This window comes from Homarus americanus, unplaced genomic scaffold (assembly GCF_018991925.1).
Source record: "Homarus americanus isolate GMGI-L3 unplaced genomic scaffold, GMGI_Hamer_2.0 scaffold43075, whole genome shotgun sequence".
Lineage (NCBI taxonomy): Eukaryota > Metazoa > Arthropoda > Malacostraca > Decapoda > Nephropidae > Homarus > Homarus americanus.
The window spans coordinates 312,640-384,728 of record NW_024756438.1 but is presented as its reverse complement, the minus strand read 5'-3'; the positions used below and the strand labels follow the sequence as shown (position 1 = coordinate 384,728).

The following is a 72,089-nucleotide window of genomic DNA, read 5'->3' as shown; positions in this document are numbered from 1 at the left end:
GTGTGTGTACGTATATACTCGTACGAATATCTGATTGTGTTTTATATGCGTATGTATGAGTGCATGTGTATGAAAGCGTGTATGTAAGTATGTGGGTGTGCGTATATACCCCGTATGCGTTTATGTATATGTGTGTGTATGTATGCAATTGTATGTATTTTGTGTTTGCGTGTGTGTGTGAATGCAGGTGTGTGTGTGTGTGTGTGTGTGTGTGTGTGTGTGTGTGCGTGTGTAGACAGAAAAAATACTAAAAAAAACAGTTAAGTGAACAAAATCAATTTCAAATTAAAAGCTAAACATTATAAATAATCACAAATAAAACTCTACACTTGGCCAGTTTTTCCTACTTTTCTTTCATATTTTTTTCCAAATTTCCTCCTTATTTTTCCCTTATTCCTTCCATCGTGTTTGTTTATTTGTCTTATTTATAGTTTATTTACCTTTAGTTTTCATTTTAATTCTCTCTATTTTTCTTATTTTCTTCTTTATTCCCGTTCATTTCCCTTTGCTTCCCTTATTCTTTCCTTATTTTTGAGGTAATTTTTAGAATATTGAGAACAAAACTGTGAACCATCTTTAAGTTCTCTGATTCCTGGAACCTAAACCCACCTGGAGGAGCCATCTGCTGGAAGACAGGTGGTGAGAAACCCAGCTGGGGAGAGATCCAGGTGGTGAGACAGGTGGTGAGAGATCCAGCTGGGGAGAGATCCAGGTGGTGAGACAGGTGGTGAGAGATCCAGCTGGTTGTGAGACAGATGGCGAGAGATGTCCCACAGATGGTTAAGTCACAATAACACACACACACAAACACATACGAACCACCTGTCAATAAATGTTGGCTAAACGTTCCGAATTGGCAATAAAAGTTTATTCCAAAGTTCCAAATTCGGCAAAAACCTCTCACTCACACGTAACAAAATTAGTAGTAATCGTTGACTCCAAAGTTCCAAAATTGGTAATAATCTTTCATACGTTAAAAGGTTATGTTTTCCAAGTCAATCAAACGTTTCTCTTTGTTCAAACTTAATATAAATTTTTAAGTTACGTCAGGAATGTTCAACTTGTTCATTTTGTTCAAACAATCTTTTTAATACCAGTTATTTATCGCTATTCTATTCTTTCCTTCTTATAGAGGTAATTATCACACAGGTCACAGGTCACTGTTCTTAGACAACACTCATTAATTTGACTTCAGTTTTCTATATTTTTACCTAAACGTTACTGGAGAATAACTGCCTATATATTTCTCTCCCCTCCCGTGAGATAGAAGAAGTGAGGGGAGCGTGTGAAAGTTGCTTGCAGTGGCGGTAAGGGCGAGTGAGTGAGTGGAACCAACCTTAGCAAGGACCGTCCGACCACTACCCAACCGGCGCCACGACTGCCGGAGAATCCTGACCTAACCCTCTCTCCCTACCCGACCTACCGCGCTCCCTCTCCTCACACACACACTCTCCCCTCTTCCTCACCTCTCACACAATCTCCCCTCTACCTCACTCTCTTCCTCACCTCACACTTTCCCCTCCCTTTCTACCTAACTCCCGGCGTGACGTCTTCCACCACCATCTATTTCTTTATATTTCTCTTCTTCGTTCTCTTCACACTTATTTCTTCTTCTCTCTCCTCTTCTCTCTGCCTCGTAGTTCACACCCTGACCTCCTTCACCTTCCTCAGGGCTCTGCTAATATTTACCTATTGTGTTTTAAATAAAGTTGAACATATTTTATAATATTTTTGAGTAGGTTAGGTTAGGTCCTGCAGGTAAGGTTAGGTTAGGTTAGGTCCTGCAGGTAAGCATAACCTTCGTCTCAACCATTTCTCTCGAAGATTGAGAGAAGTCTGGGCTTTTGAGCTGTACTTAGACGAGGTTTTAAGAACTTATTTTTTTCATTAGTGTCTGTCTGTCTTGTATATCAGCAAGTCTCCAAGAGTTAGCAAAAGCAATCTCGGGTAAAAGTCAACACATATTACAAAGGATTGGAAGGAATGGGTCATAACTCTCGAGCAGACTCTTTAGAATTGCTGGATGAGTTTGTCCCGGTCCAGGTGTGAAGAAGCAAAGGAGTTAGTTCCGGGGTGGACAAGAGGGCGGATTTCCAGGAAGAGAGAAAGAGAGATATATATTTATCGTCTTTTGGGATAAATTTACTGTTGGGATCATGACAAGTGGTGGAATTAACAAGTAAGAATGTGTCTTTAAGGTTCTTGAGGTTAATAAAGACGGAATATGTTATGTCATTAAGTGTCCTCTGGGTCAGGTTGCTAGTGATAATAATCTTAGGAATTTGAGGGCAGAATCTATATTATACTTCACGTCAACGTTTGTCTTAATCCGTGCTCCCGGCCCCTCTGGTGATCCCAACGTCAAACATAACCACTAGGGTGAGACCAGGCAAGGAGTAGAAGACAATAATAAGGGATGGAAACTATGGTAAGAGGCATTAAAAATGATGTATCGTACGCCCGCCCAGTTATTCAAGGGAAACAGGAGGAAAAAGAACCCCCCCATAGAGCTGTCAGTCGTTCCAATCAAAACTGTGGTACCTCACTCAGTTAAAAATTACGATTAAATAATGTCTGGAGCCCCTAAAAACAATACCTAGCCAATAATATGGGTTAAATGACACCAATATACCTATTTTAAGGAGTCACAAACAGCCCCCCAAAAATCGAAAAACACAAACCAAATCAAAACAAAAGAACATATTGAAACCATAAAAACAGAATTAGTATCGTATAAGAAAAAAATACGTGACTTTGTCTTTCTAGCTCCTCTGTATTCTGAGACTGACAGCAGCAAAGAAATGAAAGAAATGAGGTAATTCTTATTGAACCAGGGCCAGGTATTGTCGCTGAGTACACCTGTGCGGTCAGCTGGATGTGTGTGTGTCTTCACCAGCTGACTACAATGTTGCTACTCACTTCAGGTTGATGTAGGATAATCGATCGTTTTTACCAGACTCATCGGCAACTACCGGACTTGTATGGTGTGTGAGTGGGTGTGGAGGGGGGTAGGAGGTATGGGTGAGTGGGGATCGACGTAGGTGTGAGTGGGTGTGGAGGGGAGTAAGAGGTATGGGTGAGTGGGGATCGACGTAGGTGTGAGTGGGTGTGGAGGGGGGTAGGAGGTATGGGTGAGTGGGGATCGACGTAGGTGTGAGGTAGGTGTGAGTGGGTGTGGAGGGGTAGGAGGTATGGGTGATGGGGATCGACGTAGGTGTGAGTGGGTGTGGAGGGGAGTAAGAGGTATGGGTGAGTGGGGATCGACGTAGGTGTGAGTGGGTGTGGAGGGGGGTAGGAGGTATGGGTGAGTGGGGATCGACGTAGGTGTGAGTGGGTGTGTGGGTATAAGTGAGTGAAAAAGAGAGAAAGCGAGTGTTATATGAAGAGAGAGAGGGAGAGAGAGATCCTCAGAGAAAAGAAAGAGGGGATGAAAATATCGCAGAGAATAAGAGGAACCATTTGAGGGTGAAGATAATTGAGAGTAAAATTTGGGTACGATTTCTCTCCATTTGATTCCCTAAACGTTCACACGTTAAATTTTTCCCGTTACTGGAGATACAAGAATCATGTTGCTTGGTTCACTTCAGCCGCGGTACACAAATTAACTTTACTTTATCCTCTTCACAACTGATCGGCTCGTTAACCATTCGGGCGGTCGGCCACGTCTCTGTTATGCACTGTTGGCAAGTTCTGAGCATGTACTGGCTGCTGAATGTACCTGAACCTGCTTCAGTGTTGGTCAAGACTGGTCTTGAAAGAGCTCACACTCGGTGCCGTCACAACACTCTCTGGCAGATTGTTCCAAGAGTTTACAACCCTCACTCCGAAAAATGTTGCCATGGAACATTTTTTAGCGTTTTTCTTTTTCAACCTTAAGTTGTGACCCTTAGTGGGGCGCGCATCCGTCAGTTCCAGCTATGGACGCTTGATTGAGTAATGTACTGTACTGAGGTGTTTATAAACTTCTATTAGGTTACCCCTTACGCGTCTCTTGCATATCACAGGGATCAGACGGGGTGTCACCTCACTCTTGAAGAGCATTACATAGCACAACTTAAAAACAGAGAAAAATTGTAATTACTGTATACAGTTTTCGTGAAATTACCCTATTCTAGTTTTCCAAACACTTTCTATGTTTACTTCGTGAAAGAAATCGTAAACTTTCAGAGATATAACAGCAAACTTTATTAAATGAGCGACATTTATATAACAATGTTGCTCACATGATCTCACACATAAACGGACCAAATTACGTCCAGAAAAAAAAATATATCGCAAAAAAAAAAAATAATAATAATAATTATATATATATATATATATATATATATATATATATATATATATATATATATATATATATATATATATATATATATATATATATATATATATATTTCATTAGCCCAATGAAGCACGCGGACTTCTATATATATATATATATATAATGTTATGCATGGCGTAATGTACAGTAGCTTAATATTGAGGTTGATTAATATTAGTATTAGGGTTGTAGTCCCTTGGAGTATGGAGGGATGTCAGTCACTGGCTGGCCTTGGGAGTAGGAGGTTGTCTCAGTTTGTCGGTGGTGGATACCTTTTCAAATAGGTTTTAGTTGAGTATTAGCTATTCAGTGCTGCTCTATTATTATTTATTTTTTGTAAAGTGCAATCAATGGTGATATGACAAAGTTAGTTCACGGTATATTTTCTGTGCATATATTAGTAGTTTATTAAGGATGATATTTATTCTTTATTCTCTTGATTTAATTTATCTTATGGAACCTACACACTTATTATGGTAAATTTTTGTTAATAAATTTTATTTGAATCTTTTGTAATGTGTATAATTCCAAAGCTTCACCCCTGAACTGTTGGGATAAAGAGAGGGCTGTGATAGAACCTAGGACTAAGGTGTGCTGAGTTGGCAATTTTTTTTTTTTTTGTGCCATATGTGCCCTCATTAGTATATTAATTTTTAACATAATTCAAGTTGACAAGTTATGGCATAACAACACGCAGAGGTCCAGGGTTCGATTCTTGGCTAGTAAGGTGTTGTTCGTACTGTATATGGAAGTCTGCGTGCTATATGGATATATAAGACATATATATATACAGTATAATTATATATACATATATATATATATATATATATATATATATATATATATATATATATATATATATATATATATATATATATATATATATTGATACATCTCCTACTCTTCCATGTTTCTTGCATATTGAGCACCTAAGAGATCTCATATCCTCCAAGAGCTCGCCTTTATGGGATTTTTCTGCTTGGAGTGTTCAATAAACCTGGGTCAAGTTGTCGTCTTTATGCCTAGTCAGTTTGGATGCCTCTCCTCCTCCCTTTCCCAAACAACCCGTTAATTAAAAAAAATATTTAGAAGTCAACATCAAACAGTGAGTTTTAAAATCTTGTCAGAATTCAATGTTCCCCCAAATTACTCAAAACTTAATTTATTATTCATAAAAATTATGAACACATTATTCTCTATTAGAAAGAAACTCTCAACTGAACTTTATGTTGAAATTAAGACTTTTAAGATTTGTTAGTTAGTGTGTGAACTTTTTCCTTTTTCTCTTTTAATTTTCAGGGTTTAATACTTATAGGAGAAAAATCAAGTTCAAACATTAAACCCGTATGAAGACGGCAGTGTGGGATAACATTAATAGACTACACTAAGTCAAGGTACTAACTGCTAACCTTCCTCGTCCGTACACTTGTTGAGGCTTCTTTCTGTGTGTCGGTAGTGGGAGAATTGTATTATATTTTATACTGTAATAACTCCTGATGTGTTCACTCTCCCCAACACCTTGTACCTTATATATTAGTTGGATCTGTTCACTTTAATCACTTTGGGTTATGTACGTTTGATTTGATGAGATATTTGTTTTTGTAAGTTACTGAATATATAAAATACAGGTATTTATATCAGCTTGTAATAGAGAATTTTTACCCCTAAAATTCCTATAGATGATTATTCCCTTTCCACGCTAACCTAGCCCATAAGCCCCGCCCATCATTTATAGTTACAAATAGCTGATTGGTTCCCTGAGCGTCTTACCCCCCCAGACTACACGTATATCCTCTCTCAAGTGCTAATGCCTTGAAATCATTTGCATTTTGATAGTCCAGATATTTAACATTATATTAGATAATAACAGGTCTGCTTACCAACCGTGAACACATTTAGTTTTAATTTTCTATGAACCAATCAGCTATTAGTATAGAAGAGGGGCGTGGCTTATGGGCCAGGTTAGCGTGGTAATACTATAAATAGTTGTGTTACTTTACCATTTTTAGGAACACAACAATTTTTTCTGTAGTTATCAAGTGGATTTTTGTCTTACAGGAACAAGATGCACCAAGGCCTATCACAACAAGACCTGGCAGCTGAGTGTGTGTGGAGGAATATGCTACAGACTGTGCGCTATACACGAGTACTACACCTGGAGGAAGATAAGTCCTTACTAACCAATTTAAGATGATATACTTTCATTACTATCCATCCATCCGTTACCTCTTGTTGATCTATGATAAGAGATTGTTGAAATGTGGTTGGCGACGGGATGCGTAGTCTCTTATTGTGCTTATTATTATATTGTGAACATTAGGCAAGACTTAGGTAGGTGGCGCCCATTGATGTCAAGAGGAAAACTTCGCTAGACTGTGCATTCAAAGACCCTTGTATTGATCTTGCAAATCTCTATTATTCTGTCATTAAAAGTCTTTTAACCTTGGTGTCCCCCTGAGATTAATATTCCCCTGATTAAATGACTTCCTATAAAACAACTCTGACCTTCTCTCACGGTCTCAAAGCTTTCCAAAGTTGTTTTTTATGAAAAATTTCTTAACCGCGAGATGTGGACGTGTGGCCCTCGTAAACTGTCATCTACTTCGACCTTTTTACTTTTTTCGAGGAGGAGGAAGAAAAAAGAAGGGGATTAAGGAGGAGAGGAGAGGGCTGCAACACTCCTCGGTGCTCCTCAAAAACGTTCTCGTTTATTTTTTTTAACTCATCAGGTGAGGTGGGCACCGACCGTGAAATAAATTAAACCGTTTTGGGTGAAGTTCGAGCAGAAGTTGGAAGATCCAAGATTAAACTTCCTGACTCTGTAATATAAATGGCGACACGTAGGTGAGGAAGCGTGGTGCAGGAAGCTGTAGGAGAGTCCTGGGAGCTGGGGAGAAGTGCTGGAGGATGAGGGAAGGTTTTGGAGGTTGGAGGAGAGTGCTGGGGGCTAAAGGAAGTGATGCTGGAGACTGGATGAGAGTGCTGGAGGTAGAGGGATGCGTGCCAAAGACTGGGAAGGAGTGCTGAGAACAGGCTGTGGGGAGGTGTACTGAGGTGTTGGTGACATGAGAAGGGCAGTGGGAAACAGAGAGGGGCTGGGGGAGCGGCAGAGGCATGACTATAGAGCAGGAACACAAAGACTTTTACAGTTTGTTTATATACTGTATATATAGATGTGTGTGTCGAGAAGGGTCTTACAGGTGTCTGTCTGTCTGTTGCTTTAACCTGTCTTCCTTGGTGTCTATCTGTTAATTCAGAAACAAATGGATATTGAAAGAAAATGATTAAGTATGTTTGATAATTTATTATTTACTGCATACATAAACAATCATCCGTGAGACGTGGCACCGTTATTTAATGGCTTGGTGATATATTGCAGCTGATCCATCTTGTTACTTCGGGCTATGACATCATCATTGGGGATATTCTGACGCTATCATTTACGTCTTAATCTTATTGTTCGAATCATTGTCTGTGGTTTAACCTATCATGTGTGATGAATGGTTTAGCCATGTTCACTTGACTTTTGCTCATCACTGTCCATCTCTTTTGTATGGTTTGTGATGCTCCGGGCTGAGCAGTTCACAACAGCTATACCCAAAATGTAGTCTTCTCCGTTGACTGTAACTTACCCACAATGACAGTACATAACCTATATTTATGTATTAATGTTCATATAAAAATACACATATAGTTTTAGAGATTAAAGAAAGTTTTGATTACAAATGAAAGAGAGAATATATCTTAAATGTCTTAAAACTGGTTCGTGTTATATCAAATTTAAAGATTATACATTATTATACAGGTTATTTGAACCCTTTCAGGATGCTAGTTTAAATGTTAATCCTTTCAAGTGGATGATTAATCTTTTCCTTTTAATATTCCTTAGTATTAATGTAACGTTTTGCTTGTGGGTAAAGTCAGGGTTATTTTATAATCTGGCTGCAGTGAGGGAATATTAAAGAGGCTATTTCTACATCATGGTGAGGATTATAGAAAAAGAAAAATCAGAAGAAAACGGAGACATACCAACGGTTGAAGGAGGGACTCATTTATATCCCCACCAGTCCCAAAAGTCAGCACTTTATCAAGTATCATGGTTATGTGGGTGATCAAAAAGTCCTGTGAATGTTTATCACTACCAAAGAATGGGTGAATAATGGTTAGGCCTGTGGGAGGAGCTTACATCATCCACCCTCCTAGTTGCCACCAGCCACCAGCCACTATTACAGTACAGTATGTACCAGTGTGCCGTGGCATGGCTTTGAATGAACACAACATGATAAGACATGTGTGTGGCATCTAACACTGGTGACTGGTGGTGACTAGGAGGGTGAATGATGTAAGCCTCGCCCGCAGCCCTAACCACTGTTCACTCATTCCTTGGCTAACACTGGTGACTGGTGGTGACTCGGAGGGTGAATGATGTAAGCTTCGCCCGCAGCCCTAACCACTGTTCACTCATTCCTTGGCTAACACTGGTGACTGGTGGTGACTAGGAGGGTGAATGATGTAAGCTTCGCCCGCAGCCCTAACCACTGTTCACTCATTCCTTGGCTAACACTGGTGACTGGTGGTGACTAGGAGGGTGAATGATGTAAGCTTCGCCCGCAGTCCTAACCACTGTTCACTCATTCCTTGGTAGCAGTTCCATCACTGAACTTTATGATCACCCCTCGTATTTCTACATTGAGCAAAACATTTTCATTTACTAATAATGAATTGAAGTAGGTACATATAGCTATTGTCACAGTCTAGACATAACGTTGCTGTTTAGTATTTATGTTAGAGGGCAAACATTGACTCATATGATAATAAATCACTTTATGTAGGAGTGATGCCTCAACATGTGTAGAGTATAGTGGCTCAGATCAAGATGAGTAAGAATAATGCCTTATACGCCAACATATGTAGGAGTGTAGTTCTCATGAATTGATGATTGTAAAAGTAATGCCTCATGAAACAAAATGTGAGAATTAGAGAACTAATGCCTCATGGTGGTGTGTGTGTGTGCATGGAGAGAGTAATGCCTCAGATTATCATAAATTCTGTGCAGTAATGGCTCGTAGAATTTTTTCATGAACCTCGTAAAAATTAATGCCTCGTATGTGTGTGGCATAATTCCTCACGGGTCATTTTAATGAGAGGAAATGCCTCGTGTATTAAAGTTAGTAGTCATAAAGCCTCACACACCAGCTAATGCTAAATGTTTGACCCATAAACTCGTACTGACATGTGCAAGAAGTATGACTGTTTGCAAGGTTACTTTTCCTCACACAATGCTGTATGGTGTCTGCTTTAAACCAATAGTCCAATGGCTGTTGATGTCACCCACGTTGTGAATGTAGAGGGTCTGTTGGTCTGTACCTGTCATTCTGTCTGTCTGTGATTCTGAAATAACATCGAAGTAGCTACAGTACTCTGACGATTTTGAAGGGCATGATTTTAGAGTCTTGGGGTCGTGTTGGTCGCTTAGCATGTCACTTTAGAGAGAGAGAACACTGGGGACGTCTGGCATTACTGAGCAAATGCTGGGAACATTTGTTGCTGAGAGAATGCCAGGGAGTTGTGGTACAGCTCTGGGGAGTTCTGGTATCACTCGTACAGCTCTGGGGAGTTCTGGCATTACTGGTACAGCTCTGGGGAGTTCTGGTATTACTGGTACAGCTCTGGGGAGTTCTGGTATCACTGGTACAGCTCTGGGGAGTTCTGGCATTACTGGTACAGCTCTGGGGAGTTCTGGTATTACTGGTACAGCTCTGGGGAGTTCTGGTATTATTGAGAGAATGCGGGAAAGATTTGGCCCTGGCCGTCACCCAGTCTCCAGTTATCGTCTAAGGGAGGATGAGGTGGCTGTGAGTGGCTGCCACCCTCCACACCAACGTCTCCTTCACTACAGTCACCACTGAATCCCTGCTCCTCCCCTTCTCCTTTCTCCTCTACATCCTCATCGTCCGAGTACCCTAGAGACAGCTGTTCCTCAAGATAGAAAGGCAGATGGTTCACGAGAATTGGCTGAGGGAGGTGGTGGAGAGAGAGAGATGGGGAGAGAACACCTACACATATGTCCCCGTCCAGTAGAGGGTCGGGCAGCTGAATCACCAGGGGGTCCACGACTGCCAGGGAGGACCCCGGGGTGTGGTATATCTCAGGGAGGTCTGTTAAGGGGTAGTTGTCGTAGAAGTGAGATGGGTCAAAGTTTCCAGAGACATCAACGTCAACGGGAGTCCCCAGCCCCAAGGAAGGCTGGTAACCCCTGGGGCTGATGGTCTCAACTGGGATACCAGCATCCATCAAGGCTCCATCGGGGAAGTCATGGCCAAGGTCGTGAACAAGGAGGTCATGGCCAATGTTATGAACAGGGAAGTCATTGCCAATGTCGTCTGCTGGGAATCCATGACAGAAGTCAGCAGGTATAAGGTCATGGCAGGAGTCGTCAGGTCGGAGGTCATGAACTGAACACTGACTTAGGTCACAGAGGTCATCGGTCAGTCCCTCGCCACCCGTCAGGAAGCTCGTCTGAAACTGAATAATAACTTATTAAGGTCTTCACCATGAGTGTGCCAGGTGTTCTGCTTAACCATCTTAGATCAGATTATAGTGGCTAATGAATCTCCCACAAGAAAAATGTAAAGTTTCCTCCAGAAGAGCGAAAGTAAAGAAAACGAAAACACCTCAAACATGCCATAATCCCCCCCGCCCCCCAAGCCATCAGAGTTAGGGAATTGTGAAGGAGTTGAGAGAGTTTGTAATGACAGTAAATTACGTTCTCGACGGCGACAGACTGCCTCCTCTACCTTGATGGGATGTGATTAGGGTATATGGTAGAAGCAAATGGTGTTTCGTATCCTTCAGAAAGTGAATATGTAGGTGAACTTTCTGATAAATAGAATTTAATGAGAATGTTGAAAAGTAACTGACTACTCAAGCCGTTCTCAAGTTGCCATTTTAGGACAATAAATAAGGCAACACGATCTATATAACGACCTTTTGTTATAGTTTAGCAATTTTAAGACTTAATAAGATGTCAACAGCAATGTATATAATGAATACAAAGGACAATATTACGTTAGGGATCTGGATTTGTTTTTTGTGTCTTTGGAGTGATGGTGACAGTGTAGTGTAAACCTTGAAGCTAATGTAATAATGAATCGGGTCATACTAGGATAATGATCTGTAATACACTGATACTAATTTGACCTGCTAGTCTCGAGTTGCAGGTCAGATGGTCCTTACCCCCCTAACAGACCTTAGTTAATCATCATCTACCTATCAGGATTAAGGATTATTAGAGGAAAGGTCCCATTAGGATTAGGTCTTGTTTGGGGTTATATAATCAACTTGACCACATGGAACCATTTTCACACCAGGAAATAACTGGCGGCAATTTTCGCAATGAATTGTTTTTGCCCGTTGATAAATCAGACCACAGGAGGCAATGGCTGGCCAGACATAGAGAGGGAAACAGAGACAAGTGGGTAATGAAGAACACGTGTTGTCAGACGAGAATACAAAAAGGCTAAACATACAGGTTTGGAATAATTAGAGTAACCAAAAATATACACAAGAACTTATACAAAACACCAAGGGACATTTCGCCATACACAGACGGCCACACATACTGGCGAGAATACAGTTTACAACATGCTTAACTAAAATGCATTTTTATCATAATATCACTAGTGGAAGAAGTTAATAAAGCTGCCTAATGACTGGGGAGCCGATATATTGGAGAAGTTATCTCAGTGAGGAATGAGCTGTAACACGTGTAATAAAATATACATACAATACATTGTCAGCTCTTTCAGCTTAGTTTCCATCAATAACTGACACACGCTCATAGTGTTCACCATGACACTACACAGAACCAGTACAGTGTAGTAACCATGAATGAAAACAGGAACACGTAGTACTCAACCACACTACTAACGTCATCTACACTACACAGAACCAGTAGAGTGTAGTAACCATGAATGAAAACAGGAACACGTAGTACTCAGCCACACTACTAACGTCATCTACACTACACAGAACCAGTACAGTGTAGTAACCATGAATGAAAACAGGAACACGTAGTACTACAGCCACACTACTAACGTCATCTACACTACACAGAACCAGTACAGTGTAGTAACCATGAATGAAAACAGGAACACGTAGTACTCAGCCACACTACTAACGTCATCTACACTACACAGAACCAGTACAGTGTAGTAACCATGAATGAAAACAGGAACACGTAGTACTCAGCCACACTACTAACGTCATCTACACTACACAGAACCAGTAGAGTGTAGTAACCATGAATGAAAACAGGAACACGTAGTACTCAGCCACACTACTAACGTCATCTACACTACACAGAACCAGTACAGTGTAGTAACCATGAATGAAAACAGGAACACGTAGTACTCAGCCACACTACTAACGTCATCTACACTACACAGAACCAGTAGAGTGTAGTAACCATGAATGAAAACAGGAACACGTAGTACTCAACCACACTACTAACGTCATCTCACTACACAGAACCAGTAGAGTGTAGTAACCATGAATGAAAACAGGAACACGTAGTACTCAACCACACTACTAACGTCATCTACACTACACAGAACCAGTACAGTGTAGTAACCATGAATGAAAACAGGAACACGTAGTACTCAGCCACACTACTAACGTCATCTACACTACACAGAACCAGTAGAGTGTAGTAACCATGAATGAAAACAGGAACACGTAGTACTCAGCCACACTACTAACGTCATCTACACTACACAGAACCAGTGTGTAGTAACCATGAATGAAAACAGGAACACGTAGTACTCAACCACACTACTAACGTCATCTACACTACACAGAACCAGTAGAGTGTAGTAACCATGAATGAAAACAGGAACACGTAGTACTCAGCCACACTACTAACGTCATCTACACTACACAGAACCAGTACAGTGTAGTAACCATGAATGAAAACAGGAACACGTAGTACTCAGCCACACTACTAACGTCATCTCTCATTTCACACACAGTGACCACAACAAGTCTTTCCAAACACACAACAGCACTTGTCTTATCTCTGGTATATTTAACATGGTGACACACTGTGGGGCTGGAAGTTAGTGACACACTGTGGGGTGGTGTTAGTGACACACTGGGGGCTAGTTAGTGACACACTGTGGGGCGAAGTAGACACACTGTGGGGTGGTGTTAGTGACACACTGTGTGGTGTTAGTGACACACTGTGGGGTGGTGTTAGTGACGCACTGTGGGTGGTGTTAGTGACACACTGTGGGGGCTGAAGTTAGTGACACACTGTGGGGGCTAGTGTGACACTGTGGGGTGGTGTTAGTGACACACTGTGGGGTGGTGTTAGTGACACACTGTGGGGTGGTGTTAGTGACACACTGTGGGGGCTGAAGTTAGTGACACACTGTGGGCTGAAGTTAGTGACACACTGTGGGGTGGTGTTAGTGACACACTGTGGGGTGGTGTTAGTGACACACTGTGGGGTGGTGTTAGTGACACACTGTGGGGTGGTGTTAGTGACACACTGTGGGGCTGGAAGTTAGTGACACACTGTGGGGGCTGAAGTTAGTGACACACTGTGGGGTGGTGTTAGTGACACACTGTGGGGTGGTGTTAGTGACACACTGTGGGGTGGTGTTAGTGACACACTGTGGGGTGGTGTTAGTGACACACTGTGGGGCTGAAGTTAGTGACACACTGTGGGGTGGTGTTAGTGACGCACTGTGGGGTGGTGTTAGTGACGCACTGTGGGGTGGAGTTAGTGACACACTGTGGGGCTGAAGCAGGACACACTGTGGGGGTGAAGTTAGTGACACACTGTGGGGTGGTGTTAGGACACACTGTGGGGTGGTGTTAGTGACACACTGTGGGGTGGTGTTAGTGACACACTGTGGGGAAGGAAGACACACTGTGGGCTGAAGTTAGTGACACACTGTGGGGTGGTGTTAGTGACACACTGTGGGGTGGTGTTAGTGACACACTGTGGGGTGGTGTTAGGACACACTGTGGGGTGGTGTTAGTGACACACGTGTGGGGGCTGAAGTTAGTGACACACTGTGGGGGCTGAAGTTAGTGACACACTGTGGGGTGGTGTTAGTGACACACTGTGGGGTGGTGTTAGTGACACACTGTGGGGTGGTGTTAGTGACGCACTGTGGGGTGGTGTTAGTGACACACTGTGGGGGCTGAAGGTTAGTGACACACTGTGGGGGCTGAAGGTGACACACTGTGGGTGGTGTTAGTGACACACTGTGGGTGGTGTTAGTGACACACTGTGGGGTGGTGTTAGTGACACACTGTGGGGTGGTAGTGACACACTGTGGGGCTGGAAGTTAGTGACACACTGGGGGCTGAAGATGACACACTGTGGGTGGTGTTAGTGACACACTGTGGGGTGGTGTTAGGACACACTGTGGGGTGGTGTTAGTGACGCACTGTGGGGTGGTGTTAGTGTCACACTGTGGGGTGGTGTTAGTGACACACTGTGGGGTGGTGTAGGTGACACACTGTGGGGGGCAAAGTTAGTGACACACTGTGGGGCTGAAGTTAGTGACACACTGTGGGGTGGTGTTAGTGACACACTGTGGGGTGGTGTTAGTGACACACTGTGGGGTGGTGTTAGTGACGCACTGTGGGGGTGGTGGTGTTAGGTCACACTGTGGGTGGTGTGGTGACACTGTGGGGTGGTGTTAGTGACACACTGTGGGGCTGAAGTTAGTGACACACTGTGGGGCTGGAAGTTATGACACTGTGGGGTGGTGTTAGTGACACACTGTGGGGTGGTGTTAGTGACACACTGTGGGGTGGTAAGTGACGCACTGTGGGTGTGTTAGTGTCACACTGTGGGTGGTGTTAGTAACACACTGTGGGGTGGTGTTAGTGTCACACTGTGGGGTGGTGTTAGTGACACACTGTGGGGGTGGTGTAGGTGGTGTTAGTAACACACTGTGGGGTGGTGTTAGTGTCACACTGTGGGGTGGTGTTAGTGACACACTGTGGGGTGGTGTTAGTAACACACTGTGGGGTGGTGTTAGTGACACACTGTGGGTGGTGTAGGTGTTAGTAACACACTGTGGGGTGGTGTTAGTGACACACTGTGGGGTGGTGTTAGTAACACACTGTGGGGTGGTGTTAGTGTCACACTGTGGTGGTGTTAGTGACACACTGTGGGGTGGTGTAGGTGGTGTTAGTAACACTGTGGGGTGGTGTTAGTGACACACTGGGGTGGTGTTGGTGACACACTGTGGGTGGTGTTAGTGACACACTGTGGGTGGTGTAGGTGGTGTTAGCACACTGTGGGGTGGTGTTAGTGTCACACTGTGGGGTGGTGTTAGTAACACACTGTGGGGTGGTGTTTGTTTACACTGTGGGTGGTGTTAGTAACACACTGTGGGGTGGTAAGTAGGTCACACTGTGGGGTGGTGTAGGTGGTGTTAGTAACAGACTGTGGGGTGGTGTTAGTGTCACACTGTGGGGTGGTGTTAGTGACACACTGTGGGGTGGTGTAGGTGGTGTTAGTAACACCCTGTGGGGCTGAAGTAGACACACTGTGGGGTGGTGTAGGTGGTGTTAGTAGCACTGTGGGGTGGTGTTAGTGTCACACTGTGGGTGGTGTTAGTAACACACTGTGTGGGGTGTGTAGGTGTGTTAGTAACACACTGTGGGGCTGAAGTTAGTGACACACTGTGGGTGGTGTTAGTAGCACACTGTGGGGTGGTGTTAGTGTCACACTGTGGGGTGGTGTTAGTAACACACTGTGGGGTGTTAGTAACACACTGTGGGGTGTGTTAGTGTCACACTGTGGGGTGGTGTAGGTGGTGTTAGTAACACACTGTGGGTGGTGTTAGTGACACACTGTGGGGTGGTGTTAGTGACACACTGTGGGTGGTGTAGGTGGTGTTAGTAACACACTGTGGGTGGTGTTAGTGACACACTGTGGGGTGGTGTAGGTGGTGTTAGTAACACACTATGGGGTGATGTTAGTAACACACTGTGGGGTGATGTAACACACTGTGGGTGGTGTTAGTAACACACTGTGGGATGGTGTTAGTGACACACTGTGGGTGGTGTTAGTAACACACTGTGGGTGGTGTTAGTAACACACTGTGGGGTGGTGTTAGTAACACAATGTGGGGTGGTGTTAGTGACACACTGTGGGTGATGTTAGTAACACACTGTGGGGTGGTGTTAGTAACACACTGTGTGTGTTAGTGACACACTGTGTGGTGTTAGTACACTATGGGGTGGTGTTAGTGACACACTGTGGGGTGATGTTAGTAACACACTGTGGGGTGGTGTTAGTACACACTGTGGGGTGGTGTTATGACACACTGTGGGGTGGTGTTACTGACACACTGTGGGGTGGTGTTAGTAACACACTGTGGGGCTGAAGTTAGTGACACTGTGGGGTGGTGTTATGACACACTGTGGGGTGGTGTTAGTGACACTGTGGGGTGGTGTTAGTAACACACTGTGGGGTGGTGTTAGTGACACACTGTGGGGTGGTGTTAGTGACACACTGTGGGGTGATGTTAGTAACACACTGTGGGGTGGTGTTAGTAACACACTGTGGGGTGGTGTTAGTAACACACTGTGGGGTGGTAGGTGTGTTAGTGACACACTGTGGGGTGATGTTAGTAACACACTGTGGGGTGGGTGTTAGTGACACACTGTGGGTGGTGTAGTGACACACTGTGGGTGGTGTTAGTGACACACTGTGGGGTGGTGTTAGTAACACACTGTGGGGTGGTGTTAGTAACACACTGTGGGGTGGTGTTAGTAACACACTGTGGGGTGGTGTTAGTGACACACTGTGGGATGGTGTTAGTAACACACTATGGGGTGGTGTTAGTGACACTAAATGTTCTCCTGTAATATACTGGAAGCTTCACAGTCATGATGCCTCGACCAGAGTTGTCTTAGTAACAGGTAAAAGAAGCTTCCCTTTATTGGAAAAAAAAACCTACAGCATACTCTCACATACCAAAACAAAGTTTGACGAGCTTTACAGACGGGCAGGTCTTTGTCGACGATCTTTGGCTACACACAAGCTAACTTTCATACAAGGAGAATAGGTCGTAACTTCACCCTAACTCGACTACAAATAACTGACAAGTTACAACAAATAATATGGTCTCGTAACTTAATCAGAAACTTGTTGTGAAATACAACACAGAAGTGAAATGTAAACTGTAGAAGAATTATTTCTTTTGTTACTTTTTTTATTTTCTACCGTATCACAGAAAAATGCCTTCCACTATTATTAAGGAGGAGGAATACTTACGCTGTTGGTAGTTAATATATAATCAGTGGCGCGGAGAAAGTGTCCATAGTCCCTCTTCCTTACTTCGGACAGATCAGCTGACTGACACGTCTCTCTCATCCTCCCTGGCTAACACACGAGCACCACAACATCAAGATAAAAGTTTCCCCCGCTACCTCACCTCAATGCCTCCAGGTACGAGGATTAGCTTCCAAGACCCCGCCGACAACAGCCTAAGACCCGCCCGCCTTCTGTGATCCCTCCACACGGTGTACTGAGGGAGGAGGCGTGCAGACTACAGTATGACAAGAGTGGACAAAGGAACTGAGTCAAGAGATCAGCGTTAAGGAACAGTACAGACATCTGCTTTAAGATAAACAAAGGTGATGGTGCGTAAATACTAGCATATATTAGGTAAGGAAATGATACTTCAAATGCAGCCTTTGAGGTGAGAGAGGAACTTGTTATCAAAGATTACAAGCGTGATACACTCCTGAGGATAAAAGGAGAGGAGTGACACCTTAAGAGGAAGAGACCGCTTCGCTTAGGACTGTTGAAAGCGGAACAAATATGCACAAAGGTCCCGTCAAAGTATACAATAGCGTCATCAGGCCTCCGTCTCCTCCCCGACAGCCTTGACACTGACCAGAGCGACGGGTTGTTCTACACAGTTGGAGGTGGCATCTCCCCTCCCGTAGTCCCGCACCACCGCCTCCATTGAGCTTGATTCCTCCAGCGCCTGCGGCTCCTCCTGTGGCGACATGAAGCCTGCAAGGGAGATGGGCTGTTAAAGGGGGAATGAAAGAGGCAGATGAAATGTGACACACACACACACACACTTTACTCACCCACTCACTCACCCACTCACTCACTCACTCACTCACTCACTCACTCACTCACACATGATATAACAGATAATACCATGTGTCCAGGGAGCTTTGTCACACCTGTACACTTTAACCATCATGAGTGTCCTTGTGTGTCAGTGACCTGTATATAAGTGACCCAGTTCAATGGGTTTAATGAAGGATTTTATGTATTAAGTGACCATAAATTATAATGAGTGAATGGGTGGGTTTGTCGCCTCAGTGAATGGCCCTCCTTATTAGTGACCTCAATGAGTGACCTGACCTTGACGGTTCTGTGCCCTGGCGTGCCTCACGAAGTGCCAGAGGGCGCAGGAGAGACCCACCACGGCTGCCATCACCAGGATCACCATCAGCACCAAGTGGGCCCACATCTGAGGCTCTGCAAAGTCAAAATGTCAAGTTACCTGGTGGACAGGATCATGTTGGGTCGAGTGATTTGATCTTGGGATCGTTTAAGGTCCGTAAATGGGGTCTTGTGGGGTCATTAATTTGCGTATGAGATCGTACGGGGTTATTGTGATGCTGATCAAGGTCATTGGGTGGAGAAATTTGACCTTGGAATCACATAGGGTTAGTAGCTGGGGTCTTGTGGGGTTATTACCTTGTGTAGTTATTACCTTGTGTAAGGAATAGTCTGGGGTCATTACAAGCTGATACATGAGGTTCAGGGTTAACAAGTAAATTTAATTGGAAGCTAAGGACATCTTCAGCATCTTACCGGAAATGGGTTAATTATCTTACTTATTTTGTTAACTTCATGGAAACCAAGAAATGATGTGTTAAAACAAATATGTAATTAAACTAGTTAATCAGAATATTTCCCTGAAGGTTTTGTTCTTTACTGTAGAGTTTATAATACAGTACAGTATAGGTAGTGAAAGACACATTTAGCTCCTCTGTACCGTCATCAAAGGTCCTCAGGTAAGGTTGTCGTCACTCTGGTGTCTTTCAGGAGTAACTTAACACACGGCTGAGACCCAATAATGGTTTTAAGTGGCCTTGTATTTAAAAATATGCTTGACATAAAAATAGTAATTTAGAGCTTTCAAAGACCTTGAGGCCATCAAACACTTTTTGGTGAGGCTTAAGAAACTTTTAACCTTGCTAGATAAACTCCCCTGTGGCGTGAGAAAGCTGTGATCTTTATAAGCCTGGATGTATCAGAGAGCCGTAGTGTTGCTGATCTGGCGTTATGAGACCCGGCAAACGTTGCCTTTATAGAGAAAAGTACGCCTACCTTTGTTGGCTTCCTCATGACATTTTGAGGGCTCTGCCGATCTCCTGGGAGAGCCGAGAATCGAACAGGTTGTTGGAAGAATCGAACAGCTCGGACGGGTCAACCTCAAACACCGACTGGTCGAAGGGCGTTAGGTCCTCGTCTACACTGTTGTCTTCTTCAGGCAGACTCACTCTGTAGGATACACATAATGTTATTGTTGAGACGAGAAGAGGAGGATATAACATACCAGACTTTACAGAGAGAGAGGAGGGAGGAGGGTAAATGTTCCTTCTCGAAACATAGACACTGACAGCATCAAGTTGTAGCCCTAACTCAGCAGTACGCTTCAACTGGTGGTATGAATGTCAGTCTTAATGACCCTCAATTTTAATAGGTCACGGTTTTAATTGGAGTGCAATATTAATGGGACCCAGTTGTAATGGAGGTCATTACTAGATTTCCACTCCCACCAGTTCAAGAGTTTGATGATCGGTTATGTGTTTGGGGAGAACTGTATAACTGAAACATTTAAAGTTGACACTTGTTCACTTTTCTCCCTCGTGTGTTTAGAAAATGTACCCCAATGTTGCCTCTGTTAAGTCATGTTTATAAAGTAATGCTGGCAAGAGGCCACTCATCACTCGGGCAGTGAAGAAGAAGAGCAGGAGGAGGAAGACGAGAAGGAGAACAAGAGAAGGAGGACGAAAAAAGAAGAGGAGGAGAGGGATGAAAATGAAGAACAGGAGGAGGGGAGAAAATGAAGAGAAAGAGGAGGAGGAAGAGGAGAAAGAAGAAGAAAAGGAGAAAGAAAAAAAGGAGGAGGGGGGGGAAGAGGCAGAGGAACAAGAGTGTTTTCTACTCTTCCAACTGCCTTGTGGACGACTGTGTTCAAACGAGAGGAAAACATGTACTGTATGTGCATCAGTGTAGGAACGAGACACTCTAGGAAGGTAGACACGAGACAGGAATACAAAAATTCTCAGTAAGGAACAGACAAATTAGAAACAATGGCCAAATCTAAACAAAAAAATTACCGAAAATAAGTAAACATTATATAAACAAGAGTAAAGAAAGAATGAAAAACCCTAAGGCGTCTTTTTTCGGTGATATATTTTTTAAAGGAAACACACAGAGTCACTTAGGGAAGATGGTGATAAGGGAGACTCGACCTTCCAGCTACGACACTAAAATAACGGGGGAAACTAGAGGAGGAAGAGGAGATGGTGAAGAAGAGGGAGGAAGAGGAGATGGTGAAGGAGAGGGAGGAAGAGGAGACGGTGAAGGAGAGGGAGGAAGAGGAGACGGTGAAGGAGAGGGAGGAAGAGAGAGTGAAGGAGAGGAGGAAGGGGAGATGGGAAGGAGAGGGAGGAAGAGGAGATGGTGAAGGAGAGGGAGGAAGGGGAGATGGTGAAGGAGAGGGAGAAGAGGAGACGGTGAAGGAGAGGGAGGAAGAGGTGGTGAAGGAGAGGAGGAAGAGGAGATGGTGAAGGAGAGGGAGGAAGGGAGATGGTGAAGGAGAGGGAGGAAGAGGAGAGAAGGAGAGGGAGGAAGGGGAGATGGTGAAGAGAGGGAGGAAGAGGGAGACGGAAGGAGAGGGAGGAAGAGGAGATGGTGAAGGAGAGGGAGGAAGGGGAGTGGTGAAGGAGAGGGGAGAAGGGGAGATGGTGAAGGAGAGGGAGGAAGGGAGATGGTGAAGGAGAGGAGGAAGAGGAGATGGTGAAGGAGAGGGAGGAAGAGGAGATGGTGAAGGAGAGGGGAGGAAGAGGAGATGGTGAAGGAGAGGGAGGAAGAGGAGATGGTGAAGGAGAGGAGGAAGAGGAGATGGTGAAGAAGAGGGAGGAAGAGGAGATGGCGAAGGAGAGGGAGGAAGGGAGATGGTGAAGGAGAGGGAGGAAGAGGAGATGGTGAAGGAGAGGGAGGAAGAGGAGATGGTGAAGGAGAGGGAGGAAGAGGAGATGGTGAAGGGAGGAAGAGAAGAGGAGATGGTGAAGGGGAGAGAGGGAGGAAGAGAGAGGAAGGAGAGGGAGGAAGAGGAGTGGTGAAGGAGAGGGAGGAAGAGGAGATGGTGAAGGAGAGGAGGAAGAGGAGATGGTGAAGGAGAGGGGAGGAAGAGGAGATGAAGGAGAGGGAGGAAGGGGAGATGGTGAAGGAGAGGAGGAAGAGGAGATGGTGAAGGAGAGGGGAGGAAGAGGAGATGGTGAAGGAGAGGGAGGAAGAGGAGATGGAGGAAGAGAGGGAGGAAGGGAGAGTGAAGGAGAGGGAGGAAGGGAGTGGTGAAGGAGAGGAGGAAGGGGAGATGGTGAAGGAGAGAGAGGAAGAGGAGATGGTGAAGGAGAGGGAGGAAGGGGAGGGTGAAGGAGAGGGAGGAAGAGGAGATGGTGAAGGAGAGGAGGAAATAGGAGATGGTGGAAGAAGAGGGAGGAAGAGGAGATGGTGAAGGAGAGGGAGGGGAGATGGTGAAGGAGAGGGAGGAAGGGGAGATGGTGAAGGAGAGGGGAGGAAGAGATGGTGAAGAAGAGGGAGGAAGAGGAGATGGTGAAGGAGAGGAGGAAGAGGAGATGGTGAAGGAGAGGGAGGAAGAGGAGATGGTGAAGGAGAGGGAGGAAGGGGAGATGGTGAAGGAGAGGAGGAAGAGGAGATGGTGAAGGAGAGAGAGGAAGAGAGATGGTGAAGGAGAGGGAGGAAGGGAGTGGTGAAGGAGAGGGAGGAAGGGGAGGGTGAAGGAGAGGAGGAAGAGGAGACGGTGAAGGAGAGGGAGGAAGGGAGATGGTGAAGGAGAGAGAGGAAGAGGAGATGGTGAAGGAGAGGGAGGAAGGGGAGTGGGGAAGGAGAGGGAGGAAGGGGAGGGTGAGAGGGAGGAAGAGGAGATGGTGAAGGAGAGGGAGGAAGGGGAGTGGTGAAGGAGAGGAGGAAGGGAGGAAGGAGAGGAGGAAGAGGAGACGGTGAAGGAGAGGGAGGAAGGAGATGGTGAAGGAGAGAGAGGAAGAGGAGATGGTGAAGGAGAGGGAGGAAGGGGAGTGGTGAAGGAGAGGGAGGAAGGGGAGTGGTGAAGGAGAGGGAGGAAGAGGAGATGGTGAAGGAGAGGGAGGAAGGGGAGTGGTGAAGGAGAGGGAGGACGAGATAGAATGACAAGGGTTAACAGAATCTAATAATGGCACTCTTTTATTATCATCATCCTCAAAGGGTTAAACCATCATCCTCAAAGGGTTAAACCATCATCCTCAAAAGGCTAAACCATCATCCTCAAAGGGTTAAACCATCATCCTCAAAGGGTTAAACCATCATCCTCAAAGGGTTAAACACTTACAGTATGTAAGGAGTGAATCACTTTACAAAGAGAGAACTGACCCTGCTCTGACGGTGAAGGTCTCAGGGATGTAGCTACACTTGACGAGGAACCTCCTGGTGGAGTGGGTGAGGATGGGGAGGTTCTCCTGCACGATGATGAATGTCATGACGGAGGTGTTGAGCACTTGGCTGCCGCACACCTCGTGGTCGATACTCAGCAGGTAGTTCGTCTGGGCACTGTCTTTTATGCCCTCCGTCCTACACCTCGGGTCGTCACTTCCCTCCACAGAGATCTGACGAGGAGGTCGTGTGTTAATGGTGAGAGTGACATGGGTTAAGGGTGGTACTGACAGTGTGTTAGTTGAGGTACTGACATTGTGTTAGTGGTGTTGCTGGCGTGTGTTGGTGATGCTGACAGTGTGTTAGTGGTGAAGCTGACAGTGTGTTAGTGGTGAAGCTGACAGTGTGTTAGTGGTGAAGCTGACAGTGTGTTAGTGGTGAAGCTGTCAGAGGGTGACCTTACCTTGCCCCCGAAGTTAGGTCCTGTGTCAACCTCGACGACACTGGAGTTGGCTAAGCACTGTGTGGCCCTGGCTGAGACTGTGGGCGAGATAACTTGTTTAGTACATGTTGAGAACCTCATCGTTATGGGTATAGTAAGTGGTAAGCGGGATACAGTTTAAATACATACATTGTGACGTTTTAAACAGGTTTACTACATGCATTGTTACGTATGATACAGGTTAAATATAAGTTTTGAGAGGTATTAGTCAGGTTTAGTACATGTATTCTGATGTGAAATGTTTAGTACACGTGATCTACCAAAAGGTCCTGTAGACCAACTCAACAGCCCCTGGTCCTGATGGTGCCCTTTGCAAGACCTAAAAATACCCCTTAAACTTGAGCCAATGTTGCAATTCACAGCCCTCAGCATAAACCCTAAAAGACCCCCTGAACTAAATTCTCTGTAACAACTCACAGCCCTTAGTTCTGATGGTGACCTCCTGGCCCAGGTGGGAGAGGTCTGAGGGATCGGTGTCAAGGACGGGCGTCACCTCCAGCGTGTAGTTGGTGGCCATCCTCAGCCCGTTCACCACCACCTCGAACTCCTTGTGGTTGGCATCTTGAGGACTCAGTTGCTTCCCCTCCCTCTCCTCCAGAAGCTGTGAGTGAGAGAGAGACAAGAGACGTTAGTGATGTGAGACACAGTGAGGAGAAGATGCTAATGCTCTCTGTCGTGTGTGTGTTTGTAGGGTGATGTATATTTGAGCATATGGATTTACTAATGAATGCAAGTATGTATGACTATATACGTCTACATGTACCAAAATATACAATATCTACAATAACTCCTACAATACGCCATCGTTCCATATTCCCCCGAACACCTTACGTTAGTTGAAATCAACAGACAATTGTATACGTGTGAAAGCATTTAGTCACGGTTGAGTATCAGAGAAGATTTAACGCCATCTTGACCGTTAACTTTGTGTTGTGGCTTTAAACTAGGAAAATGAATGACGTTTTGACTTTTCTTTCTGGTATAATTAGAAAGTTTAACTCAACATCTACAGATCATATATATGTTTGATTCTTTGTATCGTTCACCATAATGCATCACAGTTCACCATAATTCATCACATTCACAAACTCTCTCTCTCTCTCTCTCTCTCTCTCTCTCTCTCTCTCTCTCTCTCTCTCTCTCTCTCTCTCTCTCTCTCTCTCTCTCTCTCTCACCTGTTTCTTGCACCGATACTTCCCCCACGACTGGTCTTCACAGTAAGTGATGGTGAAGTGACTCAGGCTCCCCAACTCGGCTGTGTACTTCCAGTGGAGCTTCACTGACCGAAAGTCGGCTTCTCCCTCCAGCTGGTTGACGTCTGAGGGAAGGGACAGAGAGAGAGAGGGTGACCTTGTGATTACCTGTGTCTTGTGAAATTAACCTCTGTCCTGATATGCTCCCAGTTCTAATAGCTCCCAGTTCTAATAGCTCTTAGTTCTAATAGCTCCCAGTTCTAATACCTCCCAGTTCTAATAGCTCCCAGTTCTAATACCTCCCAGTTCTAATACCTCCCAGTTCTAATACCTCCCAGTTCTAATTGCTCCCAGTTCTAATTGCTCCCAGTTCTAATTGCTCCCAGTTCTAATTGCTCCCAGTTCTAATACCTCCCAGTTCTAATACCTCCCAGTTCTAATTGCTCCCAGTTCTAATTGCTCCCAGTTCTAATACCTCCCAGTTCTAATTGCTCCCAGTTCTAATACCTCCCAGTTCTAATAGCTCTTCGTTCTAATAGCTCCCAGTTCTAATACCTCCCAGTTCTAATACCTCCCAGTTCTAATACCTCCCAGTTCTAATTGCTCCCAGTTCTAATTGCTCCCAGTTCTAATTGCTCCCAGTTCATGCCTCCAGTTCTAAATTATACGGTTCCATACCTCCAGTTCCTAATACCTCCAGTTCTAATTGCTCCCAGTTCTAATTGCTCCCAGTTCTTCCTCCAGTTCTAATAGCTCCCAGTTCTAATGACTCTTCGTTCTAATAGCTCGTTCTAATACCTCCCAGTTTCCTAATACCTCCCAGTTCCTATCCTCCCAGTTCTAGCCGCTCCAGTTCTAATAGCTCTTCGTTCCTATGGCTCCCGTTCTAATAGCTCCCAGTTCTAATACCTCCCCAGTTCTATGCACCAGTTCTAATACCTCCAGTTCTAATACCTCCCAGACCTAATAGCTCCCAGTTTCTAATTGCTCCCAGTTCTAATACCTCCAGTTCATGGCTCACTTAGATTTCCTAATAGCTCCCAGTTCTAATAGCTCCCAGTTCTAATAGCTCTTCGTTCTAATAGCTCCCAGTTCTAATACCTCCCAGTTCTAATACCTCCCAGTTCTAATACCTCCCAGTTCTAATACCTCCCAGTTCTAATAGCTCCCAGTTCTAATAGCTCTTCGTTCTAATAGCTCCCAGTTCTAATACCTCCCAGTTCTAATACCTCCCAGTTCTAATAGCTCCCAGTTCTAATAGCTCCCAGTTCTAATTGCTCCCAGTTCTAATAAGCGCCAGTTTTAATAGGTCCCAGTTCTAATAGACCCCAGTTCTGTTAGGTCTCAGTTCTAATAGGTCCCATACGAGTTAGTTAAAACAACAATATTCCTTAATCATCTGGTGACATAAGCTGCCGCGTCTAATGTTCATGTAATCCATTTTTTTGTGTTGTATTTAATCATCAGAAACATTTAAAGTAAACTACAAATGCGTTAAAATTCTCAGCATGATACACATTGGTCATTGAACCCGGAGCAGTCGACCGTGTTATTGAAGAGGTACACCCAGACCTGTGTCCTGCACCCTTCCTACTGCACCCTTCCTACTGCACCCTTCCCCCTACACCCTTCCCCCTGCACCCTTCTCCCTGAACTCCTAACATACACACTGGATTCAGTGATTTGCTTTTATATTTTCAATGTTAAATACATTTTACTGGACTAATTAATCAAGCTTGTGTGTTTCCAAAGCTTCACTTTCATATAAATGAGTAAAGCAGGAGCTGGAGAACTCGGAGAAATGCTGCCACGTTTATTATGTTCAATTTGTTTCACGTTTTGTAAATTCAAGCAAGACTACAACCATCTCACATCCGACCTGACCTGACCTAACCTAACCCGCGTCGCAGTAGTGAGGGGCATGCGTCTAACCTCCCCTCCACTAACAATTATTCAACATTACGAGTTAAACAATTCAGAATAATCTACATTGATTTTTCCCCCATTGTATTTAAAAGAATATAAGATTTAGATATAGCTTTTGTATATATTTCTAACTACAGGAAGTTCAGTTTCATTTTTTGTGTACTGTTATAATTATTAAAATAGAAATGAGGTTGGGAGTTACCTGGAACAGCCATCGTAACAGGGATGAGGACCAATAAACTGAACAGCGCCATCACCGCCATCTTCTTCATCTGTAAAGCAAAAAATAGATAAATACAAATTAATTTTTATCATAAAAAATGGAAGATAGATTATTTTAGTTATGTTTTTATACTTAAAGACAGGATCAGTACACCCATGTACCAATACGCTGGATCCCAACCCGGAAATAATAGGTCGTTTTTAGCACACTATTTCCTAACTCTGGTGATTATTAAATGTCACTCACTCGATGAAATTGGTGTGGGATATAGAAATGGCTGTTGTTTGTTAGTCTGTCTGTTTGTTTGTTCTGTCAGTACGGTCTGTGGGTCTCTTGTCTGTATATCCATCTGTATGATCTCTGGCACGGTCTCTTGTCTGTATATCCATCTGTCTGGCACGGTCTGGATCTCTGGCACGGTCTGGTACACTGGGTCTGGCACAGTCGGTCTGGCACGGTCTGGTACGGTCTGGCACGGTCTGGCACGGTCTGGTACGGTCTGGCATCTGGGTCTGGCACGGTCTGGCACGGTCTGGTACGGTCTGGCACGGTCTGGCACGGTCTGGCACGGTCTGGCACGGTCTGGCACGGTCTGGCACGGTCTGGTACGGTTTGGCACAATATTAGCTAAAAGGCAAGAACTACTACACGAGTCTGGAGTCGTATACTCCCCTACCTAACCCTGCCTTCTCCTGCCTTACCCTACTTTGTTCTACTTTACCCTGCCTTGTCCTCCCCTCCCTTTCCCTGCCTTCGTTCTCCCCTGCCTCCCTTCCCCTGCCTCTCCTCCCCTGTCTTCCTCTCTCCTCCCCTGCCTTCCCCTCCCTCCCCGCGGCCTATCCTGGTCTCTGCCATAACAATCTTTACATAAGTGCAATATCCTGTTATTCTATTAAGGACATGTTATGTGTACTAAAAATTTATATTACTGTATATGAAGGTTCTTATAGTAAAAATATTTTCTTGCCATACTTGATAGAATTTAATATAAAAATCATCCTTAAGAGATTTTTTCATAGAATCCTTTAGTAATCCTGTAAGAAGATCTTTAAAACGTCTGAACTTCTGACAGTAAACAAGATCAAATGTTACTCTCAAAGTTTACTGATGCATTTTTTTATAGGTAGAGAGAGTACATATTATTTTAGTAGTGTTCAGTTATTTATAACATACTGTAGTCTTGAGAATATTCCCCTGTCAAAACTCCATTACCCAGGGCAACACTTGATGGTAAGAAGTTATCACACTCTTGCAACATTATTAACAATTCGTTTAGCAAGTTTAACAGACCGAGTTGGTGCAGCGCTTGGGTCCTGTCCTTAGGGTCAGTAAATTGCCCTTAGAGCTCCCCAGTTCACTCAACTCTGGATGGGTCCCTAACTTTATAGTTGGGGTAATGAAGTGTGTCAAGAGTAGTGTCGTTCACAATGCCTGCTTATGTACCGAAAAAGGCTTAGTGTTAAAGTGTGGTGTGACACTGCCCCTACGGGAGCCACTACCAACCTGGTGGAGGATAAACTTGTAAGACAATGCTGCTTGAATGAGTTCGCAAGTGCTAAACAAATTTATTCCAACAAATGATGTTTTTATCATAGAAGCAATGGTTGCCATCCTTAACTAAGGCTGCAACACATCGTCACTGGCCTCTGTTCGCCTGTGTAACTCTTCACGGAGACAGACGAACAGGAGATGGCAGCGACTCCCATTCCCTGTTGAGAGACACCCGACGCTCGCGAGCAGGACGCAGGCTGCTAGGTCACCCCGCTACCTGTGCTCATTACCGAGTCATTAAACCCAGAATGTTTTAATGAGATAATGAAGTCAGGAGTCCAGAGGCTTTCTTAATTACTGTTATGCGTTTCATTAAGTTTTTTAATTCCGTCTGGGTGTTCAGTTGAAGGTCTTTGGGTGTGTGGGTGGTGATAGGGTGTGTGTGGCGATGGTAGGGTGTGTGTGGCGATGGTAGGGTGTGTGTGGCGGCGGTAGGGTGTGTGTGGTGGTAGTAGGGTGTGTGTGGTGGTAGTAGGGTGGGTGTATGTGGTGGTGGTGGTGGAGGTAAGCTGAGAGTGAGAAAATGGGTGACGAGGGAGAGGAGGGTGGAGGAGTGAGTGGTGAAGGAGAGGAGGGTGGAGGAGTGAGTGGTGAAGGAGAGGAGGGTGGAGGAGTGAGTGGTGAAAGGGGGGAGGGCGGAGGAGTGAGTGGTGAGGGAGAGGAGGGTGGAGGAGGGAAGGAGCGACAGGTGGCAGCCTTAGCAGTTCAGTGGGTCAGCTGGCTGTTGGCCTAGGTTGTTTTCTCTCACAGCGTCACACAGCCCACAGAGTCACCACCATTACCCACACTCACAGCCTACAGCGCCACCACACGGCCCACAGAGTCACCACCATTACCCACACTCACAGCCTACAGCGCCACCACACGGCCCACAGAGTCACCACCATTACCCACACTCACAGCCTACAGCGCCACCACACGGCCCACAGCGTCAAGCAGGAACGTCACAGGAGGAGGAAGAAAGTGACGATTAAAGGAAAGGAGAGAAGAATGAGAAGGAGGGAGAATGAAAGGGAGGAAGGAGAGGGAGAGAGGGAGAGAGGAATAAGAGGGAGGAAGGAGAGGGAGGGAGGGAGGGAGAGTAGTCCTCAGACCTCACGCTCGTTACAGTTCTCGAGGAGGATCAGTGTTTGTGCTAGATTCGTAGAAAATTTTTCTTAACGACGTTCACGTGATACAGAGCCCGGAGCTGTGAACGTGGAGGCGGCGGTTCACTCAATTCCCCAATAATCGTTAAATTTGGTGGACGATATAATGATAAAGGCGTGGTGTCAGCTTTCCTTAAGAGGCTAAAAACTTATCGAATCTCTTTCATTGTTCTGTAAACCGTAAATAATGATGTTATCTGTTATCTGTGACAATTTAAAAAAGATAATTTATACATGATGTCAACCATGATATAGTATTTCGTGTTAAAAATATAATAATGAAAATTTGTCTTAATATCTTAATATCGGTACAAGGCAGGTACACTGAGCTCACACACACACACACACACACACACACACACACTACCCGTCACTCACCTAACATGCAGATAATTACTAGGAAATAGAAACATGAAAAGACCCATCAAGCGCCACCATGATAACCCACCTCACCCTAGCGTGTCCCTCCCTCTATGATCACGAGAGAACCAGATGACATACTGTGGGACTCAGTGCTAAGGCGAAACATTTATTTACCGTACTTAAACACCTAGTAAGACCTACAGTAAGTGTTTCCCACTCACTCACTCACTCACTTACTCACTCACTCACTTGCTCACTTACTCACTCACTCACTTACTTACTCACTCACTCACTTACTCACTCACTCACTCACTCACTGTATGATATAAACAGTAAAGAAATGTTCAAAGTCTTGGTCTCTGTTAAGTACATTTTGTTAAGTCTTTACATTAACTTGTGTATAGTTTATCAACATTTCACAGGGATATATTTCATCACTCGATTAGATGTTAATATAACCTAAGACAAATGATACAAGAAACACTAGTGAGATTTACTGTATTTAACGACCAATAATGACAAGCTGCTCAGATGTTGATTGCATATAACATGGTGGGTTACCTGAAGTGTGTCTCATTAACACGTGATTCAATGATACTCCTTATGTTGGTCTACGTTCATGTTGATTTTGATGTGTATATGTTTATGTGAAGTGTTGTTTTATGTATACTGAGTGAAGTTGTTTTATGTATACTGAGTGAAGTTGTTTTATGTATACTGAGTGAAGTTGTTTTATGTATACTGAGTGAAGTTGTTTTATGTATACTGAGTGAAGTTGTTTTATGTATACTGAGTGTAGTGTTGTTTTAACAGACTACAGCATAATGTTGGTTTAAGTTCATTGTTACTTTACTAGTATTCCTCTAAAAAAATATACGACCACAAAATTACACTCAATATATAATAAATTAGACACGTTCACTTCACACAAGACAAATTAATTCATACCGTGCTTGTTCTCTCTTAAGTAGAGTGTAAAGTGATTGTATCTACTTAAACTAACCTCGGTATCATTTTGTCGCGATTTCTAAGTAATTTTAAGTAATTTTTATACTTAATTTTAAAATCAAGGTAGTTAAGTTACATTCTCGCATCCTATGAGTAAAATCCACATAAGACAATTTGTGAATCTGGAGTCTGTTGTTGTCAGGTAAGTGGATTTGGAAACTTTTGCAATGGGAGTGGATGGGACGATAATGACTCTCCATTGTCTGTAATTTTCGCTGCAACAGGTTTGAGGGTTGGAGACTGTGTGTGTGTGTGTGTGTGTGTGTGTGTGTGTGTGTGTATGACAGACAGACAGACAGAGGAAATTAAGAAAAGTGGGAGATGGGAAAAGAAGGAAAGAAAGGAGGATGGATATAGGAAAATGAGTAAATATGGAGATAGAACATTAAAGGAGGGAAATTGGAGAATGGGGGAAAAAGAGAAGGGAAATTGAGGAAGGCAGGTAGAGAAAGTGTTGATGTAATGTGCGTGAGTTATAACAGTGACATAATGTTACGGTACGATATTGTGTAACACTTCCTGGGAGAGAGAGAGGAATAAACAGAGAGAGAGATAAAAAAAGAAAGAATGATAGAAATAAAGAGAAGGAGAAAGAGAGAGAGAAATCTGGAATTTCCTCCTTCTCTGTTAATAGACGTCAGAACCTTCTACCTACACTTTACAACTAATATCTGCACTGGTAAGGATCGTTTATGGTTTTAGCTCGCCTGTATTAAAAGCTAAATAACTCCCGCTATACCCTAAGTACAGTAGTCGTCGTCGTGTTTGCTGCCCCGTTCATCCTCTGGTGTTGACAAATGCTAAGCGTTCGTTTTTACTTTATTTCAATCGGTTATACTTCAATATTCAGTAATCCCTACCACCTTCCTCGTCACACTTCTCTTCCTCCTCCCACCTTTTGTCCTTCCATGCTCCACCTCCTCCTACCTCTCCCTCCCACGCTGCCACCTCTCTTCCTCCTCCTCTCCTATGTACCTGGCTTTGATGTGGAGTCAACAATGAGATAATAAATCAGCTTTGGTTTGATCATTTCCTGCACCAGATGTTAGTGCTGTCATCATCCCACCTCGATGTGTCTGGCTGTGTGGCTCCTGTACAGACTAACGGAATTGAACCTAGCATATCCTAGTCTGATTTACTCTAACCTAATATGTCTTTAACCTAACCTAATCTAACTTAATCTAATCAAACATCTCCTGACATGACATCACCTCAACCCTGAACTTGACATGGTTGAAGAGGTCATCTTAAGGTTTGGTAAGGAGTAGAGGCCGATGATTGTCCCCAGATCGTGTGCTGGATGACCTTGTCCGGTACAGGCAAGCAAGGAAGAGATGACGTCAAGTAGTAGACATGTGGCCTCCCTCAGACCTTAGACAAGTAGCCGGACAATCAGCCGGTCTCTTAGTTTAGTCGTTTCAGCCATATATCTAGCCACTTCATTATAGTATTGATATGAATTAAGACATTCCAGCCAATTTAGACATCTCAGACATCCGATCATTTTAACGCTACAGTATACAGTTCTCTAGCTTGCTCCTTATACAAAAGACACCCAGCCCATTTTTCACTCCCTAGATATGTGTACAGAAGTATGTGTGTATGTATGTGTATGGAAGTATGTGTGTATGTATGTGTATAGAAGTATGTGTGTATGTATAAGGGGTCAGGTGTACCATCAGGTGTGGAGGTGACCAGGTGAGAATGGGGCCAGGTGGGGGGGATGGGGGCCAGGTGGAGTGAGGGCGGGGATATCACACGTCCCGCTCTATTACCCATGAGATTCTTGAGGTGAGGGCGGGAACTTCACGTCCACCCACCACTGCCCACCACCGCCCTCTTTATTGTGGGAGGTGTGTGGGCGTCAGGTGTGGGTGTGTGGACGACAGGTGTGGATGCGTGGGCGTCAGGTATAGTGGTGTGGGCGACAGGTGTGGGTATGTGGGCGTCATGTGTAGGTATGTGGGCGACAGGTATGGGTGTGTTGGCGACAGGTGTGGGCGTCAGATGTGGATGTGGAAGGCATTATTCTCTCATTATGTGGATGACTGGGTATGAGGAAGGAGAACATGTAGGTTGTTCTACAGCCTACAGCACAGGCCGTTACCACAAGCTGTAGATCAGGGGTGTCAAACTCATGGCCCGTGGGCCAAATGTGGCCCGCGGGATGGTCAGGTGTGGCCCGCGGGATGACGGTAAAATTTATCATCGCGTGAAATTATGAAAGAAAGAAATATAATCAGGTTTATTAAGTAAAGTGAAGTTGACATACTTAAGATGAGACAAACCCAAATGAGGTATTCCTGGTAAGGCAATGTGTGAAGCTGTAAACTTCAATCCTGCAAATATGTGATATAGCGCTTGTGTTGGCCCTGAAGAGGGCAATTGAAATAAGAATTGGCCCTCGAAAGGTTTTGAGTTTGACACCACTGCTGTAGGTAATGTATGGTCAGTGTTACCAACCTAGAGCGTCGTGTGTGTGTGGGGCTATAGTGTACACAACAGCCCCTTGAAGGTCGTGTTGTTTGGTGTTCGTTGTTGTGTCATGTAGTGTTGGGTCTCCCTCCCTTCTTCCCTCCCTCCTTCTTTTCCCCCGTCCTCTCCCCTCCCTACTTCTCTCCCTCCTTCCCTCTCTCCTTCTCTCCATCCCTCTTTCCCTCGTTCCCTCCCTCCCCCTCCCTTCCTCCTTGTCTCCCTCCCTTCTTCCCTCGCTCCCTCCTTCTCTCCCTCCCTCCTTCCCTCGCCCCGTCCTTCTTTCCCCCCTCCCTCCCTCCTTTTCTCCCTCCCTCCCTCCGTACTGTGCTTGTCCAGTCGTCTCTCATCAAGTTACCAAGTCTTACAGGAACTGGGATCCATCTGACTAGTCATCCGTGCAACAGGTGTGTGAGCGGCCCATCAGAGTATACACAGAAACTCATCCACCGCGTGTTCAGTAAAGCAAGAGGCACCAGGTCGTCCGCACTACATGAACCTTCCAATACATAATTCAGTTTCCATTACTTGGTGGCTTTACGATTTTGAACTAATGGATTTTATCTTGTGTTCAGATTCGATTGAGAACGGATTTATGCACACAAAATTTCCCTCGCGTCCTTACCACATAACCTCTTCATGTGAAAACTGTGTGTACCCAATAGTAAGAGGTCATCCCGTCAAAGCACCGCGTGAACGAGATCTATTAAAAACAGACGCAACCTTGGCTTTCAGTGTAAATAGATTATCCACTTGTTCTTTATGTAACTTCACTTTATATTCACAACCAAATCCGCTGTGATTATATTAATATACACATGTTTAAATACTCGAGAAATCCAGCATAATCTCAGGTGACACTTAAGCTTACTTGTATGTGTACTGTATATGTCCTCCACGTCCATCTCACAGAAAGAGAAATTTGAATTATAATGGAACTCCTGCTTCCTACACACACACACACGCACACACACACTCACCTGGTGGAGGCAGCGTGAGTCATATATCAGGAGAGAAAATAAGATGGATTGCTGAGCTAACTTCGTGAGTGAGTGACTACGTCTTGTACAGGTTTGGTGAAGGTGAAAAATGACTTACAATTTCTATATACGAAGAATTAGTGTTGACAGGAGCCCGGAACCTGCATATCACCTAAACTGACTCTTACCTTACCTGACCTTACTTGACCTAACCTAACCTAACTTGACCTAACTTAACTTAACGTAACCTTATGTAGCCTAACTTAGTTGTCGTAAATCGCAAGTATGAGGTAGAATCTGGAAGGCATATTGTAACGTATGGTAGATACATGGCAGCATTTGGTAGATATATGCTAGACTGTAACAATAAATAAAACGTTCGGGAACTCAATGTAAATGTGATCTATAAATCCGAGAATCCGACTCCACTGACAGCGTTCGGGGAATACATCCATACGTACCATCTGTGTCCAGTTGTCTCCTTCAAGCTGACTTCTGAAAATGATAAAAATTATATGATTTTTGTTTCTATATATAATAACTAAATGACTAACATTCTTCCTCTATTTATCTATCTATCTAACCATCTATCTCCCTGCAAGTGAGAGACCCAGTGTTTAAGAGCGGACGATCATTTTCAAAGTTTCCCTCATTGCACGTCACCAAGTACCTCAGTGAACGTGAGGAGGAACTATGCATCAGCGCTCACATCATTCCGGGAAGACGAGGATGAGAAAATCGAGAATAAGTTGAACCTCTAACGGTAGAGGAGAATGTGTTCGTTTAACACCAGGACAAAGCGATACGCCAGATTACATTAGTGGCTTCGTTTTGTGCTGCAGGTTTTCTCTAGCCGTTTATAATGTGTATTTCCTCTGTCTTTTTTGTGTGACTATTCTTGATTCGTTGCCCTGCTTATATACCCCTTATATGGGTTAGGGTCAACTTGCACTTAATCATGTCACTCGGGAAATTTCTCGGTTTAGTTCCTCTTGTAATTATCTTCCGTGGATTTATCTTACACACACACACACACACACACACACACACACACACACACACACACACACACACACACACACACACATGAACACATCACCCATAAACAGAGGAGTCCCAGAGTCCCACCTTGGGTACTCCTGTAGTGCGGGGAGGATGGGTGAGACAAGAGGGGATCCATTCAGGTTCCGGAAGCTGCGTTACCCTCTGTCTCTCAACTATGTCATTACCTCCCTCATCTTCTCCTTTCTTACTTTCCTCTCTCTTCCTCTCTCTTCCTTCCACTGTGGGCGTGCGTGCCTAACACACTTGAAATAACGATAATTACAAAAGAAGATAATGAATAAACATGTCAAAGGATGGAAACAAAAATAACAAAGGCTAAGCCAAAATAGTGGGGGGGGGGAGGGGATTTTTCCCTAGATTTCCCCTAACACTTTCCGCTCATAACTTCCGGTGGGGAAATACTCAACACTTCCCCCGCCCCAGTTTAGTGTTGGTGTGTTGTAGTATGAACGCCCAGATCACGCGTTCCTCTCTTTCTCTGGTTCATGCAATTACTGTCTCTCTCTCTCTCTCTCTCTCTCTCTCTCTCTCTCTCTCTCTCTCTCTCTCTCTCTCTCTCTCTCCCAGACTACCATGGTTGACAGTCAGACACCTACCCACTAGACATACAAATACAGTGTACAAATTCTCGCGCCGCTGCTCCAAAAATACAATATTTACCTCGGTGGAATTTTTTTTAAATCTATCGCCTGGAAAACGTGTTGCATGTAAACAATTCCGTATTTTCACTCATCTTGCATAATTAAAAGTTGGAGATCCATGTTTATTTTGAAATAGGAAAAAATTATTGTTGTCGGTGATTATTTCATTAAGGTGATTTTGATAGAGAATTTTGCTGCAGTATATCGTCCTGGGCTAATGTAGTCCCCATAATATTGTCATCTGTGTACTATTCCTGAACTCAGGTATTGAAATGTCTCTTAAACGTGTTCTCATGACAATTATTCAGGTTTACGCGATATTATTTGTGCTGTGATATTGTGTAGTTAATGAGGTTCATTTTGTCATGGATGAATGAAAACAACAAAATCATTGAGAATTAATGACCCATGGTAGATTGTTAGGGAAAAAGAGCTTTGAGAAAAGTGTGTGCGCGTGTGTGCGTGTATGTATGGACACACACACACACACACACACACACACACACATATATACACATGCGTCACCTGTTATTATGACCACACCCGCCGCTGACCCGTGACGTCACGAGCACTGGCCGGACTCGTAACTTCCTGTGTTGGCAGTGAGTTTCCGGCTGTGGGGAAAGGCGGGTGTGACGGACGTCCGGCCGGCCACCCGCCCCTCTCAACCCCAGCCCGCCCCTCTCACCACCAGCCCGCCCCTCACTCACCCCCGCCCCTCACTCACCCCCGCCCCTCCCCACCCCGCCACTCAATCACCCCGCCCTCCTCACTCACCACCTCACCACCCCCGCCCCTCAATCACCCCCGCCCTCCTCCCCCCCACTCACCCCGCCCCTCCTCACCCCGCCCTCCTCACCCCCCCTCACTCACTCAATCACCCCGCCCCTCCTCACCCCCCGCCCCTCACTCACCCCCGCCCTCAATCCCCCCACTCCTCACCCCGCCCCTCACTCACCCCCGCCACTCAATCACCCCCGCCCCTCCTCACCCCCCTCACCATCAATCACCCCGCCCCTCCCACTCCCCCCCCCCACTCAATCACCCCTGCCCCTCCTCCCCCCGCCTTCCCACCCCCGCCACTCAATCACCCCCGCCATCTCACCCCCCCCCTCCTCACCCCCCACTCACTCAATCACCCCGCCCTCACTCACCCCGCCCCTCCTCCCCCCCGCCACTCAATCACCCCGCCCTCACTCACCCCCCCCCCTCCTCACCCCGCCACTCACCCCGCCCCCGCCCTCCTCACCCCACCCTCAATCACCCCGCCCTCCTCACCCCTCCACTCCCCCCCTCCTCACCCCGCCCCACTCACCCCGCCACCCACTCACCCCCTCCCTCCTCACCCCCCGCCCCTCACTCATCCCTCTCACTCACCATACCCTCCTCACACCCCCCCTCCTCACCCCCACTCACTCAGGTACCAGCTGCTCACTCACTCACCCCGCCACTCCTCTCCACCCCGCCGGTGCCCCTCAACACAAGGGGAGAAGCTCACTAACAGTATCACCTAAAGCCGTTGTACAATAATCAAGCTAACGACATCAACGGTAAAGAAGGAACCAGTAAATGCAAAACCAGCAACAGTTGGAGTAACGGTCACGACAACTACGGCAGGGAAGTCCACGAAGGAATTTGGTCAAAATAAGGATTATTATGCGTTGCCCGAGCGTCTCCCACACAAGGGATAGTGAGCCATTATTATACTTATGATGGTGAGAAGAGGCGTCCATAAACATAGACACAAGAAAAAAATGGAATTTAAGTGGATAAATAGGTTAAGGAAAGTTTGATAAATAGTAATGCGAGAAACGAGAATAAAACTAGACATATGAATAAAAGAATAATGGAAAGAGAAGTCAATTATACTGGAAAATTAAAGAAACTAAACCATTATTTTGTTGAAGCAAACGAAGATAAAATTACAGTAGACGCAATAAAGATAAAAATTATAAGAGAACAATAACCTGGGGGGTAAAATGAGGAAGGCGATAATGATGCGAAGAAGGACAAATGAGAATAAACATCGAGGGGAGGAAGATGGGGAATCGGAATGGCTAGAGAGACGAACGTTGAGAAATGAGCGGAAACTCCACAACTCCAAAGAGAACAATTTACGGTAGTTGTGGCGGCTGAGATAAACACCAACCAGACACAATAAAGATAAGAATTAAGCGTAAAGGCGAGGAACTACCTGGCAGGAAGTCGACAAATAGATGGAATTAGGAGAAAAAGAGGATAGAATTGTCCAAATGTTCCCGTGCAGTGGATGGAACAGCGATGGAGTTTATAGCCAAGATTGAGAGAGGGAGAAAGACATACAGGACAGAGAATGAGAGAGAAGGAATAACAATAAGACCAAGAGTGTCGAATAATAAGCAACAGGAGCAATAACTACAGGACGTTGTTGGAGGATGAGGGACATTGTTGAAGGATGAGGGGCATTGTTGGAGGATGGAGGGCATTGTTGGAGGATGGAGGGCATTGTTGGAGGATGGAGGGCATTGTTGGAAGGAGGAGTGCGTTGTCCGAGGTGGAGGGCATTGTTGGAGGGAGGAGGGCGTCGTTGGAAAATGGAGGGCATTGTTGGAGGATGGAGGGCGGGATAGATGTTAACACTGGGTGGAGGGCGGGTGCCACATCATCTATTGGCCACTTGGGCTCTGATGACCTTGTTGGCCCTCATTACTCCCAACATACATTAACCTTCCTTTTGTCGGGTCTTTGTCCAACCCTCCCCCCCTCCCCCCCCACCCGTGTCCACCCTTGTTATTGATGTCCACCCAAGGCAATGTGGCAGTGTCATCCACCCACGACAATATGAAAATTTTCACCCCATGTCAAAGGAATCCAACCCTGATATCCACCCACTGCTCAGTCTATGTCACCATGTCCAATTTATGCATCCATTTTACCCATCCATTCTAGGGTTCTGAACCTCTCTAAGTATAATATCAGTGGTTTCAATGTCTATAAGGAGTTCAGGGTCCCTATAAGGGGTTCAATATCTCTATAAGGGGTTCACTGTCTCTCTAAGGGGTTCAATGTCTCTATAAGGGGTTCAATGTCTCTATAAGGGGTTCAATGTCTATAAGGGGTTCAATGTCTATAAGGGGTTCAATGTCTCTATAAGGGGTTTAATGTCTCTATAAGGGGTTCAATGTCTATAAGGGGTTCAATGTCTCTTTAAGGGGTTCAATGTCTATAAGGGGTTCAATGTCTATAAGGGGTTCAATGTCTCTTTAAGGGGTTCAATGTCTCTATAAGGGATTCAACGTCTGTATAAGGGGTTCAATGTCCCTATAAGGGGTTTATTGTTTCTAAAGTCTAAGGGGTTTCAGTATTTTTTCAACATATATCTGAGATTTTAATATTTCTGTTTCACCATTTCACCGCGGCCTTGCCTATCATTACCTCACCGCCAACCACTAATACACCCAGGTCAGAGGTCAAGGTGTTATTTTATACAGGAATTTTGGGTGTAACAAATTCTAAACGGAAAAAAAATTGTTGTTACAAGCGCCACTCTGAATAGGAATATGGTGTAACAAGCTCTGGGCAAAGGTTAGGTTAGGTTAGGTGTTATAACATATACAAGCAACAATAACTTAGTCTAATAGGCGTTAGGTAGAGCAAGAAAGAGGAGAAAGACTTAGGAGAGAGAAGTATAGAAGGAGGAGAAACAGGAGGGAGGGAGGGTAGCCGCTCCGGGCGACATTGGAAGGTCGTGATTGTGAGAGAGGGAGAGAGGGAGGGAGGGAGGGAGGGAGTTGGTGGCGACGTCCCTCAGCGGTCATGCACACCGACTGAGGAAATACCAGCAGCCACGTCCAACCCCACCCCACATAGCCTCAGTCGTAAGAGGCCCCACTCGTAATGGTCAGGCTGAAGACTTAGAACTGGGGTCTATTTGACCTGTAGTCCTCCAACTGGACCCCGTGGCAGCTTGTGTGTAACTCTGGATCTAACTCTTCCCTTATTGTTGACTGTAAGGGTATCAGTAGTAGTAGTAGTAGTAACAGGAGTAGTAGTAGTAGTAGTAGTAGTAGTAGTAGTAGTAGCAGTAGTAACAGGAGTAGTAGTAGTAGTAGTAGATTATCAAATATGTTGAAGGAAATCTGCCGGGATGTCATGGTAGAACCGACCCTCCTTCCATTGGATGGTGAGATCTTCCAACACAGGACTTCAAACACATCTAACGAAGCCCGTGTGGACGTCAGTACTCGAGGATTCTGGACGCGGGGACAGCGAGCTTTCTTCGACATCAGGAATTTTGGTCCCATGGCCGCATGTCACCGTAACCTAGCTCTCGATGCTGCACATAGGAGGAACGAGAACGACAAGAGAAGGGCATATGGGGAGAGAATTCAAAACGTTGATCAAGGCAGCTTCACTCCTCTAGTGTTCACAACCTCTGGTGGGATGGGACCAAGTGCAAGATGTTTCTACGCCAGACTCGCGGAGGTGATCTCCGAACAGAAGCAGGAGCCCAGAAGTTATGTTACAGCCTGGATGAGATGTCGACTGTCTTTCTCTCTTCTTCGGTCGGCTTTGCTCTGCCTCAGGGGAGCGAGAGCTTCTGCCCCAATTCCGACAACTGCTGCAGATATCGACTATGAGGCTACAGTCACTGAATGCCGCATAGATCTGCGGCTCAACTAATTTAACACAGATAGGATAGCTACATATGTATTAGGATATTTAATATTAAGGTAATTAAATGGTGGCGAAGGTGTGGCTATTGGGGGAGGCTGGAGGCCATAGATTTTAAAAAGTAGTAGTAGTAGTAACAAGAGTAGTAGTAGTAGTAGTAGTAGTAGTAGTAACAGGAGTAGTAGTAGTAGAATCATAATTGATTTGCTAATTCCTTGTCATTGTTTGGTTAGAATTTTCCTTTACCTCAATAACCCTAAACAGAAAGAGTGTTTGCAAGCACACCAAATTCTCTTGTTATCATTAATCACCATTACTATTTCTAGTATTTTATCATTACAACTACTATTAATATTTTGATATTATTTCTATTTTTGTTATTATTACCTTCACCATCACCACAGGGAAAGAATTAAGTGTCCCAGAGAACAGGTAGGACGGAGGTACACCTTTGTCAGGGGGTCATTGGCAGACGTCGCTCGCTCCTACACTACACTCCTTCATTCCTCCTCCCTTGTTGACTACCGCTCTCATACTGGGATGGCCCCCTCCTCTTCCTATTCTTCTTCCTCTTCATATTCCTCCTGCTCCTCTTTCTCCTCCTTTTCCTCCTGTTCCTCCTGTTCCTCTTCCTCATCCTGCTCCTCTTTCTCCTCCTCATCTTCCATTACCTTCTATTCCTCTCACCTGTCCCCTCTCACCTGTCCACTGTCACCTGTCCCCTCTCACCTGTCCACTGTCACCTGCCTCTCTCACCTGTCCCCTCTCACCTGTCCCCTGTCACCTGCCTCTCTCACCTGTCCCCTCTCACCTGTCCCCTCTCACCTGCCTCTCGCACCTGTCCCCTCTCATCTGTCCTCTCTCATCTGTCCCCTTTCACTACCCAAGATGTGATAGAAAGGGGCGAGGCATGGAAGCAAGTGGTGGAGCTGTACGAGTGAGTGGGCAGTGAGTGGGGGAGGGTGGAATGAGTGGTGGTGGTGGTGGTGTGAAATTGAGTGAGGGAAGTGGGGTTGAGTGTGGGAGTGAGTGAGGGTAGGAAAGTGAGTGGATGAATGCAGGAATGAGTGGGTGAGTGTGGGAGTGACTAGATGAGTGTGGGAGTGACTAGTTGAGTGTGGGAGTGAGTGGGTGAGTGTGGGATTGGCGGTGGCGGCGGCGTGACCTGAGTCAGTGTGGACAGGAGGAAGTGGGGCAGCAAATGGTCTGGTGGTCGTCAGGGTCAAAGGTCACCCACCCACCCACCTACCGACGTACCTTCTTTATCTGCGTAAGACAGGAAGTTCAACACAAAGGTTCCCTCCCCAGGTAGAATGATCACATAATACACTGAAGAACTGTTCAATATTATCTAAGATAACAATAACGGGTTGGAGGCCTGCTTCTTAAACCACTATTGCTTTTATAACGGAGACTCACAACAGCTTCTTGAACAATTTTTTAACCATGAAAAGACATTGAGATCCCTCACGAACAAGGGTCGACCCCCCACCGGAGTGAGTTCAGTGTACCGGTGCGCGAGGCGGTGGCTTCATCACGCCAAGACCCGAACATCAACGACACTAAGACTCGCTCGATAATAACTGTTCCCTGAACCAGATTTCATTACTAACTAGTTACTGTCGGCTGCGGCGTCTATAATGAGCGAGGGAAGAAGGTGTTCCCTGCAGGAGACGCTGGTGCAGCAGAACGCCCAGCCTGGTGCAGGTGCAGGACACGGATACAGGGAACAGGTCACCTCACAGTGACCTTGTGTATTATTGCGCCCCGCTGACGTAGCATACGAGTATTAGAGACATTAAGTTTTGTGCCATACTCAGTGTGTATAAGTATGTGTTGTTAGCGTATGGATGAATTTTGAATTTTGCCATGGACAGTGGCCAGTTTATTGTGCACCTCGCACTGAGTGGCTAGTTTATTGTGCATCCCATACTCACCCTGTGTGTGGTAGTGCTAAAGGATTACAAAGTAGAGGCCACAAAGGTTGTATATAACAGACCCCAATGGTCAGGATATTATGGCAATGAATGTTAGAGTATTTCAAATAATTTCTTTGTATAGTTATGTACATAGAGGATAACTTATTCACAACTGTGCGAGTACAGGCGTGTGAGGCAGTATGTCTGGCCGCACACTCTTATTCACATTTGCGTGAGAAGTATTCAAGCACATTGTATGTTTGGTTCTATACATGGGAAATGATATAGCTACTAAGTGCAAAAAAAGGATACAATCTTAATATATCAGTCATCTTGCCATGAGAGGTCAAGTGTTGTAGGTAACAGTCAGTGGGCCATGTTGTTGAGCTGCGACCTATAACGTATAACAGTCTTTACACCCAGGAGACAACGCCACTATTGTTGTGTTATAGCACGGGTGTGGTATCTGGCACTTACTGGCATCGTCCAAGTCGGATACACAAGTTCTGGCAGACACACGTTAAGTTCTTATGAGGAAGGTACACGGTCATGACACCTTCTGTACATTTAGTAATTTAGGGTGAAAATTCAGCCTTAGTTGAGATTTTTTCACTGCATGAGGACGTCCAACCCTCTCTCGATGTGGGGGCTCAAAATACACTAGTTTGTGTTGTTATTTACGAAAGTTTTTATTTTAAATACTCCAGGAGTTTGATTCTCTTCCTACCAGATTAGGTAAAGATCTTGATATCTGTTGAAGTATTCAATAGTCTCGATTTCTATGTTCTTCTGTTCAGACATAACGGTCAGTGTTTATACGGAACTCTTCAGTGTGTGTGAAGAGCATGGGTAGTGTACGAGTGTTTAGACAGGCTCTCTATTGATTACGGGACCAGTGTTATTGATGATAAAATTGGTCCTTTGAGCTTCGAGTATGGTGATAACTCCCCATTGGCTGTGTGTTTCAGACTGAAAAACTCTTCAACAAGCCACAAGCGTCACAAAGGTTGACCAACTTGACCCAAAACTACACACAGGAACTCACGTCTTTACAAGCCCGAAACTGTTCTTGCATGTTGACCATTGACTCTTACACCTCAGGAAACTGATTCACCCCTTGTGTTTGTGAGGCCGTTGTCTTGGTCTATAAACCGTGTGTACGACGTTCACTCAACCATCTCCCTGTACAGCTATAATATACACTTATAAATACAGGAAGTCACAATGATGCACAACACTGGGAGTAAATAATTGTTGATTGATTCTGTATTCCTCTTTGATGCTAAAACTGGAACAAATATTAATACACCTCCAGGTAAAGCAATATTAACGCGAAGGTATAGAAAACGGTGGCTATTAGGTCTAGAGTGCTGATCAAGAAGTAAACAGAGCAATTAATCCGTGTAGCAACACTTGTGCGATGAGTGAGCACGAACCAGCGACTTGGTGGTGTCTAGCACCTCCAGCCACTGAGTCATCTCGACCTGATTAATGTGAAGAAGATTAGGTGGAGGATGAGCTGTACCTTGTAAGTCAGTCCGCCCCAGGCCACCATTTCATATTACTGCGGGTGTGTGTGTGTGTGTGTGGTAGACCCAGCAGATCGTGGTCACACAGCTCACCAAGGGCAGCAGGGGTAGCCGAGACGTCTTGGGTGCGACAAAGACTCCGGGAATGTCGCGGGCAGACGAGTGCTGCTGCGGCCCGTTATCGTGGCCGTAGCTGTGGTGGTGGGTACGACCCCTACCCCCTTCCCCCACCTACCCCACCCGCGCCCCCTTGCGCTGACCCTCCCCAAAAAATCTCCTTCGATACTCGTTCCATTTTCTACGCTGTCTCACGATCAGTCATGACTTGTAACTCTGACCACACACACACACACACGCACGTGGATAAGTTGTGGTGTTGGGGAGAACTGCAGGTCAAATGAAACTCGACCTAACCTACCAATTAGGATTGATCATGAGTGCAGGGATCCATTAAAACTAAGCCCAGGGCCTAATAGTAGGTTATATTCGGTCTTATTGGGGCTGGAATCTATTGGACCCGTTACTGTTGGGTGGGGAATTAATTGAAATTCAAATGAGGAGATTAACAGCCTTCCCTACCCCATTTCCTCCTACTCGTGAATGAAAAGGAGGTGGGGGAGGAGAATGTCATCTGAGATAGGGACTTACCCCGTGACCGGGCTGAGGGTAGATCAATGACTTTAAGGGGCACGTGTAGCAGTAGGTTCCTCAAAGACACACGAGAGAAGTAGATTATAGAAGGGGCTACCTCATGACCCAGGTGATGACGTCACGAGAAGAAAATAAAACACCAAATATTAAAAACATCTCGATTATTTATCCGTTGTTCGTGTTTGTTGTGACTCACACTGGTGTTTTCAGCTTGAGTCATGATGTTATGTCTTTCTTCAGCAGCTGATGTGAACATAATGCAGTAATCATCCGAACACAGTTAACTTTCCTCGTTAACTAAAGTGAGGTGAACGTCCCAGATGTCGTCATTGGTGAGACAGAATGAACCATCATCTTCACACTCCGTCGTTCATCTTGACATTCTCACACGCTGCCTTATAAAGCACCAGTTTAATTATCACAGTGACGAGAGATGAAGGATATACCGTTGTGCTCATCTCAATCCAGCAGTGACGCAACAGTTAAGCTCAAGAGGCTGTGAACAAAAGTCGAGATCTGTGAACTGGGAAAGATCTTCGGCGTCTCACCACACTCCAACGCCCTGCTGTATTCATTTGTTTTATATTACTAAGAACTTTACACCATCACGACTGTCTTATATGGATCTATCACGTCTGTTTACTGTTGTTATAGTTTACTTCTAATCATTTATTATGTGTGTCTGCATTTGTGGTATAACACATGATTATACCCTCATATTATTCAAGGCTACAGTTCACTCCCAATACTGTCACCAATTTGCACCATCCTATTATAATTTTAATTCCATGTTGATGTGATGAAAGTGTTTGTAACTTGTATAATTTGAAGACACTAAAACCGGATTCTATAAAAAAGTATATATTATTTTTACTAAGCAATAACCAGTGAGCCGTGAAATTTCATATAATAACGTGTACTGTTAATCGAATTATTTTCTCTCCCATTACTCAGAGCTTTAATGATGCTTAAAACGAATTACAGTAGCAGTCGAGCTATTTTTGGGGAGCTCGAGGCGGACAATGAGGAGTTAAATCACTGCATGAAGGACAAACATGACAATAATTAATTAGTATTTTTAAAGAGAATCTTGTATTTTTTCTGTTTATGGTAGACCGGGGGAGGGGGGTTTAGTATCAAGTATAGGCATGCACACACACTTAATCGTAGCCTCAACTCACATACACGGTACTTAAAGTCAAACTTAACATCCAAAGTGACTCAAAATACTCAATATCATTTCACTCTACATGTTAGGTCATGAGAGTTACTGATAATATAAATTAATTACAAATGACGAATGTAAAAACTATCACCGGATATAAGTTAAGTGCATATTACTTCAACAGAGGAGGAGAGAAAGAGGAATACTCACCGAGATGACGGGTAACGGTGAGGAACCTTGTCTTCTCGCCACGTCTCCTTCACAGGTAATTGTCTCACTTTATGAGGCTAAGGAGGAGAAGGAGGTGCTGTTCGCGGGTCACAGGCCGGGGGTGGCTGGTAGAGGCTCTGACTTTGCCTCGCATGAGCCTCAAGGACGCCACTAAGTATCTCACGATAACGTTATTGGTTTCATTACCCTGGAAAATGTACGTTTATCCGTAAATAGACGAAGAAAGTTGTAGTTTTAGGTTAAGTGATCATTTATTTCACACGCTTAAGGGGCCGCTAATTCACATGCTTGAGGGGCAGTTATTTCAGAGTTTATGGAGTAGTCACTTGACAGGTTAGAGGGGTAATTATTTCGGTTTACAGACTACTTGTATACGAGGAGTTAGTATTACAATGCATAAACTAATAGACTAATATATAACAAAATGAAGGAATTTTTGTTCAGGTGAGGGGGTTCAAATTTCACAGTTAGGAGAGTTGTTATTTCACAGGTGGGAGGGTTGGTATTTCACAGGTGGGAGGGTCAGTATTTCACAGGTGGGAGGGTTGGTATTTCACAGGTGGGAGGGTCAGTATTTCACAGGTAGGAGGGTCAGTATTTCACAGGTGGGAGGGGTGGTATTTCACAGGTGGGAGGGTCAGTTTTTCACAGTTGGGAGGGTCAATATTTCACAGGTAGGAGGTCAGTATTTTCACAGGTGGGAGGGGTGGTATTTCACAGGTGGGAGGGGTGGTATTTCACAGGTGGGAGGTCAGTATTTCACAGGTGGGAGGTGGTATTTCTGAGTAGGAGGGTCAGTATTTCACAGGTGGGAGGGTTGGTATTTCACAGGTGGGAGGTCAGTATTTCACAGGTAGGAGGGTCAGTATTTCACAGTTGGGAGGGTCAATATTTCACAGGTAGGAGGGTCAGTATTTCACAGGTGGGAGGGGTGGTATTTCACAGGTGGGAGGGTCAGTATTTCACAGGTAGGAGGGTCAGTATTTCACAGGTGGGAGGGTCAGTATTTCACAGTTGGGAGGGTCAATATTTCACAGGTAGGAGGGTCAGTATTTCACAGGTGGGAGGGTTGGTATTTCACAGGTGGGAGGATTAGTATTTCACAGGTGTGAGGGTCAGTATTTCACAGGTGGGAGGGTTGGTATTTCACAGGTGGGAGGATTAGTATTTCACAGGTGTGAGGGTCAGTATTTCACAGGTGGGAGGGTTGGTATTTCACAGGTGGGAGGATTAGTATTTCACAGGTGTGAGGGTCAGTATTTCACAGGTGGGAGGGTTGGTATTTCACAGGTGGGAGGGTTAGTATTTCACAGGTGTGAGGGTCAGTATTTCACAGGTGGGAGGGTTGGTATTTCACAGGTGGGAGGGTTAGTATTTCACAGGTGTGAGGGTCAGTATTTCACAGGTGGGAGGGTTGGTATTTCACAGGTGGGAGGGTTAGTATTTCACAGGTGTGAGGGTCAGTATTTCACAGGTGGGAGAGTTGGTATTTCACAGGTGAGAGGGTTGGTATTTCACAGGTGGGAGGGTCAGTATTTCACAGGTGGGAGGGTTGGTATTTCACAGGTGAGAGGGTTGGTATTTCACAGGTGGGAGGGTTAAAATGGATCACCTACAGCCTGATCACCCCCAGCTTATTTCACCTACAGATTAACCACCCTAAGGCTAACCTGAAGAACCTCCATCCCAGCTGATATTGTTTTCCTCTCGGGGGTAATAATTTAACCCAAGAGTACGAATCTCACAGGTGGGTTAGTTATAATAATGTACCTAAAGAAGAAATGGTCATATAGTAGATTAAATTAGTTATAAATTATTGAAAATTATGAGACAATTGTAAAGTATTAATGCTATTCATAGTGATGATTTGGTAAAATAACAGGAGTATTATAACAGAGTAGTTATATCACGTGGGAGGAATATTAACACATGGAGTAGTTATATCACTTGGGAGTAATATTAACACATGGAGTAGTTATATCACGTGGGAGGAATATTAACACATGGAGTAGTTATATCACGTGGGAGGAATATTAACACATGGAGTAGTTATATCACGTGGGAGGAATATTAAAACATGGAGTAGTTATATCACGTGGGAGTAATATTAACACATGGAGTAGTTATACCACGTGGGAGTAATATTAACACATGGAGTAGTTATATCACGTGGGAGTAATATTAACACGTGGGGTAGTTATATCACGTGGGAGTAATATTAACACGTGGGGTAGTTTTATCACGTGGGAGTAATATTAACACGTGGGGTAGTTATATCACTTGGGAGTAATATTAACACATGGGCTAGTTATATCACGTGGGAGTAATATTAACACGTGGGGTAGTTAATATTAACGTAGGGGAGTAATATTAACGTGGGATAGTTATATTACTTGGGAGTAATATTAACACGTGGGGTAGTTATATCACGTGGGAGTAATATTAACACATGGGGTAGTTATATCACGTGGGAGTAATATTAACACGTGGGGTAGTTTTATCACTTGGGAGTAATATTAACACGTGGGATAGTTATATCACGTGGGAGTAATATTAACACGTGGGATAGTTATATCACATGGGAGTAATATTAACACGTGGGGTAGTTATATCACGTGGGAGTAATATTAACACGTGGGGTAGTTATATCACGTGGGAGTAATATTAATGGGCTTTTATACGTGGAGTAATATTAACACGGTAGTTATATCACGTGGGGATAGTGTGGAGTAATAACACGTGGGATAGTTATATCACATGGAGTAACACGGGTAGTTATATCACGTGGGGAAGTATTAACGTGGGGTAGTTATATCACGTGGGATAATATTAACATAGTTATATCACGTATAATACTAACACGTGGGGTAGTTTTATCACTTGGGAGTAATATTAACACGTGGGATAGTTATATCACGTGGGAGTAATATTAACACATGGGGTAGTTATATCACGTGGGAGTAATACTAACACGTGGGGTAGTTTTATCACTTGGGAGTAATATTAACACGTGGGATAGTTATATCACGTGGGAGTAATATTAACACGTGGGATAGTTATATCACATGGGAGTAATATTAACACGTGGGGTAGTTATATCACGTGGGAGTAATATTTACACGTGGGGTAGTTATATCACGTGGGAGTAATATTAACACGTGGGTTAGTTATATCACGTGGGAGTAATATTAACACGTGGGGTAGTTTTATCACTTGGGAGTAATATTAACACGTGGGGTAGTTATATCACGTGGGAGTAATATTAACACGTGGGGTAGTTTTATCACTTGGGAGTAATATTAACACGTGGGGTAGTTATATCACGTGTGGTGTAACTAACAAAGGTTGGAGGATATTTCTTACACGTGGTGTTGTGATTTAACGGTGATAGCATAAGTACACTTTAATTAGAGGTGTTAGTTATTATACGAGATGTATTCTGGAAGACTTAGTTAACACCTGGAGTTAGTAGTTATAATCCTTGAGGAAGACAATAAGAGTCATTCCCTGTACTTTGTAGTAATGATAATAACAATAGGCTACTCAAATAGACAGAGCTATTGTAATACTAACTAGGTGAGGTGAGATGGCTGACCAGCAGGTGCAGTAATAACTAACAGCACCACACACACTACACATCCACCGTCACGAGCACATCCCTCTGGTCACACCACACTAACTCCTCCTGGACCTTCTTCCTATTCTTCTTCTACCATTTCTTTTGTCACACGATCATTATCACATCTCTCTCATTTCCCAGATTTATCCAATTTATTGTTGTCTGTCTTTGGGTTATCGTTTTCTTGTTTTCGAGAAAGTTTGAGGGGAAGGATTCACAGAGTGGAAGGTTTAGCGTCCAGGGGTTGAGGGTGGGTGAGGGCTTTGTGCAGTAGGGGAATCACAACCACACAAAACAACGCCGCTGCGCACACTGCCACTGCCTCCTCCTCTGTGCGCACCTTTCCGCCACCACTACCCGCAACAGTTACCATACGTCTCCTGTTCGTAAGACTTGTGGGGTTAACCTCAATGTTTAATCAAGGAATACCGGAGTGCTTGTCATCGTTGCCGATATGTGGAAGATGAACCCGGAGGTGAATTTGAGTCATTTATTATGGCGTGAAGTTTTATAACTTAGCGGCTACCATCACAGGGCCGTGAACTCTGGCCTCATGTTAGTGTTAAAGTCTATGTTGGTCCCTGTGTGTGTGTGTGTGTGTGTGTGTGTGTGTGTGTGTGTGTGTGCGCGTGTGTGCACGCGTATGTGTGTGTGTCTGTGTGTGTGTGTGTGTGTGTAATAATAATAATAATAATAATAATAATAATAATAATAAACGGTTTATTAATAGAGTTGCAGCCGGTGGCTGAAAATATACAGACTTACATGTGATTTAGACATAATGATATGCATTCAATACATTTACAGGGCTCTACAGTACATAAATCAAGAGTTGTTTATTATTTTAACAATAGATGGGATGGTGCTGTTCATATATCTATCGGTGCGGGCTCTTATGGGCTGAATTTTGTTGTAGTGGCAGACTGCGCGAGTTGGGTGGGGGGCTGCAGGTGGCAGGAGGTGGCGATGACGAGGGTGGTGCAGTAGTCCACTGCCAAACCTTTCCAGTGCTTGGTGTCTATGTGTGTGTGTGTGTGTGTGTGTGTGTGTGTGTGTGCGCGCGTCTGTGTGTGTGTGTGCGTGTCTGTGTGTCTGTGTGTGTGTGTGTGTGCATCTGTGTGTGTGTGTGTGTATGTGTGTGTGTGTGTGTGTAATAATAATAATAATAATAATAATAATAATAATAATAATAATAATAATAATAATAATAATAATAAACGATTTATTGAAAAAGTTTGCAGCCCGAAGGCTGAAAATATACATTGGACATAAATGACTCATTACATACATTGGTGATTTAACAAAAGCCTTCATTAGAGAAAGGTGAAGGAACATATACAGTGAATATACAGATTAATGTTTACACACGTAGATCATGTGAGCTGAGGTGTTGAACAGCAGACACGTAGTGTAGTAACTCCCTCACAGATGGCGTTATGAGGGGCATCACGTGGAGTACTAGATCCCTCACAGGTGGAGTTATGAGGGGCTTGACGTGGTGTAGTAATTCCTTCACAGATGGTGTTACGAGGGGCCTGATGATGTAGTAGTTCCCTCACAGATGGTGTATGAGGGGCCTGATGTGGTGTAGTACTTCCCTCACAGATGGTGTTATGAGGGGCCTGATGTGGTGTAGTAATTCCCTCACAGATGGTGTTATGAGGGGCCTGATGTGGTGTAGTAATTCCCTCACAGATGATGTTATAAGGGGCCTGATGTTATCACAGATGGTGCGAGGGGCCTGATGATGTAGTAATTCCCTCACAGATGGTGCTATAGGGGCCTGATGTGGTGTAGTACTTCCCTCACAGATAGTGTTATGAGGGGCCTGATGATGTGTAGTTCCCTCACAGATGGTGTTATGAGGGGCCTGATGTGGTGTAGTAATTCCCTCACAGATGGTGTATGAGGGGCCTGATGTTGTAGTAATTCCCTCACAGATGGTGTTATGAGGGGCCTGATGATGTAGTAGTTCCCACACAGATGGTGTATGAGGGGCCTGATGTTGTAGTAATTCCCTCACAGATGGTGTTATGAGGGGCCTGATGTTGTAGTAATTCCCTCTCAGGTGTTATGAGGAACTTCACATGATGCTGTAGCAACTCATTCACTATGCGGTGTCGTGCATAATGGGGACACCACGTGGTCCGTTGTCACAAGAATTCACTCACTCAAGTGGGTGAGGTGTGGTCCCAGGCCTCTCTATCGTGGAGTCTCAGGGGAATTATCACTGGGTACCTGGGACCTCACAGTGTGAAGGTTAGCTTGGTTCAGACTCAACTGCAGAGTTGTTTTTCACTGACTTAAGCACTGTTCACCACTATTCAACACTGGTTCCATTCCATTCCCAAATGAAATAGTAACTTCTGGCGAGAACTTGTTGATATTCCGGTGGGGAGGAGGGTTCAGGGGAGGGAGTTGGTGTGGGCCAACATAACAGTTGACGTGGCTGCTGCTGAGCAGCACCAGGTGCGTCTGACCCGTCTTGACCCGTCTGTGGTCATAAGAACATAAGAACATAAGAATGGAGGAAACTGCAGCGGGCCTATTGGCCCATACTGGGCAGTCCCGTTTACACCCAACCCCTATTGCTCATATAAGCATCCAACCTATGTTTGAAGCTATTCAGCGTATTCGAGTTAATGATGATATTTGGTAACTTGTTCCATTCATCCACTACTCTGTTTCCAAACCAGTGTTTACCTATTTCACGCCTAAATCTAAATTTGTCTAATTTAAAACCATTGTTACGAGTTCGCTCCTGGTTGGATAGTTTGAGTACCTTTGTAATGTCCCCTTTGTTTAGCCCTGACTTCCACTTATACACCTCTATCAGGTCGCCCCTCGCTCTACGTCTCTCGAGGGAGTGCAAATTAAGATGCTTTAATCTGTCTCTATACTCAAGGTTCCTAATGCCCGGGATTAGTCTTGTCATTCTCCTCTGAATTCTTTCCAATGATTCTATATCCATCCTGTAATACGGTGACCAGAACTGAACAGCGTAATCCAGGTGTGGTCTCACAAGCGCAAGATACAGTTTTAGGATGACCTTGCTAGTCTTGTAACTAACACTCCTTTGTATGAACCCAAGTACTTTATTAGCCTTGTTACGAGCAAAAACACATTGTTTACTTGGTTTAAGGTTCCTACTTATCATTACTCCTAAATCTCTCTCGCAGTCGGATTTCTCTATGGCATCGTTGTTCATCTGGTATCTGGTTCCCTGTTTACATCTCCTTTACCGAGTACTTTACATTTGTCCACGTTGAATTTCATCTGCCATTTTTCAGACCATTCGAAAAAAATTTTTAGATCTTCCTGTAGTTTTGCGGAGTCCTCATCAGATTTAATAACACGTCCTATTTTAGTGTCATCAGCAAATTTACTTATGTTGCTGTCTATGCCAATATCTATGTCATTTATGTATATAATAAATAATAATGGTCCAAGTACTGAGCCTTGGGGAACTCCACTTGTGACGTTGCTCCAATGGGACTTAGTGCCGTTAATGCTCACTCACTGTTTCCTGTCCTGTAACCACGCCCTAATCCATTTAAGGATGTTACCTTTGATGCCATGTGCTTCTACCTTTCTAATTAGTCTTTCGTGGGGGACTCTGTCGAAGGCTTTGCTAAAGTCGAGATGTACCACATCATAATTGTGCCCCTCGTCCACCGATTCGAAAACTGATGAAAAGAATGTTAATAGATTAGTTAGACAAGAACGTCCGCTTGTGAAACCATGCTGGGAATCATTGATCAATCCGTGCTTCTCCAGGTGATTTCCTATAGAGTTTGAAATGATTGCTTCCAGTAATTTGCCTACTATTGATGTTAGACTGATTGGGCAGTAGTTAGAGGATAGTGATCTATCCCCCTTCTTGAAAATCGGAATTACATTCGTTATCCTCCAGGATTCTGGTACTACACCTGTTTTTAAGGACATGTTAAACAACTTTGCTAAGGGCATACTAAGCTCTTCCTTACATTCCTTTAATACTCTGGCAAATATCTCATCGGGACCAGGTGACTTATTAGGCTTTAGTTTGTCTATTTGCTTACTAACATCGTTACTAGTCATTACTATCTCGCTTAATTTGTTTTCTTCACTATCTCTGAATAGAGTCGGTGCCTCAGGTATCATGTTTAAATTTTCAGTGGTGAAAACTGTTGAAAAATATTTATTCAAATTATTGCTCATTTCTCCGTCGTTATCAGTGAGCTCGCCGGTTTCTGACCGTATTGGTCCAATCTTTTCTCGTGTTTTATTTTGATACATTTGGTAGAATCCTTTGGGGTTTGTCTTCGCCTCCCTTGCTATCCTTACCTCATTATTCCTCTTGGCTTTCCTTATCTCGGTTTTAACCCTACTCGCCAATATCTTATAATAATCCTGGAGGTAAATTTCGCCACGCTTTATCCTTCTACCTATAGCCTTCCTTTGGCCAATGATGTTCTTTAAATAATCATTTATCCATTTAGGGTTATTGTTGTCTGATCTGAGTTTTTTGTATGGTATGTTCTGCCTTTGTGCATTAAGTAACTCATTATTTAAATTGTCGCAGAACTCGGCAATCTCAGATCTCGTTATCAGGTCGGAGTCATCTGTCAGGTTCACGGCCAAGTGCGACACCCCCTCTCTCAGCTGCCTCTTTAAACTGTCAAAGTTTGGCCTTCTGAAATCTGGTACTTCAGTGGAATTTTCCTTACGTCTGCCCTGAAAATCTAACTGGAATCCAATCTCTTTGTGATCGCTGTTTGCAAGTTCGTTCCCAACCTCGATATTGCTAATGAGGTTTTCTCTGTTCGCCTGAACTACTATAAATCGAGTATATTATTACCCCGGGTGGGTTCGGTTATATGTTGACTTAGGAAACAGTCCTGGATTGTCTCGAGAAAATCCTCTGATTCTGAGTTACCCATAAGGTCAGTCCAATCTATTTGGGCAAGGTTAAAGTCGCCTACTATACAGACTTTGTTGTGTATGAAAGCCCTGCGCATTTCATCCCAGATAAGTCGCTCATTGACTCTATCAAGATTGGGAGGTCTATATATTACTCCTGTGATTAATTATTCCCTTCCGTCACTTAATTCTATCCAAATTGTTTCTGTATTCCGCTCAGTTTTTATTTCCTTATTTATTTCACACTTCAGATTATCCCTAACATAGATTGCAACTCCGCCTCCTTTCCTGGTCTGCCTATCGGTATGGAACAATTTGTAACCCGCAATTTGGTATTCGACCGGCAACTCACGTGAGTCTAGGTTGATCCATGTTTCAGTGAATGCTATTATATCGATTTTTTCGGTACATACCAAGGCCCTAATATCATCCATTTTGTTTCTCATACTTCTACTGTTCGCGTAGTAGACATTTAAGTTAGTCGTGTTCAGAGTCCTCCCTTTACCGCATTTAGTTTTAAACTCCCTGTTTAATTTAGTTTTGTCATCATTCCTAACACTATTTCCCTGTAATCTTTTACTTTGTTTACCCGCTCCCACTGCAGTTTCCCCCACCCCCGTGCCCATATGTTCCCCTGGCAGTTTAAAGACTTCGATATCCTTTGAACTGCCCCCTCTAGAGACCCAGCCAGGGTTGCCACCCCATCCCGAGGCAGGTGCACCCCATCCCTAGCATAAAGGTCCCTTCTGCCGTAGAAGTTGTCCCAGTTGTCAATGAATGGGACAGATATTGACTTGCAATATCTGTCAAGACGGTCGTTGACACCAACCGCCCTTGACAACCATTCACTGCCAACTCTCCTAGGCAGGACACCGCATATGATAGGGATCCCTCCCTTAGACCTAATACGATCTATAGCTGCCTTGAACTTATCAAGAAGCTCCTCACTCCTACACCAGCCAATATCATTGCCTCCTGCACTGAGGCAGATAATGGGTTTGTTCCCATTACCAGACAAGATATTGTCCATCCTGTCAATTATATCCCCCACCCCAGCTCCTGGCAAACACACCCTCATCCTATTTTTGTTTTTACCACAAAAGGCCCTGTCCATGTACCTTACCTGTGAGTCACCAACAATTAACGTTTTTATACCTTCCTTGTCATCCCTGTCCCTGACTGTACTAACGTCCAATTCGTCTAACAAGGGACTGAACGAGTTGGTACACCTAGCTGTTGTTGTCGTTGTTGTCGTATCCTTGGTGTATTTCTTCACCACCAGCTTCGTCTTCCCACTCCTCACAACCCTCCACTCGCTTGAGTTTTCGTCAGACACTGGCTTTCCCTGTCCCACCTCCCCTTTTAGCCTCGCCAGCTCTTCCTTTAATTTCAGGTTCTCCAACGTGGCCCTCTCAATTTCTTCCTTAGCCCTCGCCAATTCTTCCATGGACCACTCCAGTTTGGTCAACAAACTCGCACACCCCAAACCACACAAAGCACTGGCCATATCTTATAATTATCCCTCGGGAGCTAACCCTGCCGTGACCTTTCCCCTAGTGAGGTCAGAACACAAGGATGTGTGTGTGTGTGTGTAAAAGTAATTCTTTTCCTTAATATTTATTGTTCGGTATTAAACAATATTCTTCCTAAATTTTTAATGACATTGAGAACAGCATGACCATAACACGTCAAGTATCCATAAATATTTTTTTACTTTGACTCGAGGGTGATGTCAGGGGGTGTCGGGGGGATAGTTTCGGTAGGGAGTACGGGAGAAGTTAGGTGGGGTGTCAGAGGGTGAAGTTAAGTAGGGTGTCAGGGGGGAAGTTAGGTAGGGTATCAGCTGGCAGTCTGAGTTTCTTTTCGTATTGTAATGCAGATAATGTACTGCACTCCAGTCTCGCCCAGTATTGACTAAAATCCAGTAGTCTCTAGTGGTGGTGGTGGAGGAGCAGTAGAGGCAGTGGTGGTGGTGGATCAGTAAAGGCAGTGGTGGTGGTGGAGGAGATGCAGTAGGGGCAGTGGTGGTGGTGGTGGAGGAGCAGTAGAGAACATAAGAACATAAGAAAATAAGGAGTCTGCAATAGGCCGGTTGGCCTGTGCATGGCAGCTCCTGTCGAGAGTTACTACCACTCTCTATCATCCATGAATCTATCTAGCCTCCTTTTGAAACTTTCCAGAGTTCCCGCACTTACTACAAAGCTGCTAAGCTTGTTCCACTCTTCCACCACCCTATTTGTGAACCAGTTTCTTCCTATCTCCCTCCTAAACCTAAACTTATCCAACTTGAATCCGTTGCTCCGAGTCCTATTCTGCTCGGATATTATAAGAACTTTATCTATATCCCCTTTATTGATTCCTTTCACCCACTTAAATACTTTTATCATATCTCCCTGCACTCTTCGTCTTTCTAGGGAATGCAAGTTAAGTTTCTTTAACCTATCCTGATATGGAAGGTTTCTAAGTCCCGGAATCATTTTTGTCATTCTTCGCTGCACCGACTCTAGTGAATTTATATCCATTCTATAATAAGGGCACCAGAACTGAACCGCATAATCCTGGTGCGGCCTGACTAGCGCAAGATATAGTTGCAATAAGACCTCTGCACTATTGTTACTTACACTTCTAGATATTAAACCCAATACTCTGTTTGCCTTATTTCGAACATTAACGCACTGTTTTCTAGGCCGTAGGTCCGGGCTTACAAGTACCCCTAGGTCTCTTTCACAAGTCGACTTCTCTAGGTTGATGTTGTTAAGGCTGTATACATTATCAGTATTTGTTCTTCCAATATTAAGTACACTGCACTTGCTGGTGTTGAATTTCCTTTGCCATTTTTCAGACCACCCCTGCAGTTTATTTAGATCCTCCTGTAATGCATTTGCATCCTGCCCTGAATTAATCTGCCGCCCTATTTTCGTGTCATCCGCAAACTTGCTTATGTCACTGCTGATCCCAGTATCTAGATCGTTTATGTAGATTATGAACAAGAGTGGGCCTAGTACTGACCCCTGGGGAACCCCACTGGTTACACGGCCCCACTCAGAGGCAATGGTGGAGGAGGAGCAGTAGAGGCAGTGGTGGTGGTGGAGGAGCAGTAGAGGCAGTGGTGGTGGTGGTGGTGGAGGAGCAGTAGAGGCAGTGGTGGTGGTGGTGGAGGAGCAGTAGAGGCAGTGGTGGTGGAGGAGCAGTAGAGGCAGATAGAGGCAGTGGTGGTGGTGGTGGAGGAGCAGTAGAGGCAGTGGTGGTGGTGGTGGAGGAGCAGTAGAGGCAGTGGTGGAGGAGGAGCAGAGGCAGTGGTGGTGGAGGAGCAGTAGAGGCAGTGGTGGAGGAGCAGGAGGCAGTGGTGGTGGTGGATGAGCAGAGGCAGTGGTGGTGGTGGTGGTGATGAGGCAGTGGTGGTGGTGGGAGCAGAGGCAGTGGTGGTGATGGTGGTGGAGGAGCAGAGGCAGTGGTGGTGGTGGTGGTGGACAGCAGAGGCAGGTGGTGATGGTGGTGGGGAGCAGTAGAGGCAATGGTGGTGGTGGTGGTGGAGGAGCAGAGGCAGTGGTGGTGGTGGTGGTGCAGAGGCAGTGGTGGTGGTGGTGGAGGAGCAGTAGAGGCAGTGGTGGTGGTGGTGTGGTGGTGGTGGTGGAGGACAGTGGAGGCAGTGGTGGTGGTGGTGGTGCAGTGGTAGGCCGTGGTGGTGGTGGTGGTGTGAGGCAGTGGTGGTGCAGTGTGGTGGTGGTGGAGGGCGGAGGCAGTGGTGGTGGTGGTGGGAGGAGCAGAGGCAGTGGTGGTGGTGGTGGGAGGAGCAGAGGCAGTGGTGGTGGGACAGCAGAGGCAGTGGTGGTGGAGCAGCAGAGGCAGTGGTGGTGGTGGAGGAGCAGGAGGCAGTGCAGTAGAGGCAGTGGTGGTGGTGCAGAGGCAGTGGTGGTGGTGGTGGTGGTGGAGGAGCAGAGGCAGTGGTGGTGGTGGTGGGAGGAGCAGAGGCAGTGGTGGTGGTGGTGGAGCAGAGGCAGTGGTGGTTGGTGGTGAGCAGTAGAGGCAGTGGTGGTGGAGGAGCAAAGGCAGTCGTGGTGGTGGTGGAGGAGCAGTGGTGGTGGTGGAGGAGCAGAGGCAATGGTGGTGGAGGAGCAGTAGAGGCAGTGGTGGTGGTGGTGGAGGAGCAGGCAGTGGTGATGGTGGTGGAGGACAGTAGAGACAGTGGTGGAGGAGGAGCAGGGAGGCAGTGGTGGTGGTGGAGGAGCAGAGAGGTGGTGGTGGAGGGTAGTAGAGGCAATGGTGGTGGTGGAGGAGCAGTAGAGGCAGTGGTGGTGGTGGTGGTGCAGTGAGGCAGTGGTGAGGAGGAGCAGGGTGGTGGTGGAGGAGGAGCAGTAGAGGCAGTGGTGGTGGAGGAGCAGAGGCAATGGTGGTGGTGGAGGAGCAGTGAGCAGCAGAGGCAGTGGTGGTGGTGGTGGTGTTGAGGAGCAGCAGAGGCAGTGGTGGAGGAGCAGTAGAGACAGTGGTGGTGGTGGTGGAGGAGCAGTAGAGGCAGTGGTGATGGTGGTGGAGGGAGCAGAGGCAGTGGTGGTGGTGGTGGAGGAGCAGCAGAGGCAGTGGTGATGGTGGTGGAGGAGCAGTAGAGGCAGTGGTGATGGTGGTGGAGGACAGTAGAGGCAGTGGTGGTGGTGGTGGAGGAGCAGTAGAGGCAATGGTGGTGGTGGTGGTGGAGCAGGAGGCAGTGGTGGTGGTGGTGGTGGTGGTGGTGGTGAGCAGAGGCAGTGGTGATGGTGGTGGAGGAGCAGGAGGCAGTGGTGGTGGTGGTGGAGCAGTAGGAGGCAGTGGTGGAGGAGGAGCAGTGGAGGCAGTGGTGGTGGTGGTGAGGAGCAGAGAGGCAGTGGTGGTGGTGGTGAGCAGGAGGCAGGGTGGAGGAGGAGCAGGAAGGCAGTGGTGGTGGTGGAGGAGCAGTAGAGACAGTGGTGAAGGAGGAGCAGGGAGGCAGTGGTGGTGGTGGAGGAGCAGTAGAGGCAGGTGGTGGAGGAGCAGTGGAGGCAGTGGTGGTGGTGGAGGAGCAGTAGAGGCAGTGGTGGTGGTGGTGGAGGAGCAGTAGAGGCAGTGGTGGAGGAGGAGCAGTGGAGGCAGTGGTGGTGGTGGAGTAGCAGTGCTGGAGGAGGAGCCAGACAGTCTCCCAAAGTAGTATTAACAATACTCGCCACAGAGTAAATTATATGTTGCCGCAAGTTCTCAGGCCTTGTGGGATGTGTTGCCACAGGAGTCTCCGCCGCTGCTTACCTCAGGGGGACTTTCGGCCGCAACTCTCCGTAACAACTACCGTAAGACGCGTACATACTGTTGGGGACCATCTCGTAGGTGGCGGAGCTTCATGTTTATGTGTGTATTGACAGACCAACAGTAAATGTTGTTGTACTTTAGTCTGTTTCACTGTGGTTAGTATAGGCTTACATAGGATAAATTTTATTGGGTTATGTCAGTTTACATTAAGTTCAGGAAACTCTTAACACAAATATTTATAACATGTGTAATCTAAAATGATCAGGGAAGGTCAGAGGATGTGTGCAGTGGTTCACACGATGGAGAGGAAGTGACCGTGAGAGGGCAGGGCCATGTGGGCCACCTGCACCTCACCTAGTGGGTTGGTGGATGCGTAATTACTCTCATAGAGGCTATCCGTCATTCTCTGAAGGTCTGACACCAAAGAAGTGACTGTCCACTGTGGTCCTTCTAGCTTGTGCAAATGGAGACGAGGCGGAAGTGTCCGGCCACGACCAACTGAATGATCACTACTTACTGCCCTGTGGAAATTTTCGGCAAATATTGCGGCTGTGGTCATAATAAGCCTCATATATTACACCGAGTGAGGGTGCAATTTTATATTGTTTATCCTGTGAACAGCAGTGTTTGTGAGTTGTTCTAAGTTCCCATTTCCAAAAGGCCCAGTTCTAACAGGCCCCAACCCAAAGAGAGACTAATCATAAGGGTCTTTTATTATTCAGTTTCTGTTTGATCTAATTACATATGTGTATCATTAGAAACAAAGAAACTCTGCTACCTAAATTTATCCCTAAACTTGTGTGAGTTAGTGTGTAGGGAGGTAGGTGAGTGGGTAGGTGGGCAGGTAGGTGGGTGAAAAGGTAGGTGGGTGGGTGAGTGAGTGGACAGGTGGGTGAGTGGGAAGACAGGTGGGTGAGATGTCTTATGTACAGCAGTACAGCATGATACAGATGGCTCACACAGGTGCAATGAGGCAGGGGCCGTGTACGACCGAATGAGATATATGATTACAAAAACCAACGGGGGTTTCACTTCAAATTCACTCTCATTAATACAACATCTTAAATGTATTGTAACATGGAAACTCTGCAGAATGTGATATTTTACCATAGAGACATTGTAGTTTAGAATTATCCAAGGATTTCATCTTCCAATTCAATGTACTCTTTGCTGAATCACCCTATACAGTATATATATATATATATATATATATATATATATATATATATATATATATATATATATATATATATATATATATATATATATATATATATATATATATATATATATATATATAGTTAAAATTACATAACATATCCTTGACCAAATTATCTTGTTTAATGTATCATTTTATACTAAATTGTACTTTCTAGGCACTTATCATCCATTCAGGTAGCCTTATGTTCTTACTACACTGTCTAGTGTTAACACAGGAGAAAATGGGAAAAAACCTGCAATGATTGGTAACGTCACACTGGATAACATCTTTGGCACATATTCCAACACCACTATACTATCATTTATTATTTCTGGGCAAATACATGAGTAATGGAGGGGTCCTTACGCCTTCACACAGTCTTCTATCAAGTATTTCCCAACGGAGCATTTATATTGTGGACACCAAGCAAAGTTAGTTTATTACACTGGACCTTCTTCACAAGATTCAGCTCTATCTAATAATGGAAGTCTTGTACTTTATTTTATGAATAATTTTGGCCAGGTAGTACAGTATGGGGTATTTCTAAATTTATCTAAGTGACCAAATCTGTTTAGTATTCATTACTTCCACCACCTGGTAGGTGGGCGGATGAGTAGGTGGGCGGATGAGTAGGTGGGCGGCTGGGCGTGTGTGTGATGTTTGCTATGTTTACACCATTTAACGTCCTTCTCACATCTGTCCCAGGTTGGGGATTGAACCTAGGACAGTGTTGCAAGATACACACACATTACCACTAATAACCACTATTCATTTAGGTTAAATATCAAATTACAATTATTTCCTATTAAAACCTTACAATTTTAAACCTCACCATTGGATTTAAATGTCTCCAGCTTTTTATACAACCAAGTCAATGTACATTTTGCTTGTTGTACATAATAGTAAGTTTATATTTTGTTTATTACAATTTTACAATGATTTATTTTCCAAAAATTTAGGTAAAACTGACTGGCATTCAACAGGTGTGCAGTGTCTAGATTGTCAACATTCAGTAAGTAAAATCCCTACTGTACTTTTATGTACATGGATATACTGTACTATGTATACATTACTTTCAAAATAATAGTGTAACACTCAAAAACGTATCTTTACGGACATGGCCGATTAATTCATTTCAAAATGAACACCGACACCTGTTGTCTTAGTAAGCTTTCCAAAATCCTTCGTCCGAGATGTCATTGTCCAATATATTTGTAAAGATAGTTTTTGAGATATTACAATGCCATCTGTGGGTAGAGTCATGAGGGTACCCTTTAGTTTTAATTATACATACCTAATCGGTCATCACATGGGCATTAGTCTGTAACAGTTATACATAGGCTGGCACTTGGATGTCAATTAGTGATAACTATACATTGACCATCATATAGACATCAGTTACAGAACAGTGGCTATAAATATGCATAAGCTATCATGAGGCACTACGTTATACAGATGCCATTATGAAGGTGCATCAAAGTTAATCAGTTCATCACAAGAGGATCAAACATTACATCATGTTTCAAGTTCAGTTTACAGAAATAATGTTTATGGTTTACAAGATTATAATTAAACTTTTCCAAAATTGAGGTATAAAACATGTCAAGTTTATTCAGTGTTTGTTTATTTGATTATATACATATATTTTTTAATGAACGCCAACCATCACAAACGCCTTCCCCCAGTACAAGACACCAGATGCCTACCCATACTGAACAACAATTACTTACTAACATTCAAACTACTACAACAAAGGATTCATTTGAGAGATACCAAGCTGCTAGTGTACTTCACAGACCGCTACATAAAGTGGATGCATTTGGTTGCTTTCCTCGAATCTCTTCTTCCACACCTTGTTGGTGCATCTCCACATGTGAACAAAAAATAATATATAGAGTTAACATTTTTTTGCAGTCATTATAATACTGTGGCTTACATAATATTTCGTAATGCTATACATACTATATTTAGCTATTTTTAATCCTTTGTGTGGCTTAGCTAAAGGCTTACTTATACGTTATTAAATGTATTACTGTACTTTAAATACAGGGATATATACATTTTCTCAAGTCTCAATTATATTAAAAAAACGTTTGAATAGTTCTTAAACGTTTACATTACATTATACTTATACTAACTCCATGCTTTATTAGTAAGGTCCTCAAGGTGTGGGACGGGAATGAGAACAGTCAACAAACACACATTCCTCCACAGCCCTCCAACACACACACACAGAGTCCTCCAGAGCCCTCCAACACACACACACAGAGTCCTCCAGAGCCCTCCAACACACACACACAGAGTCCTCCAGAGCCCTCCAACACACACACACAGAGTCCTCCAGAGCCCTCCAACACACACACATGGTCATCCAGAGCCCTCCAACACACACACATGGTCATCCAGAGCCCTCCAACACACACACAGAGTCCTCCATCCCTCCAACACACACACACATGGTATCAGAGCCCTCCAACACACACACAGTCCTCCACATCCCTCAACACACACACACATGGTCATCCAGAGCCCTCAACACACACAGCGTCCTCCAGAGCCCTCCAACACACACACACATGGTCATCCAGAGCCTCAACACACACACACATGGTCATCCAGGGCCTCCAACACACACACACAGAGTCCTCCAGAGCCCCCCCAACACACACACACATGGTCATCCAGAGCCCTCCAACACACACACAGAGTCCTCCATATCCCTCCAACCACACACATGGTCATCCAGAGCCCTCCAACACACACACAGAGTCCTCCAGAGCCCTCCACACACACACACACATGGTCATCCAGAGCCCTCCAACACACACACACAGAGTCCTCCACATCCCTCCAACACACACACACATGGTCATCCAGAGCCCTCCAACACACACACAGCGTCCTCCAGAGCCTCCAACACACACACAGTCCTCCAGAGCCCTCAACACACACACAGAGTCCTCCGCCCTCCAAACACACACACACAGAGTCATCCAGAGCCCACCAACACACACACAGCGTCCTCCAGAGCCCTCCAACACACACACACAGTCCTCCACAGCTCTCCAACACACACACACAGAGTCCTCCACATCCCTCCAACACACACACACATGGTCATCCAGAGCCCTACAACACACACACCAGTCCTCCGAGCCCTCCAGCACACACACACACACACACACACACACACCACACACACATAGTCATTCAGATCCTCCCAAAACACACACAAGTCCTCCAGATCCCTCCACACACACACACAGAGTCATCCAAAGCCCACCAACACACACAGAGTCCTCCCAGAGCCTCCCACACACACACAGAGTCCTCCAGATCCCTCCAACACACACACACAGGGCATCCAGAGCCCACACACAGAGTCCTCCAGATCCCTCAACACACACACAGAGTCATCAGAGCCCTCCAACACTCACACACTGCGTCCTCCAGAGCCTCCAACACCCCACACACAGTCCTCCACAGCCCTCCAACACTCACCTGCGTCCTCCAGGCCCTCCAAACATACAGAGCCTCAGGCCCTCCAACACATACACAGAGCCCTCCAGAGCCCTCCAACACATACAGAGCCCTCCACAGCCCTCCAACACATACAGCCCTCAGCCCTCCCAACACACACACACACAGAGTCCTCCCATCCCTCCAACACACACACATGGTCATCCAGAGCCCTAACACACACAGAGTCCTCACATCCCTCCAACACACACACACATGGTCATCCAGAGCCCTACACCACACACACGGTCCTCCAGAGCCCTCAGCACACACACACACACACACACACACACAGAGTCATTCATCCCTCAAAACACACACAGTCCTCCAGATCCCTCAACACACACACACAGAGTCATCCAGAGCCCACCAACACACCAGAGTCCTCAGGCTCTCCAACACACACCAGTCCTCCAGAGCCTCCAACACACAGTCCTCCAGGCCCTCCAACACACACACAGTCCTCCAGAGCCTCCAACACCCACACACAGTCCTCCAGAGCCCTCAACACACACACACAGTCCTCCAGAGCCCTCCACACACACACACACACAGTCCTCCACAGCCCTCCAAAACTTACAGCGTCCTCCAGAGCCTCCAACACCCCACACACAGTCCTCCACAGCCTCCACACTCACACACAGCGTCCTCCAGAGCCCTCCAACACCCACACACAGTCCTCCAGAGCCCTCCAACACATACACAGAGCCCTCCACAGCCTCCAATACATACACACAGTCCTCCAGAGCCCTCCAACACCACCACACAGTCCTCAGAGCCCTCCAACACCCACCACACAGTCCTCCAGAGCCCTCCAACACATACACAGAGTCGTCCACAGCCCTCCAACATACACAGAGTCCTCCACAGCCCTCAACACATACACAGAGTCCTCCACAGCCCTCCAATACATACACACAGTCCTCCAGAGGCCCTCAACACATACACGAGTCTCCACAGCCTCCAATACATACACACAGTCCTCCAGAGCCTCAACACCCACACACAGTCTCCACAGCCCTCAATACATACACACAGTCCTCCAGAGCCTCCCAACACATACACAGAGTCCTCCACAGCCTCAACACATACACAGAGTCCTCCACAGCCCTCCAACACATACACACAGTCCTCCACAGCCCTCCAACACATACACACAGTCCTCCAGAGCCCTCCAACACATACACAGAGTCCTCCACAGCCCTCACCTCACATACACACAGTCCTCCAGAGCCCTCCAACACCCACACACAGTCCTCCACAGCCCTCCAACACATACACAGTCCTCCAGAGCCCTCCAACACATACACAGAGCCCTCCACAGCCCTCCACATACACACACAGTCCTCCAGAGCCCTCAACACCCCACACACAGTCCTCCACAGCCCTCCAATACATACACACAGTCCTCCAGAGCCTCCAACATACACAGAGTCCTCCACAGCCCTCCAACACATACACAGAGTCTCCACAGCCCTCCAACACATACACACAGTCCTCCACAGCCCTCAACACACAACAGAGTCCTCCACAGCCCTCCAACACATACACAGAGTTCTCCCAGCCCTCCAACACATACAGAGTCCTCCACAGCCTCCAACACCCCACACACAGTCCTCCTCAGCCCTCCAACACATACACAGATCCTCCACAGCCCTCCCACACATACACACAGTCTTCCAGAGCCTCAACACATACACAGAGTCCTCCACAGCCCTCCAACACACACACAGTCCTCCACAGCCCTCCAACACATACACAGAGTCCTCCACAGCCCTCCAACACATACACAGAGTCCTCCACAGCCCTCCATACATACACACAGTCCTCCCACAGCCCTCCAACACATACACAGAGTCCTCCACAGCCCTCCAACTACACACACACAGTCCTCCACAGCCCTCCAACACATACACAGAGTCCTCCAAGCCCTCCAACACATACACAGAGTCCTCCACAGCCCTCCAATACACACACAGTCCTCCAGGCCTCCAACACACACACACAGTCCTCCAGAGCCCTCCAACACACACACAGAGTCCTCCCAGCCCTCCAATACATACACACAGTCCTCCAGAGCCCCTCCAACACATACACAGAGTCCTCCACAGCCCTCCAACACATACACAGTCCTCCACAGCCTCCAACACATCACACAGTCCTCCGGCCTCCAACACATACACAGAGTCCTCCACGGCCTCCAACACATACACAGAGTTCTCCACAGCCCTCCAACACACACACAGAGTCCTCCACAGCCCTCCAACACCCACACACACAGTCCTCCTCAGCCCTCCAACACATACACACAGTCCTCCACAGCCCTCAATACATACACACAGTCTTCCAGAGCCTCCAACACATACCAGAGGTCCTCCACAGCCCTCCAACACATACACACAGTCCTCCACAGCCCTCCAACACATACACAGAGTCCTCCACAGCCCCCAACATACAGAGTCCTCCACAGCCCTCAATACATACACACACAGTCCTCCACAGCCCTCCAACACATACACAGAGTCCTCCACAGCCCTCCAACACATACACACAGTCCTCACAGCCCTCCAACATACAGAGTCTCCAAGCCCTCCAACACATACACAAGTCCTCCACAGCCCTCCAACACATACACACAGTCCTCCGCGACCCTCCAACACATACACAGAGTCCTCCACAGCCCTCCAATACACACACACAGTCCTCCAGGCCCTCCAACACACACACACAGGTCTCCAGAGCCCTCCAACACCCACACACAGTCCTCCAGAGCCCTCCAACACACACACACACACAGTCCTCAGAGCCCTCCAACACACACACACAGTCCTCCACAGCCTCCAAAGCTTACACAGCGTCCTCCAGAGCCCTCCAACACCCACACACAGTCCTCCACAGCCCTCCAACACTCACACAGCGTCCTCCAGAGCCCTCCAACACCCACACAGTCCTCCAGAGCCCTCCCAACACATACACAGAGCCCTCCCACAGCCCTCCAATACATACACACAGTCCTCCAGAGCCCTCCAACACCCACACACAGTCCTCCAGAGCCCTCCAACACCACCCACACACAGTCCTCCAGAGCCCTCCAACACACACACACAGAGTCGTCCACAGCCCTCCAATATACACAGAGTCCTCCACAGCCCTCCAACACATACACAGAGTCCCTCCACAGCCCTCCAATACATACACACAGTCCTCCAGAGCCCTCCAACACACAGAGTCCCTCCACAGCCCTCCAATACATACACACAGTCCTCCAGAGCCCCACCCACACACAGTCTTCCACAGCCTCCAATACATACACACAGTCCTCCAGAGCCCTCCAACACATACACAGAGCCCTCCACAGCCCTCCAACACATACACAGAGTCTCCACAGCCCCTCCAACACATACACACACAGAGTTCCTCCACAGCCCTCCAACACACAGAGCCCAAGCCCCAACACCCACACACACAGTCCTCCCCAGCCTCCAACACATACACACAGTCCCTCCACAGCCCTCCACACATACACACAGTCTTCCAGAGCCCTCCAACACATACACAGAGTCCTCCACAGCCCTCCAACACATACACACAGCCCTCCACAGCCCTCCAACACATACAAGAGTCCTCCACAGCCTCCACATACACAGAGTCCTCCACAGCCCTCCAACACCCACACACAGTCCTCCTCAGCCCTCCAACACATACACACACAGTCCCTCCACAGCCCAATACATACACAAGTCTTCCAGAGCCCTCCACATACACAGAGTCCTCCACAGCCTCCAACACATACACACAGTCCTCCACAGCCCTCCAACACATACACAGAGTCCCCACAGCCCCCCAACATACACAGAGTCCTCCACAGCCCTCCAACACATACACACAGTCCCTCCAGAGCCCTCCAACACTCCACACAGTCCCTCCACAGCCCTCCAACACATACACAGAGTCCCTCCACAGCCCCCCAACACATACACAGAGTCCTCCACAGCCCTCCAATACATACACACAGTCCTCCACCCCTCCAACACATAAACAGAGTCCTCCACAGCCCTCCAACATACACAGTCCTCCACAGCCCTCCAACACATACACAGAGTCCTCCAAAGCCCTCCACATACACAGAGTCCCTCCACAGCCCCAATACATACACACAGTCCTCCAGAGCCTCCAACACATCACACAGAGCCCTCCACAGCCCTCCAATACATACACACAGTCCTCCAGAGCCTCCAACACCCACACACAGTCCCTCCACAGCCCTCCAACACATACACACAGTCCTCCACAGCCCTCCAACACACACACAGAGTCCCACAGCCCTCCAACACATACACACAGAGTCCTCCACAGCCCTCCAACACATACACACAGTCCTCCACAGCCCTCCAACACATACACACAGTCCTCCAGAGCCTCCAACACATACACACAGAGTCCTCCAGAGCCTCCACACATACACAGTCCTCCACAGCCCTCCAACACATACACACACAGTCCTCCACAGCCCTCCAACACCCACACACAGTCCTCCACAGCCCTCCAACACATACACACAGTCCTCCAGAGCCCTCCAACACATACACACACACACACACTGTCCTCCACAGCCCTCCAACACACACACACACACACACACACACACACAGTCCTTGCAGCCCCAACACACACACACACACACACAGTCCTCCACAGCCCTCCAAAACACACACAGAATCCTCCACAGCCCAACACACACACACACACACACACAGTCCTCCACAGCCCTCCAAACACACACAGAATCCTCCACATCCCTCCAACACACACACACAGAGTCCAGCAGAGCCCAACACATACACAGAGTCCTCCACAGCCCTCCAACACACACACACACACACAGCCCACATCCCTCCACACACACACACTCACACAGTCCCACAGCCCTCCAAACACATACAGAGCCTCCACAGCCCAACACACACACACACACACACACACACACACACACACAGTCCTTCACAGCCCTCCAACACATACCAGAGTCCTCCCCACAGCCCTCCAATGCACACACACACACACACACACAGTCCTTCACAGCCCTCCAACACATACACAGACCTACAGCCCTCCACACACACACAGTACTCCAGAGCCCAACACATACACACACAGACACAGTCCTTCACAGCCTCCAACATATCACACACATACACACAGTCCCCACAGCCCTCCAACACACACACACACACACAGTCCTTCACAGCCCTCCAAACACACACACACAGTCCTTCACAGCCCTCCAACACACACACACACAGTCCTCCACATCCCTCCAACACACACACACACACACACCACAGCCCTCCAAACACAGAATCCTCCACAGCCTCCAACACACTCACAGAGTCCTCCACAGCCCCCAACACACACACACAGTCCTCCAGAGCCCACCAACACACACACACACACACACACACACACACCCAGTCCTCCACAGCCCTCCAAAACACACACAGAGTCCTCCACAGCCCACACACCCACACAGTCCTCCAGAGCCCACCAACACACACACACACACACACACACACAGTCCCCCACAGCCCTCCAACACACACACAGTCCCCCACAGCTCCAACACACACACACACACAGTCCTCCACAGCCCTCCAACACACACACACACACACACACACACACACAGTCCCCCACAGCCTCCAACACATACACACAGTCCTCCACAACCTCCAATACACACACACATTCCTCCAGCCCTCCAACACACACACACACAGCCCTCCACAACCCTTCTACAACACACACACACACACACACACAGTCCTCCACAGCCCTCCAACACACACACATCCTCCACAGCCCTCCAACACACACACACACAGCCCTCCACAACCCTTCAACACACACACACACACACAGTCCTCCACAGCCCTCCAACACACACACACTCACACTGTCCTCCAACACCACACACAGTCCCTCCAGAGCCCTCCAACACACACAGAGTCTTCCAGATCTCTCCAACACACACACACAGAGCCCTCCAGATCCTCCAGCACACAAGAGTCCTCCAGAGCCCCCAACACACACACACACACACACAGTCCTCCAGAGCCCTCCAACACACACACACACACACACACACACACACACACGTCCTCCAGAGCCCTCCACACACACACACACACACACACACACACAGTCCTCCAGAGCCCTCCAACACACACACACACACACAGTCCTCCAAAGTTGAATAAATAAATTAACATCTCCTCCTAAATTGTAGTTTGAAAAAATTGCAAAATAAATCACAAAGATTCACGTCTAATATGTTTTTCATGTTCAAGTTCCATACGTTTCCTATCTGACAATATATACAACCAATAACTGCAACACCCACATCCACAGTTGAGAATTATTGACAGAGTTCATTATCTGACCTGCTAAGAAATGTTTCTTTTAGTGACAGAGTACAACAGCTGCGCTGATCTTGGAACATAGGAGAGGCATTTCATATGTTCCCAGGGTCTGGTGTGATGCACAAGAATGTTAAATGGTCTAAGAGTACTGCTTGCAATCAAACTCTGGGTGTAAACTTCCTGTTGCCGTGCCAAGTATAGTCATACCACTGAGAGTATCAGTGCGTAATAATAATAATAATAATAATAATAATAATAATAATAATAATAACGGAAGTATTAGTACACATTTGCGAACCGTTGAAGCCTGTAATTGGCCTGGATGTGTATTATAACGAATTATGGTTCTATGTAAATCATGTTGATAAATATCTTTAGAATAGGTCTCTCAGAAATCCAGAATATAATTAACATCAAACAACAGCAGTTCAGTTGTCTCTAGTGGACGGGTCGGGAGGAGGATATACTCCTACGTCTCCAAGAAATAATGGGATTAAAATATTCACTATATATCTATCTAACTAACATTTTATTATATAAATATCTATTACAACCTGTAACAACCGTGACTACAGTAATTACCACATTATTGTAGTTAGGGTAGGAATGCGTCTATATTTTTCCAGGTGAAGTTTACTGAGTGATGTTTTATTGATTTGGAAAGTGCGCTATTATTTTTAAATAGAAAGAACTGTATTGGTTGACAAAATTATGTAATTTTTATGATATAATTGATATAAGTACAGTTGGTAGACATGTGAGATTGGCAGGGTTGGCAACCATGATTTGTCAACACTGTGTAGAAGTTGACGAATTTTAAGTACAGTATTGCGTTTATATTATTTTTGTAGACGTTTCTTTATATTTGGGGGATTATTTTGTTGCTGAATAGTTTAATTTATCCTTAATTT

The 72,089-nt window shown here is 45.7% G+C and overlaps 1 protein-coding gene and 1 long non-coding RNA gene across 3 annotated transcripts; both read right to left on the bottom strand.

Annotated features, from left to right (window-relative positions):
* Window positions 1-13,883: 13,883 nt before the first annotated feature.
* Window positions 13,884-14,559, bottom strand: LOC121856794. The gene is made up of 2 exons (XR_006087055.1): window positions 14,376-14,559; window positions 13,884-14,044 (listed from the first exon to the last, which is right to left on the bottom strand). It is a non-coding gene; the product is annotated as an uncharacterized LOC121856794 (long non-coding RNA).
* A 4,195-nt stretch (window positions 14,560-18,754) lies between these two features.
* Window positions 18,755-50,223, bottom strand: LOC121856793. Of its 2 annotated transcripts, XM_042352494.1 has the most exons (10): window positions 49,839-50,223; window positions 46,245-46,452; window positions 34,873-34,906; window positions 26,869-26,938; window positions 24,723-24,865; window positions 23,965-24,148; window positions 23,509-23,585; window positions 23,046-23,278; window positions 19,716-19,889; window positions 18,755-18,857 (listed from the first exon to the last, which is right to left on the bottom strand). In XM_042352494.1, the coding sequence occupies exons 3-9, from the start codon at window positions 34,873-34,875 to the stop codon at window positions 19,730-19,732; spliced, it is 870 nt and encodes a 289-aa protein (XP_042208428.1). In that variant the 5' UTR covers window positions 34,876-34,906; window positions 46,245-46,452; window positions 49,839-50,223; the 3' UTR covers window positions 18,755-18,857; window positions 19,716-19,729. The 2 variants fall into 2 exon arrangements, with proteins under 2 accessions (XP_042208428.1, XP_042208429.1); XM_042352495.1 differs by lacking the exon at window positions 34,873-34,906.
* Window positions 50,224-72,089: the final 21,866 nt, after the last annotated feature.

Excerpts from the sequence above, each read along its gene's own strand:
- LOC121856793 (XM_042352494.1), bottom strand. Across the intron at positions 24,866-26,868 it reads TGTTACGATGGCTGTTCCAG|ACGTCAACCAGCTGGAGGGA; the intron begins GTAACTCCCAAC and ends CCCTTCCCTCAG. Across the intron at positions 19,890-23,045 it reads ACCTTCACCGTCAGAGCAGG|AGTGAGTCTGCCTGAAGAAG; the intron begins GTCAGTTCTCTC and ends TGTATCCTACAG.